At 26.1% G+C, this 72,089-nt stretch overlaps 1 protein-coding gene and 2 long non-coding RNA genes across 3 annotated transcripts; all 3 read right to left on the bottom strand.

The window, feature by feature from the left end:
• Positions 1-43,395: 43,395 nt before the first annotated feature.
• LOC145846712 (uncharacterized) lies at positions 43,396-44,055 on the bottom strand. Its single transcript, XR_014370852.1, has 3 exons — positions 44,006-44,055; positions 43,556-43,660; positions 43,396-43,478 (listed from the first exon to the last, which is right to left on the bottom strand). It is a non-coding gene; the product is annotated as an uncharacterized LOC145846712 (long non-coding RNA).
• Positions 44,056-44,761: 706 nt separating this feature from the next.
• Positions 44,762-45,639, bottom strand: LOC145849135 (uncharacterized). The gene is made up of 3 exons (XR_014372323.1): positions 45,609-45,639; positions 45,208-45,411; positions 44,762-44,851 (listed from the first exon to the last, which is right to left on the bottom strand). It is a non-coding gene; the product is annotated as an uncharacterized LOC145849135 (long non-coding RNA).
• Positions 45,640-45,736: 97 nt separating this feature from the next.
• On the bottom strand, positions 45,737-50,371 carry LOC145834433 (uncharacterized). Its single transcript, XM_082941864.1, has 4 exons — positions 50,363-50,371; positions 49,779-49,902; positions 47,658-48,064; positions 45,737-45,760 (listed from the first exon to the last, which is right to left on the bottom strand). The coding sequence occupies exons 1-4, from the start codon at positions 50,369-50,371 to the stop codon at positions 45,737-45,739; spliced, it is 564 nt and encodes a 187-aa protein (XP_082797990.1).
• Positions 50,372-72,089: the final 21,718 nt, after the last annotated feature.

The raw sequence follows: 72,089 nt of genomic DNA, 5'->3' as shown, positions 1-72,089 counted from the left end.
ATAAGTAACTTTTACAATTAACACCTTTAACAATAACAAACTTTTAGGTTTGAAACCTTAAAACAATAAAGAATTTAAAATCAGTTTTTTTTTTACTATATGTACTAAAATATATTTTCTTTGTTTCTTTATTAGCACTTCAACCACTTCACATCTAATGAAGATATGGTTTCATTTCTCTGGTCTGCATCCTGATTAGTTTTCTTGGAAGTTAAAATCATTTGCCTCATTTTACTATTGTTACCATCTGCTGCTCCTACTTTTGTCAAAGAGAATCTTTTCTCTAAATCTAGCCACAGTTTATGGGCTTCTTTTCTTTTCGTTTTCCTTTAATATTATTACTTTTTAACAAATGAAGGTATTGTAAACTAACAAAATTTGAAAGTTTTTAAGAAAATGTTGCAGTTTTAGTCTTACTTTAAGGGATTTTTAATAAACTTTTTACCATTTGAAGGCTTTGGAAAATATAAATTTTGTAAATTTTAACTTACAAAATGTGACATTTTTTCAAATTTGCTGACTTTTATTTTTTTGTAACTTTTCCTGACCTTGTGGCAACCCTCACCACTTTAAAAAATTCAAAGAAATTTTTGAGATATAAGTGACCTAAGTTGGTGACCTATTTCATTAAAATCTATTTTCTCCTTTATATCATAACTTTTTCAAACTTTCACAGAGAGTCCATTATTATATTTTTAAATCATTTAATGCAGGATTTTTTTTCATTTTGAAAAATAACATTTTTCTTAAAAAAAACACATATTTTATATATTCAACATAGCAACATTTTTAAGTCTTTAAAACTATAAAAGTAAAAAAAAAACTTATTCAATATAGAAGACTTTCCAAAAAGTTTAAGCTCACAAGCTCAAAAAATGTAAAAGAAGATATATTTATAGTGATTCTTAAACTTCTGAGAAAATTAACCCCAAAAACTTGCAGTCCTTATAGTTGTATCAGAAGCTTTTTACAAAAATTACAGTATCTCAAAAGTTACACAAGATTTTTTTTAACTAGCATGTAGTTTCTACTTAAAGATTTCATGTAGTAGCCAATTTTTTTTTAGTAAAAAAATGTTGAATCCCAACTATTCCCTGAATTATGAATTTTACCAGCAATTTAACAATGCAAATTTACTCTGAAACAAAAAAAAGCTTTAAAAAAAATTTAACAGTCATCATTTTTTTAACATAAAATTAAATGATTAGGTAAAACTTCATTAAAAAAAGATCACAAGTTGGAATTTTAGAACTATTTTAGATATAAAAAGAAATATATTTATGAATAAAATTGAGATTTTTAACATAAAACTTGCTTTTAGAAAAAGGTACAAAGGTAAATAAAAATAAAGAAAATTAGTTAAGAGTTCAAAAAATTGATTTCAAAATAAAAACTTATAAGGGTGGTAATTGGTTAAATGAAAACCTGTCATATTGTAATTTTTATTTTAAAATACTTGTTTTTAGCATAGTATTACAATTCTGTGTGGCCTCAAAGCGTAGGAGTCAAAATGACAGCTGAGTTGAACGCTGCAATATCAAAACCATAGTTATCTTTTCACTGAAAATATATAAGGGTTTTTTTAGGTAAAGTTTATTAGGTTGAAAAATTTTAATACTTTAGTTGAAACAACAAAAAACAAAAGCATACTAGATTGTACATTTAACAACAGGTATGCAAAATTTGAACTGTTGTTGTAATTAACTGCTAGTTTTAAATAACATTTTTTTTGTCTAGTAATATACAACTATGATCAAAACTCATGGCCAACACAAAAAAACCTTTGTAAACTGTCCCACAAAGTACATGAAATTTTCTGATAAAAACTATATTTTCAGCAAACTAAAACAATTTATTTATGATGATGATTGATTAAACTTTTATGAATTAATCAAAAGATTATTAAGTTTATAAAACTGCAGTTTCAACTTTGTAGTTAAATGTTAACTTAGAGCAACCATTTTGTATTTTACATAAAATACACTTCAACTGAACCAAAAAGTAATAAATGTGCATATATTTGATAATAAACAGTACTTGGTGTCAGTTAAATTATCGTTTGATAAGATTATAATGAATGTTTATTCTTTTAATACTTATTTATTCCATTGAAATCTTAATCCTATGTAGCCAAATTTGTTTTACAATGAATAGTTAATGGTTGACTTAGCATAAATGAATTCAATGTTCAAACAATTCAAATGCGAAAGTAAAATCATAACAGAGCTTCTTTAAATTAGAGCAAAAAATGTGAAATCACTGCTTTTAATTCTTTTCTTTTTATTTTGAAAATTTTACACTAGAACTAAAATTATATACAAGAATTAAACTGTGTTAACTTTCGGAACATTTTTTGTCTAGTAAATTTCTAACCAAAAAAAAGTTTATAAGATATAAAATCTTAAATTATTTTTTGATAGTGTTTGCAAGATTTACTTTAATCTTAAGCTTAGTTAAGTACTCGAGGAAAAACAGCACAGTTTATTGAAAAACCGATTATTTTGTAGAGAAACTTAAAATCTACATTGTTAGAATAATCAGACGGGCCTAGCTGCCATGAGCCTAAAGTCAAAAAATACTGGTAAAAGACAAAATCAAAAACTTAAAAATCGTTTTATTTAGTTACTGCAACCTTCAATAAATTAATTGAAGTATTTATTTATTTGTAAATTGACTTTAACAAAAAATCCTGAATGATTTAATTCAGAAAAATGTTTAGATTAAGGTTTACTATAGCAACAAGCACCAAATTTTTTAAAGTGTGGTGCTCGATTTTGTTTTATACAAAATAATAATAAAAAAACAAATATTAAATATACATTTCAACACCAATAAAAAGATGATAAAAATTTTAAAAAAATGAAATACGCTCAAGATATAATTGATTTTTTTTTTTTGAAATACTTTTCTTTCAAATTTTAAACATTTTGTTTATTATAGTACTAAATGTCAGGTTTCTAAACCTATTCCTAAGTTTGTTTAACATTATATTTTACTTACACTTTTTTGTTAGTAATTTACGTTGACATGAGTGTAGTTTATAAAAGGACAAAAACGAGGCTCGATATATTTGATCCTAAAACTTGTGCACAAAGAAACTTTGCAAACCATTTGGATTGGATACCTTTTAACGTCTTGTCCATCACATATTATGTATTAATTTTGTAGTATGTCCATGACTTAAGCTGAATTATTTTTCATATTGCTAAAACTGATTGTTTTTATTTCTATTTTTTTATGAAAAAAAATGTTTGTAACCAATTTTCAAACTATTTTTTATTATTTAAAAAATTAAAGTTAAATTTTTACCAAAAATATCAATGATATTTTATGTTACTCTTTGAATAGAAAATATAATAGTTTGTCTTAATTTTGTATTTCGAATCAATTTAGACTTTATTATCTGTTTTTCTAAATTGTATTTTACGTTTAATCAGATTCATGAGTTGACTAATCAGTTTGCTTCAAGTTTTTTACTCATTTCTAAAGAATATAAGTTACTTTCACTATACAAAAGGCTACGAAATACTTAGTGCAGTAATTGTAATAATAATATTTTATTTTTTTATTTTAACAGCAAATTATATCTTTTTAACTAGTTTAAATAATTTAAAGCAAAAAAACGTACTTTAAAAAAAAACTACTGTATTTAATTTTAACTTATTGTAGTGTGCATAAATCTAATAACATTTTTAGTCAAAATAATATAAGTTTTAATTTAACCAATATTTTCTATTCAAAACGAAATTACTTACTTATTGTATGAGATATAAAAAAATCAGATTTTTTTTCTTTTACTTTTATATCCTTTATTTTGATTTCTAAAAATCTTCATATGTTAGTTGATATTTTTTATAGTTGAATGTTTCTAAATATTGTGTCAGACTATTTAGTTTTTATTAGCTATTTTAAACTCAACAATACTCAGATAAAATGAATAGCTAGTTTTAATAGGTTTTAGAATACATGTATTTTTAGAATCCTTTTTATATATTCACAATGTATATCGACGAAATACTATTAAAAGACGAATGCAAGAACTTCTTCTACCGCCTCTTCTGCGTCATTTACCTCTTGCTTGGATTGTCCCTGGGATTAGTGACGTCATGGATCACTGCCGTCATGCTGCTGTGTCTCCTAACGTCATGGCTGTACTGCGTTTGCGTCATAGCCAAGAAGGCATTCGAAGGTCGGGAGAACGAAGGTGTGCTGATTGTCCTCATTTTAGGAGCACTCTGGTTGTTTTACTTGGAACTGCAGTTATGGTTTTAATTGGTGTGTTCTGTGTATAAAAGTTGATAATGCTTGAATTTAGTTGTTATAGCTTTTTTGCAGTATAAAATAATGTTTTATGTTATATTTTATTGTAAATATTTCGAAGTTTAATTTAATTTTATTTTGCAGTGTATGTTCTACTGATACATTTCTGTTTTGTCGTCAGTTTTATATAAATATGTTACTTTGTTTTTATTTTGCTGCTACATTAATAAATTCACACAAGTATTTTATTTTTTTTATACATATTTAATGATGTGTAAATTTACTTTTGCTGGGTTTATTTTTACCCTATACCTAAATATAAAACAAAATTTTTGACGAAATGATGACGTATCATAGTGATTGTTTCATCTTAAAACTTTTAAGTGCTAGTATCAAATTAAAGTAAAAGTTTCTGTTGCATTAAATAGTTTTCGTAAGTTTTCGTCAGTTTTCTGAAAGTAAAATAAACTAAATTTAAAAACTGGCATCTAAGTAAGGTTTAAATACCACAAATATATAGTAGTTTATTTTGTTATTATCTCGTATCACTGGAAGAAACGGTAATCGAAAAGTTTTTATTGTACCCCAGGTCATATGATTATATATTTTGAGCATTTTTTTGCCGTTTAGTAAACTATACATAAGATCTAAGATAAAATTAAAAAAAAACTTCTCTTTAAAAGGTAATAATTCATTGACTATAAAATTTGGTATCTTAACAAAAGAACAAACTTGATTTAGATATTGTATCTTAGTGTCTGAGCTTTCTGGTTTATTACCGTAGTATTTTAAATCAAATATAAGTGTTAAATTTACCAGTAGTAATATAAATATTTATGATATAGATATATACTAATTAAAACTATTTTAGACGCAATGTTGTCGTATTTGATATATAGTAATGATTAAAATTGTTATCAAACTTGCCAGAAATGACATAGCTTCAATTTTTTTCCTAACTTAAATACTAGGCTACAAGCTTTATAAAAAAACCATGCTTGAGTGATCAGCTACAATTAATGGATTTCTAATTGGGACCGGTTCACAAGCATAAAATTAAATTAAGACCAATGTGATCATCAAGATTGATTTAGACAATAAACTTGTAATATGTCTTTCCTTTCCTTCGAAAAGTCAACTTTTTTTTTTGAAAAGTTTATCATGTATCTGTTTTGGTAGCATGGCAGTGTTCAACTTGCTTTTTTGAATTTATGGTGGATTGTAACTTTTAGTACTAAATTGGTTGTATTATAAATTTTTCTGTCTTGCTAAAACAAATGCAAGTAAAGACTTTACTTTAAGCAATGAATTTTTAAAATAGTGGTTTATGCTTGTTATTGAAGTTATTTAAATTTAAAAAAATGATTGTTTTATTTTTTACTGAGTAAAGTAGAATTTTACTTGTCAATCAGGCTATTTAATATTTTATTCTTAAATTTTTAAGCTGCAACATATCTAGGCCAATTTAGTTATAATTTTTAATTTCATAAATTATTACACAGCTTGAGAGCTTTTGAAAGTTGTTTATTTTCCTACTAAAAAATTGCTCGCGGGCAAGACTTGGTAAAAAAATCGTTTTATGTCACAGTTGTAATAAATATTTTCAGTAATCAATGAAAAAGTTAAATTAGGTATGCAGACACAGTGTATAAGTATATACTAATTATTGAACTTTAATCCTATTTGTAACTTTTTACCTAAAACCAGGGTTGCTAAAAACCCTCAAAACCTGGAATAACCTGGAATTTGACAATTTAGCTTAAAAAACCTAGAGTTTTAGAAATTAAAAAATAACTAGAAAAACCCTGGAATTTAAAAAATTTTTACATGTTAAGTAGTAAAATTTCGATCTGACACAAAAAATGTATCAGATAGATCAAAAAAATATTAAAAAACAAGTTTGAAGTAGCTTTATAGTATCTTTTCAATGTTTTTATATTATTTAACACAATTTTTTACCTTAAACTTAACTTTAAACTAAAAATAGCCCTCAAAATATACACTTTAAGAACCTGGAGAAATTTTTGAAAACCTAGAGAAATTTTTCCATAAGCATTTGGCAACCCTGCATAGCATTTATTTAAACATAACATGTTTTAAGATTGGAAGAACATAATGGGCTTTATATTTGTACTTTGCTGGAACTAGTTTGACTACCTCTTAACTATAAAATTTACTCTAAAAAACAAATGTTTTTTATTATTAGTAAATACTATTTAGATTAAAATACAGTTTGTTTAGACTTTGGTTAATACAATGACTGAAAAACTAAAGTTTATGTATATTGAGTTTACAATACTTTTTGTAGTGTTGTAAAATATCATTACTACTTTCTAGTTCAATATATTTTTGATTTTTGACTATTTCACACACTCAGGCCACTCATGAAAATGCAGGCTAGTTTAGATTTTTTGAAAATATCAGGCTGACTTAAATTAATTTTTTTAATGTGAAAATTATGCTAGTTTAAAGGATTTTGAAAAAATATTAGTTTTATTTTGTTAGATATTAATTGAGTTTGAGATGATTCAGATTTAACCTTTTTCAATTTTTTATATTTAAGTATTTTCTTCTATTAAATTTTTTGTAAATTGAAAATAGATTTTTAGCTATTGGTTAAATTTTCCACCTTTTTGTTTGCTTTACTAACTTTTAATTTTTAATTTGTTGATAAATGTATCACTAAAGTTAGTATTTACAGTTATAAAGTGTTAAAGTATTCACTTACTTTCATGGTTTTATTTATAAAAAAAGTATTTCACATCCAAAACTAGGCTAAAAAAACTTGTGCTTTGTAGATAGGTTACCTTAATAAGTTATATGTCATAATAAAGCAAAACAACTAAATTAGAACTAACAAGAACAATGAACTTTATTACTCTTTTTTTATGGGTTTCTTGATTCAACCCTGCCAAAAAGTTACAATAACTTAATTTCTTAAAATTAAAAAATGAAAAAATTTAAATTTTAGCTCCTAAAAGGCTGAGTTTAAAATAAAATTTAGTATTCTCTAAATCAAGAGCAAGCAAGAATTTTATTCTTGGTTTGATAGATATTGTAAAAACTGTTTAATATTTGTCTATTGCGCCATTGAACAAGCAGAATAGTTAACTTTTAATTCTAATTTAATGTAACTTTTTTTATTATATGTTTTGTTTTTAAGAAAACAAATAAAGAGTTCTCAACTACTGGAGCGAAATAATTAATTTATTCTTTCAAGAATTTATTTTACAAAGTAAGTTTCGGTCAAGGACCCCGTCAGTGCTAAAATAAATCTAAAAAGATATGTTACAGTCACTGACGAAAACCCTATGCAAACTACTTATGTTTTTTTTAAGATGTATCAGTAAAACTAATCTTTTAAACTACCAATAATGCACCAAGGTAGGTTAATAAATAAGACAAAGTTAAAATAAAAAAGGTACTGAATTTATTCTTTCAAAATTCATTTTTACAAACTAAGTTTCGGTCAAAGACCTCGTCAGTGCTTAAAAAAATCTAAAAAGATATGTAACGGTCACTGACGAGGTCTTGACAAAAGAACATAAGTAGTTTGCATAGGGTTTTTTAGTTTAAAATACAGTGAAATATTAATAATGACTCGAATCTTTTAAAAGTCTATACCGTTCTATATCTATTTTGAATATTGACTATAATACATAAAGATTTAAAAAGATACGTGTAAAGACACATAACATTTGTGTATGTGACAAATTGGTACGATTTTATTTACAATTGAAGTAAATCAAAAAAGTTAATTCTGTCAGCAACTTTGAAAAAAATATTCCTTTTGGCTCTAATTTTTTTTAGTTAGTTTACTTTTCTTTTGTGTAGTTATTATTAAAAACTAAACAAGTTTAAAAATTTTATTGGTTGCTAGAAGTCCAAAGTTTTGGTAAGTATTGGGTTATAAAAATCCATTGTTTGTAATAATGGGTCTCTAAACTCTGTTTGAAAAATATTTGCTCAATTTATGGAAAATTAAAGTTGAGTAATAATAATATTTTAGACAATTTGTAAGAAACATTTTTTAATTTTTTATCCAGTAGTTAAAATACTTATTTTATTTTAGATCATAAACTTTCAAAATATTTTTTTTATAAAAGTTTGCTTTCTAAAAACTTTTTAAAATATTAAAGAAACTGTCGGCTTAAAAACTAAAAAAAAATATAATAAATAAAGTAAAACATATTTTTTGTACATTTAAAGAAATTCTGATAATATTTGCCTCTTAAAATTTGTATTTTTTTTACACTTGTTTAATATCAGCAACTTATATAAATCTAAATAGATCTCAGGGTTGCCACTTTACCTGGAAACCTGGAAAAACCTGGAATTTGACAATTTAGGCAAACTAACCTGGATAAACCTGGAATTTGAGAAATTTTGAAAAAAACATGGAAAAACCTGGAAATTTGATCATAAAACCTGGAATTTTTAATAATCTTAACATTATCATTAGTAAATTTCGATTTGACACCAAAATCTATCATATAAATAAGAATTTTTTGTCATAATCAAAATTTTTTTTTGTTAAAAAACACAATTAAAGTATCTTCACAGTATTTTTTTCAAAATTTTTGTACTATTTAACGCAGTTTCTTATATAGAAATTAACTTAAAACCAAAAATAAATCAAAAAATATGTACTTTTAAAAACCTGGAAGAAATTTAGAAAACCTGGAAAAAATTTTAAAAAAATGAGTGGCAACCTTGTACACTTTTAAGATTCTCAGGACACTCAGGATGTTATAAAATTATATATGTTGAAGTTATAAAATTTCAGTATGACTCAGCACAGCTCAGGATAACCCAGGAAAGTTTAAATTTTTTGTTCAGCTCAGGCTGACTTAAATTAGTTTTGTTTTATATAAGAAACTCAGGATAGTTTTTTTTATTAATTTCAGGACAATTTGTTTATAGCTTTTGAATGAGGTTTAGTTAATTCAGTTGTAAGTTTTGTTACGTTATGACAAATTTTGTTTAAGAAATCAGTTTTATAGTTTTGAAAAAAAAGATATTTTTTGAAGAATTTCTGAAACCTAACAATGTTTTAGGAATTAGGTTACTTAAGACGAATTTTAGTTACCTCAGGACACTTTTTTTTGTCTTAAAGAGTGACAACCTTGATATCTTCAAGTTGATTTTTTTTTTGTTGTAAAAAAGTACATTTTTACTTTCATTGTTATTCCTAACCCTTACCCTCGGTTGGTAAGTTTTTTTCATTTATTTATTCTTTTAATTTTTTTTTGACTGTAACTGTTACCCTTAACCCTTACCCTTGGTTAATAACAATTTTATTTAGTTTTGTTAAACAATTTTTTAGAAATTTTTCTGTTTTATTCTTTTTTTATGTAACTTTTTACCTTCGTGCAAAAATGTAACTCGTGCAAGTTTGGCTTCGTAAATTTTGTGAACTCGTGCATTTTTGTTCTCTTGCAATTTAGTCTCCTCAGTAATTTAGTAACTTCGTGCAGTTTAGACCCGTTCCCATTTTATGTACATGTGAAATTGATTTATAGAAAATTTTCACGCAGTTCCAGCTTATTTTAAGGGGATATAAGTTAATATAAACAATTTTTTTAAAGAATGAAGCAACATTAACTTCTAGTTTTAAGGCTGGGCTATGATCAGGATCTTCAAAATAACTCAGGGTAATTAAAACTTTTTCGAACTATTAAAAAAAAATTAATATCTTAAACCAAAACTCATACTAATTTTGATATTAGTTTTAAATTACATTTTGGTATTTCAGATTTTTTCCAAATTGTCATTTTTATAGGTCTTTTGTTTTTGTTTTGGTATCTAAAAATCTTTAAGACATCGACAGTGTTTTTTAATCATTTTTAATACATTTTGATGTTTTATTTTTAAATAATTTACGCTCATTTCTTGTTGCATTCTTGGCTCAAAAGTTTTATGATCTGCAAACACAACTGAGAGAGCAGCAGCCACAAAGATTCTAGAAGGAGTTAGGACCAAAAGGATCTAGGTGAAGAAGGAACTAAGGAGTAAAAAGAACTTTTGTTGGCCTGCAACTATTGTAAGTAAGTTTTAAAACCACATGTTAATAAATGATAAAGGCTTAAACTTTGCAAAGTCATGTTTTTTTCAAAAAAATTATAAATTGAATCAGGAAAAAGATGATTATCTTGCAACACAGACTAGTATGAGTTGAGGCCTGCACAAAATTTATACAAATCTTTATTTATTTAAATTTAACTTAAATGAAAGCTATTTTACGTATAACAGAAAAAATATAAAATTATTTGTTTGTAAATATTAATTGCAGAATTGAAAAACAATACCAATAAATTATATTAGTAATAAATGTATATTATAATTTATTTACCTATTATAAAATTTGATAAGTAAACAAAACTTATAGTTTTCTCTTTAATAAGGATTATCAACCAAAAAGTTTATTATTTGGTCAACAAAATAAACAAATTTGTCATAAAAAATGCTTAGTTTTTATTTAAAATTCAGGTTGTTTTGTATTGTTTAAGGTATTTTTGAAGTATGTAAATTTTCATAAGAATGTAGGTATTTACTATATGTACCAATCATTTAGTTTAGTTCCTAGAAAAATCTTATATGTAAAACAAGTCATTTGCTCTTGTTCGTTATTTAACAGTATTATATTTCTATAAGCTTGACATCTTATTGTAAAGTAATATCTTATTAAATAAGTCATTAATGTTTACAAATTTATGTTTTTAGTTTTTAAAATTATTGTACATTGTGTTTTCTACATAACTAAACTTAAGTTATTATGATACTAGTCTACTAATTTAGTTAAAATATTAAAGTTACGCCTGAAGAATAAGTTTATTTTAAAATTTGTTTGCTTATTCAGTTTTAAATTATGATCATTATTTAACAACTAATGAAACTTTATACAGTTATAAATGAGTTAAAACAGTTACATGACTTTAAATACCCGTGGCTCATTGTAAGCTCAAAAATACTTTTCAAATCTGCTGCTAAATTTACCATGATATCTGCTACTTACTCTAAAATATCTAGCGCTAATGACGCTAAATTGACTTCTGCAGAGAAATTTTCGGCATATTATGCTTTATAGTACAGAAAAGTAGACATCTAAGGGTCCTAGATGTCTTATAACGTTTATTTTTCTCATTTAATGACAATTATTAAGCAGCCATTAGCAGCAAATTTCACCTGAAATTTGTTGTAATACTCTATATTTAGACCCATTCTGTGGTATCATTACCAACTCTTCCCAATCCGATTCTTTGATCTGTTTTGTCTAGAGTAGGCAAGCGCTTGGTGGCCGCAGTCAACGTTTAAATCTTACAAGTCCTCAAAAGCCACAGTTGTAGTTTAATTACAATGTGATTTAAAATTTTCTGCAGTTTTACTTATTTTAAACTTTTCTGTTTAATCCCTAGAGTATTTATTGTAAATTTGAAAAATTATAAACCCAAGAACTTTAGTCTAAATTTTAAATTTACCGTAAACTATACCACGTACTTTTTAATTTAATTCCATAATGTTTTGCATTGTTTAGAAAATTATTCATTAGCTTTATATGTTTGCAAGCTGCTTTTTATTTTTGCGGCCCGCATTCAGTTTATATTATGAAAATGTTTGCGGGTCGCAATTCGCCGATTCTTTGTTTACACCGCTACAACAACTAAACAATGCTACTGTGTGTTTTATTACTTCAGTGTACCTTTTCTTATGGTCCTTAATGAATTTATTCTCAACAAACGACTTGCTGCACAACTTTTATTTTTAAAGTCACTCTTTACTTTCCTTTATGCGCAAGGCTTCGCAGCTGAATTCTTTATAGGATAAGATCTGTAGAAAAGGACAAACCATTAGTTCATTGTCTGTACAACTATTTTAAATTTGTATTGGTCACCGGTTAAGACAATGGTAAGAACTATAGCATAAGATCTGTTACATTATTTGCAGAAAGTTTAAGCTTCTGTTGTGACCTTTTAAGTGCGTCACATGTCTGAGCTTGATTTCGAATTTAAGATTGTAACACAACAACTTTATTTCCGGCGTATACAGAATCTTCATGTTCCTTTACGTCTAAAAGGTAAATTATATCTATAGTATTGCAGTTCCTATTTATCTTGAAGCTCATTTATAAGCTCTGCACATTCTTAAACAATTTTGTCTTGTAAATACTATATTTACAGATGTCTTTACCTATTTTTTCTTGAAAATATCGCTCGTAAAGCAAGTTTGAAAACTATTTTCTTCTACTTATTACATCTTAAAGTTAATAAACAAATTTAGAGCTTATGTTGCGATAATTAAAAGTAGTCCGTTAAAAAGCAGATGTAATCATTTAATTCAATATTTAGAGTAGCCGGCATCGCTTTTAATCGGAGTGTAACCTATAGATGTAGGTACCTTTAGATCATAAACTTAACTTATACTAAATGCTTATATTCAATAATACTTAAGGCTACTCTATTAAAAACTAGGCATGACATTAGTTAACATATTGTATTAAAAAACAATTGCAAAAACTAACAAGTATATAAAGACCATCAAATTTAGAAAACACTTTAAATGTGGTCAAAACCTTTACACAAGATTTAATCTGGTAGAACATACTTTAAGAATGTATAAAAAAAAAGATTTAATTACTTAGAATGTAAATAAGAAATACTTATAAAAATCACACTAATAAAAAGCCACTTTTTAAAACACAAGAAAACAACACAAATGTCTATTCTTCATTATCACGTTTACTGCAGCAGGCTGTGACTAGAATCCCCCCGTTCGTCTGTTGTATCAGCTTATATAAATAAAACATTTCATAACTAAATGTTCATTAGGGTTTCTGGCATGCAGTTTTATTTTCTCCTTTTGTCAACTGTATTAAACTTGCATCAGTATAAAACTTGACCTTGCGAGCTTTCTCTTAAAGCTTGAATGAACTTTTAGCTCAAAACTTCCAACCAAATCTAAACAGTAATCAAGTGCAACTTGATATCCTGTTATAGGCGGCTCATATGTGGAAAAATTTAGTAGTAGAAATTTGGCAGGCCAAAGCATTTGAGTTTTATTTATTTTTAAAATTACATAGACTGACCATTTTTTTAAGTTAATAATCATATCCAATTTTTACCTTATCTAGTGTAAGTTTCAAACCTCCCATGAGTTCTAGATGAGGCCTTTTTTTGTTTGCGTATTTATTTCAATATTTGGAATGTCTAGTGTAAATTTTAAACTTTGGTTTAGCGATCAGACTCTTATGTTCGCGAGCTGTAGTTTGCCTTAGTTTTTTAAACACTGGCGGCCCGTATGTTGCATACTACTAGTTTAGAAGGTACTTTTATTATACAATTTCATCAATATTTAATCACTTGATCCTCCTTGTCTATAATTAAACAATCTAACTTTGCTGTTAGGTCTAATCAGACATCCATATGATTTTTAACTCTTCTAGAGGATCTTTCTAATCTAAGAAGTGGTCTTTCTTGCGAATTGTCAACCACTAGATCGTTAATCACTTCATATCCTATATTGATATTTTGAAAAATATTGACAGCCACTGACTTAATCAATTCATTTCCGTAACTCTGATACTTTGTCGAAAATCGATAACCTTTTGCAATTGTAAGTTTACCTAGGTTGACTTAGCGACATCAGATTGACACAATTTACATGATTATAAAAGACTTAAACTAAACACCATCCATTTTCAAAAACAATATTCCAGTCTCTAACTGTTCCTATGGACATTTCCTGAACGTATCAGGAGCTAGCAGGGTTAGCTTAAATTAATCAACATCATTGGAGAAAGTCTACAGAGCCCTGACGTTCATATAACGTGTGACTGATTAATCCTGTTCAGGACGAAACCGGTCTCAGTCTATTGAAGCTTGTGGTCTGATGATCTAATTGGTATGATCAACCCTTTTGTAAAACATGAGCTTGTCTCACTTCAAGCGAAATTCAAGGTTTCAGTATTGTACACTTTCGCCATTGATTTCGTTATTCGGATTTTCTGGTAATTAACATATTTTTTTTAGTAAAATAGAGCTAAAGTTCTGCAGAAGTTACTAAAAAGTTAGCTAGGTAAATGCTTTTACAGTAATTATATGATTTATAATAGTTCGATCTAGTTAAACATTTTAAAGACTATAATTTTTTTCGAGTTAGCACTTTCGGCTGTGTTATTGTAAGCTGAACTCGTAGGTTGTTATTATTATTATAATTATTATTATTGTTATTATTTCTATTATTATATTTGTTATTATTGTTGTTGTTTTTGTCGTTGTTGTTGTTAAGCGTTATGGTTGTCATCATTAAAAATTTTTTTGGGTTGTTTTAAAAAAATGATTAAGTTTTAGTTTTTAAACTGATAATATAAAGTATATGCTTAAATCATATTGGTCTACAAAGAAGGTTGCCACAAACCCAGACCAATAATGATAGTACAAAAATGTATATAATCTAATCTATGATAGCTAAACTAGATAAAAATTACTTAAGTTTTCAAAAAATTGAGGACTTTTTGAGATTTTGTTGCAAAACTTGCTCGATAATTTGTTATACAAATTTCAAGATAATTTCTGTCGCTTTAAACTTGATGCCTATGTTCAAAGATAGAAATTGTTTTTGAAACCTTAGTCCTTTTGTTATCAATACCATTATGAATATTTTTAGTTGTCAAATGTTCAAACTTAGTAATTTTATTTTTTCATTTGAGGTATTGGACTTTTACTACTGTATTTTATAGTACCAGCATGACTAAGGCTAGTACTAGAAAACTTATGCTGAGTATTTGTTCAAAATAAAGAAAATTATGTAGTAAGGTTATAGTAGTTTGTTTAACAATAATTGATATGTAATTTTTCAGTATTTTTTTTTATCCTATTTAAGTTATATCGTTTTCAAACTTACATAAAAAATTATACCTTTCTTAGTCAAATTATTTTTTTTACTAACAACTGAAATTTTAAATTGTCTAAGTGTACAAAATTGTAATTCTGAAGAATATTACAGTTAAAAATAAGTTTTGACTAGATGTTTAGTTAAAAATAACATATTTGTCTTATATTACTACGTATTTCTAATTTAAAATTCGCTTTTTCAGTGACTGATAGATGTATAACTTACTTATTTTTAACACATAGTACAAAGAAAATAGGTTTAAATTTCTTAAATCATGTAACTTAACTTTTAAAATCAGATTGAAAATCTTAAAAATTATTTGAAAAAAAAACATTTGAAATAATTAAGTTTTAAAACTAAGTTTTATAAAAAGTAATAAAAAGTATAAATACCTTAAGACTATCTTGAAATAAATATTATCTTACAAAATGTTTTTTTCAGATTGTTAAGTTTATAAAACTAAATAAAATGAAACTCCTAAAACTGGCAATAGTGGTTTTGTTATTCGCTTTCTGTAGTGCTCAAAATGCGAAAGTTGCAGATTCAGATGGAAACAGTTTTGTTCATCAATTTGAAAAAATCTCAGGGTATTTGCAAAAATTCAACAGCAAACTTGTAGATTTGTATGAGAATGCTAAAGATTTCGGTTCTGGTTTTTATCAGGAATTTAGGGAATCATTATCAAAATGTTATATACTCTTTGTGCAAAAACTAAAGAAAGATGTGAAAAACTTGGAAAAAGCCTATTCTGCTGCTGACAAAAAAGTAACTGAATTGTATGCGAATATCTCCAAAAGCGTAGCAGATTTTGTATCGGCTGTTGTCAAACAAGCATCAATATACGTCAAGCATATAAAAGTTGCATTAAAAAAAGTCAAACATAGTCGTTTTCTAGCTAGCCGAAAACAGACATTTAACAAATACTTGAAAAATTTGCAGAAATTTTGTTCTAATGCGTACAGAAAAGCAATAAAAACAAGTGCAAAAGTTGTCAAACGCACAGCAGGTTTTGTATCGACTGTTATAGAGCAAGGGACAAATTTTGTCGAGCATGTAGAAGTCGTTTCTTCCAAAGCGTTGCAAAAAGCTAAGCATAGGTATTATTTAGCTCGTCTATATGCTAAAATACAAGCTAAAAAAGTTCTAAAACGTTTGAAGATTTTTGTCGAAATGGATAGTCAAGATTTAGAAGACTCTTAAAGCATACAATAACATAGAAAAACAATTTTATTAATTAGCCCTTTGCATAGCAAAAACATTTTAATTTGTTCTCTTAAACTTTCTATATTTAAATTTTTCTAAAGACAATATTTATGGCTGTTTAACTTTTTTATATGCATAGCAAAAAGTATTTTTAAATGTTTTACTCACATGTTTTAAACCTTATAAATTTTATTAACATTAAAACAGTCTTCTTAAAAGTTAAGATCTTAAGTGTATCAAACGCTGATTTTGTATTTTATCTTCAATAATGTAAAACTTCTTTTAAATAATTCCAGGTTTTAAGTAAAAACATATATAATCTAACATGAAACTAATACAACTGGTAATAGTGGCCTTATTGTTTGCTTACTGCTGCAGCGCTCAAAATGAAGTTCCAAATGTGAATGTAAACAGTTTTGCTCAACAATTTGAATTAACCTCAGGATCTTCGCAAAAACTCAACAGCAAAGTTGTGGACTTGAATGTTTCTCAAAAAGCCAAGGACTCGTATTCGAGCACGACGATCGAAAGTGTCAAAGGTTCAAGGGAAACTTCTGAAGATTGCAGAGATCATGTGGAAGAAAACTACTTGATGTTCAGCGGAGGAGTGTCAGGATTATTCAAAGTGCTCATGGACAAGTTTACGCAAAAATGAAAACCCTACAAAATTCTACTCATCTTGTTTATTGAAAAATATATAGTTGATGTAAGAAAATTTAAAGACTTTGAAAGTTACGTGCAATTTTAGAACTGTTCAGTATTTAGGAAAACATTTATAATATTCTATGTCATAATCGAGCCGCATTTTTGTACTTTGCTAAAATTGACTACCTCTTAACAATATATTCTTGAAAATAAATGTTTTTTAGTAGTAGTATATACTTTCTAGATTAAAATACAGTTTTTATAGAGTTTTGGTTAATATCATTACTCCTAAACTAAAGTTTATATATATCAAATTTACAGTACTTTTTATTGTGTTGTAAAAAATCATTACTCTTTTCTAATTTGATTATAGGGTTGTTACTTTACCTGGAAACCTGGAAAAACCTGAAATTTGAAAATTTAGACAAAAGTAACCTGGAAAAACCTGGAATTTGAGATATTTAAAAAAAACCTAGAACTTTAAATAATTTTAACATTTTCAGTAGTAAAATTTCGATTTGACTCAAAAAATCTATCATATTAATAATTTTTTTTTGTCATCATCAAAAAATTTTTGATTTAAAAACACATTTAAAGTAACTTTACAGTATCTTTTCAATGTTTTTATACTATTAAACACAGTTTCTTATATAGAAACTAGCTTAAAACTAAAAATAAACCCAAAAATGTGTACTTTTAAAAACCTGGAAGAAATTTGGAAAACCTGGAAAAATTTTTGAAAAAACGAGTGGCAACCCTGTGATTATTGACTATTTCACACACTCAAACTATGCACGAAAATGCAGGCTAGTTTAGATTTTTTGAGAGTATCAGGCTGATTTAATTTTTTTTTAATGTCAATGAAAATCAGGCTAGTTTTAAGGATTAGAAAAAACCTTTAGTTATATTTGTTGGATATTAATTGAGTAAGAAATGATTCACAGTTAACTTTTTTGATCTTTTTTTGATTTAATTATTTTCTCCTATTAAACTTTTTGTAAAACAAAAAGTGATTTCAAGTTATTAAGTAAAATTTTCCACCTTTTTGTTTGCTTTACTGAATTATAGCATAAAAGTTAATATTTTCAAACATAAAGTGTACAAGCATACACTTACTTTTCTGGTTTTATTAAAAAAAAAATGTATTTCACATCTAAAACTAGGCTATGAAAACAAATTAAATTTGCACACTGAAGATAGATTATTTTAATAAGTTATATGTCATAATAAAGCAAAATATTTAAGTTAATACTAACAAGCAAACTTTAACTTACAAAATCAGTAATCTTTGTTACTGGATTTCTGGCGACCCTGCCAACAAGTGGTAAATTTTAAATTTTTTATGTGGAAAATTATAGTTTTAAAATTTTAGTTTCGAAAACGCTGATCTGAAATTTAAATTTACTTTTTTTGAAACCATGAGCAAGCAAGAAATTTATTCTTGGAATAATATGTTGTACTAATTATTTGATATTTGTCTATTGAGCCAATATACAAGCAGGAGAGTAAACTTTTTTTTTAATTTCTTACCAATTTTTTTATTTAAAAGTTTTCTTATTTATTAACCTACTTTGGTGCATTACTGATAGTTTAAAAGATTAGTTTTACTAATACATCTTGAAAAGAACATAAGTAGTTTGATTAGGGTTTTTTAATTTAAAATACAGTAAGTTTTCAACAATTTCTCAAATCCTTTTAATCTTAACTGTTCTGTATCTATTTTTAATACTACTATAAGATACAAAGATATAAAAATTAAAATGTAAAGACATAAAAAATTTGTGTTTATGATAAATTAGTACGACTTTTTAAACAATTGTAATAAATTAAAAAGGGTAATTTTGTCAGCCAGTTTAGTTGAAAAGTTCATCAATCTTTCTCTATTATTTTTTTTCACTAATTTTTTTAAGAAATATTCATTGTGGCTCTTAACTTCTATCAGTTAGTTTATTTTCCTTTTATATTGTTATGTATTAAAAGACTAAACAAGTTAAAACATTTAATTGGTTGCTAAAGGACCAAAATTTTGGTAAGTGTTGGTTTATTAAAATCTATTATTACAAATAAAGGGTCTCTGAATTTTGTTTGAAAAATATATGCTTAAATTAAAGAAAATTAGAATTGAGTAATAATAATATTTTGACAACTTGTGGGAAACAGATTTTAATTTTTATCAAGTAGTTATTATCAAAAAAAAATATTTATTTAATTTTAGGTCATAAACTTTTAAAATATTTTTTTTAAAGGTTTGCTTTTTAAAAACTTTTAATAATATTTAAAAAATCTGTGGTCTAAAAATCAAAAATAAAAGTAAAAACTTATTTTTTGTACTTTTAAAGAAGTTCTGAAAATATTGACTTTTCAAAATTTGTTTTTTATACACATGTTTAGTATCAGAAACTTTCATAAAACTGGGTATATCTTAGGTTTACCACACTGCAAAGTTTCTCAGGACACAGGATAAGCTGAAGCTTTTGAAAATTCCAGTATGACTCAGTACAGCTCAGGATAACTCTGAATTTTCTAAAGTTTTTCTTTAAAACTCAGGCTGACATAAGATAGTTTTATTTTGAATATTAAACTCAGGATAGTTTTTTTTTTAATTTCAGGGCAATTTTTTATAGATTTTGAATAAGGTTTAGTTAATTCAGTTGTAAGTTTTGTTATTTTATGACCAATTTTGTTAAAGAACTCATGTTTTTAGTTTTGAAAAATAAAGATATTTTTTAAGGATTTCTTAAACCTCACAATGTTTTAGGAATTAGGTAACTTAAAACTTGTTATGGCAACCTTGACATCTTCAAGTTAATTTTTATTTTCTAAAAAAGTAAATTTTTACTTCATTCTTATCCCTAACCCTTACCCTCGGTTGGTAGCTGTTATTTATATAATAATTTTTGTTAGTTATTTCTTATTTTTACTATTACTGTTACCCCTAACCCTTACCCTCGGTCAGTAACATTTTTATTTTTTTAATTAAATTATTTTTTAGTATATTTTTCTATTTTATTCTTTTTCTTTTTGTATTTTTTTTACCCTCGTGCTAAAATATAACTCGTGCAAATTTGACTTCGTGCAATTTAGTCCAGTTCCAGATTTTTGTACATGTAAAACTAATTTATAGAAAAATTTGACGCATTTCCAGCTTGTTGTAAGGGGATATAATATAATATAAACAATTTTTTAAATGATGAAACAACATTAACTTTTAGTTTTAGGGTAGGGCTATGATCAGGATCTTCAAAGTAACTCAGAGTAATTAAAACTTTTTAGAACTACAAAAAAAATGTCTTAGTCCTAAATTTATACTAATTTTGATATTAATTTTAAATTTTATGCCGGTATTTTAGATTTTTTTCCAAATTGTCATTTTATTAGGTCTTTTCTTATTGTTTTGGTACAGTGCTTCCTCGCTAATCCGGTCCTCGCTAATCCGGTTCCTCGCTAATCCGGCCGGTTTTAGTCGAGAAGTCGACTTATTTACTTTAGCGTTTTTAGCGTTTAATTTCATTTTACTTTGAAAAAGTATTCAATTTACGTTTTATAAGTATGCAAACAATATATTGTAACGTCATAATAAAGTATCAATTGTTAAATCTTAAGTTTTTTTCATACTTTTCCCGCTCAGTTGTAACAAACTTGTTTATTATTCATTTGCAATTTTTCTGTCTTTGCTAAGCAAATCACACTTTAATATACTACAATCAACAAATCTGGATAAAAAATGGATAAGACATCAAAAAAACGAAAACGCGTTCAACTAACAATTGAAAACAAGTTAAAAGTTTGTTTAAAGAATCGACATGACAAAAGTTGTCGACACCGTTTCATCTGCTTCGGGTATGGTAAAGCCTTCTTCCATTAGAAACTCATGGAAGAAATTAATGCTATTACAGCAAAGCTCTTCCATGCATAGCATAGAGCCTTCAGAAAAAACTCAAGACAACGAGTTTGTACAACAATTTGCGAAATTAAATTTCATATTTACAGAAGATGATATTCAAAGATGGATGAGTTGCGATGGTCCTAATATGAGCATATGGACGAGAAAGGAATTGTTGAACTGGTTACTGGGGATAACGAAAAGGAGGCTGTTGAAGTTGTTGAAGATGAAATTGGTGTTTCCTAGCCTTCTAGGTGTTTATTTTCTCATGCTGAAGCCATGCAGAAAATGGACGATTACTTAGCTTACTATCGTTGCCAACCAGAAGCCACACCTGAAGATGTGTCAAAACTCATCCAATTTCGTGAGTTTTCTGCTGATAAAACGAGAAAACACTGTAAAACAATCTTCCATTCTTTCTTTTTTCAAAAAAAAATCTTAATTTATTAAAGTGTTAACAGTGTAGTTTTTTTTTCCATTAATTTTGAACTTATAAAATTTTGTTTTGTTTAGTTTTGTCTGTTTTAATTCTTTTTTCTTTGAATAAAGTAAAATAGATTAAATTAACAGAAATTTTATAGTACGTTTTGTTATGTACATTCATAATATAACTAAGGTAGATAATTTGTAAAAAAAGCGATATTTTGTTCTTATCCGGCCAAGGGCAAATCCGGCCGTATTTTCGAAAAAATCTTGCCCAACTTGGCCGGATTAGCGAGGAAGCACTGTACTTTAAAATGTTTAAGGCATTGAAAGTTTTTTTTATCATTTTTAATTATTTTTTGGTGTACTTTTTTAATAATTTCCCCTCATTCCTTGTTGAATTCTTGGCTCTAAAATTTTATGACCTGCAAACAAAACTGAGTAAGCAGCAGCCACAAGGATTCTAGAATGAAATAGGACCAAAAGGATCTAGGAGAAGAAGGAACTTGGAGCAGAAAGAGTTTTGATCAAAAAGAGTTAGAAGCGAAAGGAGTAAGGGCCAGAAGAAACTAGGGAGTAAAAAAAAACTTTTGTTGGCCTGCAACTACTGTAAGTAAGTTTTAAAACCATATGATAATAACTAATAAAGGCCTAAACTTTGCAAAGTCATATTTTTTTCAAAAAATTTCTAATTTAATTCAGGTTATAGATATTATATCTTGCACAAAATTCATACATATGTTTATTTATTTAAAATAATTAAATGTCAGCTATTTTACGTATAACAGAAAAATATACAATTTTTGTGTGTAAATATCAAGTTGCAGAATTAAAAAAAATACCAATAAAGTTTAATTAGTAATAAAATGTATATATTTTTTTTTACCTATTATAAATTTTTAATAAGTTAACAATACTTATAGATATCAGTTTTAAGTGGATCAACAATAAGTTCAATATTTAGTCAACCAAATAAACGAATTTATTATCAACAATTCTTAGTTTTTAGTCAAAGTTCAGGTTGTATTGTACTGTTTAAGGTATTTTTGAAGTATGTAAATTTTCATAAGAATAAAGGTACTTATTACATGTACCAATCATTTGGTTTAGTTTCTAAAAAAATCTTTACATTTAAAGCAAGTCCTTTTCTTTTGTTTTTTATTTAACAGAATTATTTTTCCATAAACTGGACATCTTATTATATAGTAATATCTTGTTAAATGAGTCATCAATATTTACAAAACAATGTTTTTAGTTTTTAAAATTGTTATATATTGTGTTTTCTACATAACTAATGTTAAATTATTATGATTATTATTATGATATATTACTAGTCTACAAATTTAGTTAAAATATTAAACTTAAACCTAAAAATAAGTTCTTTTTCAAATTTGTTTGATTTTTCAGTTTTAAAAAATGATCGATATACAACAGCTAATGAAACTTTAAAAAGTTATAAAATGACCTACATGACTTTACATCCAAAATGCTCATTGTAAGCTCAAAAGTAATTTTTAAATCTGCTTAGTTTACCATGATATCTGCTACTTACTGTATAATGTCGCTGAATTGACTTCTGCAGAGATGTATTCAACATGTTATGTTTTTGATATGAGAAAAGCAATCGACTACGGTTCCTAAATGCCTTCTAACTTTTATTTTTCTCAACAAATGATAAATTTTTCAGCCATTAGCAGCAATTTGTTGTAATAAAACATATTTTTGTCCACTCTGTGATCATCAACAACTCTTCCTAATTCAAATTTTGATCTATTTTGTTTACTGTAGGTAAGCATTTTGTAGCCACGTTTAAATAGTAAAAGTCCTCGCAAGCCATAGTTGTAGTTTTTGTTACAATGTGGTTTAAATTTTCCTTTGTTTACTCCTATTTTTTACATCTTTTTAATCTTTAGAGAATCTAATGTAAGTTTTAACAATTCTAATACCAATAATTTTAGTCAAAATTTAAATACTCCCATTGACTATACCACGGGTTTTTAAATTATCCATTTAAAGCCTATAATGTTTTGTATTATTAGTAAAAAAAGTTTATTAGCTGTATATGTTTGCAAGCTGATTTTTATCCTTCGCGGCCAGCATTCAATTTTTATTATAAAAATGCTTGCGGTTCGCAACTTGCCGACTCCTTGTTAACACCGCTACAACAACTAAACAATGCTACAGTGTGTTTTTTTCTCCAGTGTAACTTTTCTTGTGGACCTTAACAAATTTATTCTCAACAAATGACTTGCTGCAAAACTTGCATTTGTAAGGTCACTCTTTGCTTTCCTTTATGCGCAAGTCTTAGTATCTGGAGTCTTTATAGGATAAGATATGCAGTAGAGGACAAGCTGTTAGTTCACTGTCTGATCAAATATTTCAAAATTATATTGCACACCGGTGAAAAAAACGGTAAGAATTATAGAATAATATCTGTTACATTATTTGCAGACACTTAAAAAGTTTACTGTTGTGACTTTTTAAGTAAGTCACATGACTGAGCTTGTTTTCGATTATAAGATTGTAATACAACAACTTTACTTCCGGCGTATCCGGTACTTGCAATATCTCTATGCTACCGTACGTCTAAAAAATACTATAATGTTCATAGTATTTTCTTACCAGATACTTTCTTATACTGACCTATTTATCTTAAAGCTCATTTATAAGCTCTGTACAGTCTTAAACCACTTTGTTTTGTAAATACTATAATTAAAGTGTCTTGATCTTTTACTTGCAAATATCGTAAAGCATGTTTGAAAACATATTTCCTTCCACTCATTATATCTTAAAGTGGATAAACAAACTCAGAGCTTATATTGAGATAATTAAAAGTATTCCGCTAACAGGCATTTAGAAGGTACTTATTTTTTAAAATTTCATCCATATTTAATCACTTGATCTTCCTTGTCTATAGCAAAACAATCTAATTTTGCTGTTGGATCTAATCAGACATCCATCTGATGTTTAACTCTTCTAGTGGATCTTTCTAATCTACGAAGTGGTCTTTTTTGTCAACCACTAGATCGTTTTTACTTGATATCCTATATTGACATTTTGATTAAAAGCTACTGATTAAGTCAATTCATTTACGTAACTCTGAAATTTTTCTCGAAAATCGATAATCTTTTTGCAATCGTAAGATTACCTAGTTTGACTTAGGAACATTAGATTATATTTATGTATTTACATGATTACAAAAGGCCTAAACTAAATACCATCCATTTTTCAAAAACGCTATTCAAGTCTCTAACTGTTCCCATGGACATTTCCTGATTTATTAGCAGGGCTTAAATTAATTAATGAATGCATTGGAGAAAGTCTACAGAGCCAAAGCCCTGACGTTCATATAACGTGTGACTGATGAATCCTGTTCAGGACGAAACCGGTCTCAGTCTATCGAAGCTTGTGGTCTGATGATCGAATTGGTATGATCAACCCTTTTGTTAAACTTGAGCTTGTCTCACTTCAAACAAAATTCCAGGTTTCGGTTTTGTAGACTTTCGCCATTGATTTCGTTATTCGGATTTTCTGGTAATTAATATATTTCTTTAATAAAAGAATACTAAAGTTCTGTAGAAGTTACTAAGAAGTTAGCTAGGTCAATGCTTTTACAGTAAATAAATGATTTATAACAGTTCGATCTAGTTAAACATTTTAAAGACTATAATTTTTTTTGAGTTAGCACTTTCGGCTGTGTTATTAGTGTCAAATCGACTTGTAGGTTATAATTATTATTAATATTGTTGTTGTTGTTGTTGTTGGGTTTTTCTTTGGGTTGTTTTAAGAAAATGATGAGGTTTTAGTTTTTAAACTGATAAATAAAGTATACATATTTGTCTACGAAGTTGGTTACCACAAACCCTGACCAATGATGTTAGTATAAACAATATATCAAATTTATGATAGCTAAACTAGATAGAAATTACTTAAGTTTTCATGAAATTAAGTAATTTTTGAGATTTAGTTGCAAAATTTGCTCGATAATTTGTTTTACAAGTTTCAAGATAGTTTCTATCGCTTTAAATTCAATGCCTATGTTAAAAGATATAAATTATTTTTGAAACTTTACTCCTTTTGTTATCAATACCATAATGATTTTTTTTAGTTGTCGAGTGTTCAAACTTTGTAATTTTTGTATTTTCATTTGAGGTTTTTGGCTTTTACTACTGTTTTTTATAGTACCAGCCTGACTATGGCTAGTACTAAAAAACTTATTCTTAGTACTTGTTCAAAATAAAGGCAAGTGTGTAATAAGATCATAGTAATTTGTTTAATAGTAATTTTTAGTATTTTTTGTTTCTCCTATTTAAGTAGAATCGTTTTCAAAATTACAAAAAAAAAATGTAACTGGTAAACAGTTATACCTTTCTTAGTCAATCTATTTTTTACTTACAATTGAAATTTTAATTGTTTAAGTGTATTAAGTTGTAATTCTGAAGAACATTACAGTTAAACTTAAGTTTTGACTAGATGTTTAATTAATAATAACATATTTGTTTTATATTACTACGTATTTCTAGTTTAAAGTTCGCTTTTTAAGTGACTTATAGTTGTTTAGCTTATTTAGTTTCAACACATAGTATGAAGAAATTAGGTTTATATTTCTCTAATCATATAAGTTACCTTTTGAAATTTAGATTAATAAGTTTTAAAAACTTTTGAAACGGTTTGAAAAAAAATATATTTGAAAAAATTAAGTTCTGAAACTAAGTTTAAAAAAAAAACATAGAAAGTATAAATACCTTTAGACTATCTTGATATAAATATTACTTTACAAAATGTTTTTTCAGATAGTTTAGTTTATAAAACTAAATAAAATGAAATTTCTAAAACTGGCAATAGTGGTTTTGTTATTCGCCTTCTGTAGTGCTCAAAATGCGAAAGTTGCAGATTCAGATGAAAACAGTTTAGGTCATCAATTTGAAGTAATCTCTGGGTATTTGCAAAAATTCAACAGCAAACTTGTAGATTTGTATGAGAATGCTAAAGATTTCGGTTCTGGTTTTTATCAGGAATTTAGGGAATCATTATCAAAATGTTATATACTCTTTGTGCAAAAACTAAAAGAAGATGTGAAAAACTTGGGAAAATACTATTCTGCTGCTGACAAAAAAGTAACCGAATTGTATGCAAATATTTCCAAAAGCGTAGCAGATTTTGTATCGGCTGTTGTCAAACAAGGATCAATATACGTCAAGCATATAAAAGTTGCATTAAAACAAGTCAAACATAGGCGTTTTCTAGCTAGCCAAAAACAACGACTTAAATATAAATTGAAAAATTTGCAGCAGTTTTGTTCCAATGCGTACAAAACAGCAATAAAAACAAGTGCGAAGGCTGTAAAGAATGCTCTAAGAAAAGTCAAAAATATGCGTTTTCTAGCTTGTCAGAAATTACAACTTAAAAACAACTTGAAAAATTTGCAGAAATCTTGTTCTAATGCGTACAAAAAAGCAATAAATATAAGTGCGAAGGTTGTCAAACGCACATCAGGTTTTGTATCGACTGTTATTAAGCAAGGGACAAATTTTGTCGAGCATGTAGGAGACTTTTCTTCCAAAGCGTTCCAAAAAGCTAAGCATAGGTGTTATTTAGCTCGTCTATATGCTAAACTACAGGCTAAAAAATTTCTAAAACTTTTGAAAAAAGATGCGCACAAAAAAGCAATGGAACAGAATGCCGAGATTATTAAAAACTTGGAAAACTTTCTTCCGACTGTTGTTAAGAAAAGTTTAAACTTTGTTGAGTCTGTAAAAATAAATTTTTATAAAGGCCTCCAAAAACTTAAACTAGAACTTAAAAAAGTTCGAGAAAATCTGCAGAAAGTTTACTCTTATGCTTATAAAAGAGCAGAAAAAGTAAGTGCTAAGGTTGTAAAATGCGTAGTAAACTTTGTAACGACTGTTTATGAGCAAGGAGCAATATTTACTCGTTACCTGAAAAATGCACTCCAAGAAGCTAAACAAAGGCGTCTTCTAGCTCGCCAAAAAGCTGAAGAAAAACGTCTTCTAGCTCGCCAAAAAGCTGAAAAATACTTGAAGAATTTGAAGGAAGCTTTTTCTGATGCGTTCGAAGAAGCAAAGAAAGCAGACGCAGAGACTGTCGTAGAGACCTTACTTCAGCTGCTGTCAAGCTGTACAAAAATTGTCGAAATGGAGAGTCAAGATTTTGAAGACTCTTAAAGCACACAACAACATTGAAAAATAATTTTATTAGTTAGCCCTTTGCATAGCAAAAACATTTTTATTTGTTCTCTAAATAATTAATTAAAGATTTCTTATTTTAAATTAAACGCTAAATATTCTAAATTAGTTACTGATCTATTTCTTTGTTTTGTGCTTATCATATTTCTTCAAATATTTTAGAGTTAAATAAAATATACTTAAACTTTCTATATTTAAGTTTTTCTAAAGACAATATTTATGGTTGTTTAACTTATTTATATGCACAGCAAAAAGTAATTTTAAATGTTTTGTAACGAACCAATCATTACATTTTATGTTTCGTTTTATTTCAGAAGAGTTAAAGTTAAAGAATTTCAATGTTTTCAGTGACGTCACAACTAGTATTGAGAATAGAAATTGAGAGAAAGAAGCGTGAAGTAAATTTGAGAGAAAAAGTTTAAAACTTAGCTTGCAGACGCGAGTCGGGGGATTAGTGACGGGACAGACGCGAGTCGGCGTATTACTACCGGGGGAGAGAACGCACAAAACGACGTGTAGACGATAGGATTGCGAATCGTATGATGAACAATCGAGAAGGGTTTTATTGATAAAATGTGGATAGAATACTTGATCGTCCAGTCTACTTTCTGTACATTTCAACAAAATGTTTAGTAGTAAGTATATGTGCCTACTGGGCTCTTATCAGTAGTCATTGGTTTTAGTTTCTTTTCTTTCACTTATTTCACGATGTGTTTATTAATGTTGTATATAAAATCACGTGCACTAATAACTAGTTTTTATATTATTATTTTCATGGTAAGTACTAGCATATCAAATTAAGCCTGCGTTCCATCTGAACGTCTGTAATACTTTAAATAACCGTTTCTTGTTATCTTATTTAAGAGCAGCTAAACCAACCTAACATCAACGTAATTGATGACGGTTACAGTTTTACTTACATGTTTTATACCTTATAAATTTTATTAACATTAAAACAGTCTTCTTAAAAGTTAAGATCTTAAGTGTATTAAACGCTGATTTTATATTTTATCTACTAAAATTTACAATTTCTTTTAACAATTCCAGGTTTTAAGTAAAGTAAAAAACAATATAACTTAGTATGAAAGTAATAAAACTGGTAATATTGGCCTTATTATTCGCCAGCTGCTGTAGCGCTCAAAGTTCAGTTTCAAATGTGAATGTAAACAGTTTTGCTTAACAATTTGAATCAATTTCAGATACTTTGCAAAAACTCAACAGCGAAGTTGTGGACTTTTATGTTTCTCAAAACGCCAAGGACTCGTATTCGAGTACGACGATCGAAAGTGTCAAAGGTTCAATTAAAACTTTTAAAGGTTGCAGAGATCAGGTAGAAGAAAACTACTTGATGTTCAGCGGAGGAGTGTCAGGAGTGCTCAAAGTTCTCGTGGACAAGTTTACGCAAAAATGAAAACCCTACAAAATTCTACTCATCTTGTTTATTGAAAAATATATAGTTGATGTAAGAAAATTTATAGACTTTGAAAGTTACGTGCAATTTTAGAATTGTTCAGTATTTAGGAAAACATTTATAATATTCTATGTCATAATCGAGCCGCATTTTTGTACTTTGCTAAAATTGACTACCTCTTAAAAATATATTCTTGAAAATAAATGTTTTTTAGTAGTAGTATATACTTTCTAGATTAAAATACAGTTTTTATAGAGTTTTGGTTAATATCATTACTCCGAAACTAAAGTTTATATATATCAAATTTACAGTACTTTTTATTGTGTTGTAAAAAATCATTACTCTTTTCTAATTTGATTATAGGGTTGCCACTTTACCTGGAAACCTGGAAAAACCTGAAGTTTGAAAATTTAGGCAAAAGTAACCTGGAAAAACCTGGAATTTGAGATATTTAAAAAAAACCTAGAACTTTAAATAATTTTAACATTTTCAGTAGTAAAATTTCGATTTGACTCAAAAAATCTATCATATTAATAATTTTTTTTTGTCATCATCAAAAAATCTTTGATTTAAAAACACATTTAAAGTAACTTTACAGTATCTTTTCAATGTTTTTATACTATTAAACACAGTTTCTTATATAGAAACTAGCTTAAAACTAAAAATAAACCCAAAAACGTGTACTTTTAAAAACCTGGAAGAAATTTGGAAAACCTGGAAAAATTTTGAAAAAACGAGTGGCAACCCTGTGATTATTGACTATTTCACACACTCAAACTATGCACGAAAATGCAGGCTAGTTTAGATTTTTTGAGAGTATCAGGCTGATTTAAGTTTTTTTTTAATGTGAAAATCAGGCTAGTTTTAAGGATTAGAAAAAACCTTTAGTTATATTTGTTGGATATTAATTGAGTAAGAAATGATTCACAGTTAACTTTTTTGATCTTTTTTTGATTTAATTATTTTCTCCTATTAAACTTTTTGTAAAACAAAAAGTGATTTCAAGTTATTAAGTAAAATTTTCCACCTTTTTGTTTGCTATACTGAATTATAGCATAAAAGTTAATATTTTCAAACATAAAGTGTACAAGCATACACTTACTTTTCTGGTTTTATTAAAAAAAAATGTATTTCACATCTAAAACTAGGCTATGAAAACAAATTAAATTTGCACACTGAAGATAGATTATTTTAATAAGTTATATGTCATAATAAAGCAAAATATTTAAGTTAATACTAACAAGCAAACTTTAACTTACAAAATCAGTAATCTTTGTTACTGGATTTCTGGCGACCCTGCCAACAAGTGGTAAATTTTAAATTTTTTATGTGGAAAATTATAGTTTTAAAATTTTAGTTTCGAAAACGCTGATCTGAAATTTAAATTTACTTTTTTTGAAACCATGAGCAAGCAAGAAATTTATTCTTGGAATAATATGTTGTACTAATTATTTGATATTTGTCTATTGAGCCAATATACAAGCAGGAGAGTAAACTTTTTTTTTTAATTTCTTACCAATTTTTTTATTTAAAAGTTTTCTTATTTATTAACCTACTTTGGTGCATTACTGATAGTTTAAAAGATTAGTTTTACTAATACATCTTGAAAAGAACATAAGTAGTTTGATTAGGGTTTTTTAATTTAAAATACAGTAAGTTTTCAACAATTTCTCAAATCCTTTTAATCTTAACTGTTCTGTATCTATTTTTAATACTACTATAAGATACAAAGATATAAAAATTAAAATGTAAAGACATAAAAAATTTGTGTTTATGATAAATTAGTACGACTTTTTAAACAATTGTAATAAATTAAAAAGGGTAATTTTGTCAGCCAGTTTAGTTGAAAAGTTCATCAATCTTTCTCTATTATTTTTTTTCACTAATTTTTTTAAGAAATATTCATTGTGGCTCTTAACTTCTATCAGTTAGTTTATTTTCCTTTTATATTGTTATGTATTAAAAGACTAAACAAGTTAAAACATTTAATTGGTTGCTAAAGGACCAAAATTTTGGTAAGTGTTGGTTTATTAAAATCTATTATTACAAATAAAGGGTCTCTGAATTATGTTTGAAAAATATATGCTTAATTTAAAGAAAATTAGAATTGAGTAATAATAATATTTTGACAACTTGTGGGAAACAGATTTTAATTTTTATCAAGTAGTTATTATCAAAAAAAAATATTTATTTAAATTTAGGTCATAAACTTTTAAAATATTTTTTTTAAAGGTTTGCTTTTTAAAAACTTTTAATAATATTTAAAAAATCTGTGGTCTAAAAATCAAAAATAAAAGTAAAAATTATTTTTTGTACTTTTAAAGAAATTCTGAAAATATTGACTTTTCAAAATTTGTTTTTTATACACATGTTTAGTATCAGAAACTTTCATAAAACTGGGTATATCTTAGGTTTACCACACTGCAAAGTTTCTCAGGACACAGGATAAGCTGAAGCTTTTGAAAATTCCAGTATGACTCAGTACAGCTCAGGATAACTCTGAATTTTCTAAAGTTTTTCTTTAAAACTCAGGCTGACATAAGATAGTTTTATTTTGAATATTAAACTCAGGATAGTTTTTTTTTAATTTCAGGGCAATTTTTTATAGATTTTGAATAAGGTTTAGTTAATTCAGTTGTAAGTTTTGTTATTTTATGACCAATTTTGTTAAAGAACTCATTTTTTTAGTTTTGAAAAATAAAGATATTTTTTAAGGATTTCTTAAACCTCACAATGTTTTAGGAATTAGGTAACTTAAAACTTGTTATGGCAACCTTGACATCTTCAAGTTAATTTTTATTTTCTAAAAAAGTAAATTTTTACTTCATTCTTATCCCTAACCCTTACCCTCGGTTGGTAGCTGTTATTTATATAATAATTTTTGTTAGTTATTTCATATTTTTACTATTACTGTTACCCCTAACCCTTACCCTCGGTCAGTAACATTTTTATTTTTTTAATTAAATTATTTTTTAGTATATTTTTCTGTTTTATTCTTTTTCTTTTTGTATTTTTTTTACCCTCGTGCTAAAATATAACTCGTGCAAATTTGACTTCGTGCAATTTAGTCCAGTTCCAGATTTTTGTACATGTAAAACTAATTTATAGAAAAATTTGACGCATTTCCAGCTTGTTGTAAGGGGATATAATATAATATAAACAATTTTTTAAATGATGAAACAACATTAACTTCTAGTTTTAGGGTAGGGCTATGATCAGGATCTTCAAAGTAACTCAGAGTAATTAAAACTTTTTAGAACTACAAAAAAAATGTCTTAGTCCTAAATTTATACTAATTTTGATATTAATTTTAAATTTTATGCCGGTATTTTAGATTTTTTTCCAAATTGTCATTTTATTAGGTCTTTTCTTATTGTTTTGGTACAGTGCTTCCTCGCTAATCCGGTCCTCGCTAATCCGGTTCCTCGCTAATCCGGCCGGTTTTAGTCGAGAAGTCGACTTATTTACTTTAGCGTTTTTAGCGTTTAATTTCATTTCACTTTGAAAAAGTATTCAATTTACGTTTTATAAGTATGCAAACAATATATTGTAACGTCATAATTAAGTATCAATTGTTAAATCTTAAGTTTTTTTCATACTTTTCCCGCTCAGTTGTAACAAACTTGTTTATTATTCATTTGCAATTTTTCTGTCTTTGCTAAGCAAATCACACTTTAATATACTACAATCAACAAATCTGGATAAAAAATGGATGAGACATCAAAAAAACGAAAACGCGTTCAACTAACAATTGAAAACAAGTTAAAAGTTTGTTTAAAGAATCGACATGACAAAAGTTGTCGACACCGTTTCATCTGCTTCGGGTATGGTAAAGCCTTCTTCCATTAGAAACTCATGGAAGAAATTAATGCTATTACAGCAAAGCTCTTCCATGCATAGCATAGATCCTTCAGAAAAAACTCAAGACAACGAGTTTGTACAACAATTTGCGAAATTAAATTTCATATTTACAGAAGATGATATTCAAAGATGGATGAGTTACGATGGTCCTAATATGAGCATATGGACGAGCAAGGAATTGTTGAACTGGTTACTGGGGATAACGAAAAGGAGGCTGTTGAAGTTGTTGAAGATGAAATTGGTGTTTCCTAGCCTTCTAGGTGTTTATTTTCTCATGCTGAAGCCATGCAGAAAATGGACGATTACTTAGCTTACTATCGTTGCCAACCAGAAGCCACACCTGAAGATGTGTCAAAACTCATCCAATTTCGTGAGTTTTCTGCTGATAAAACGAGAAAACACTGTAAAACAATCTTCCATTCTTTCTTTTTTCAAAAAAAAATCTTAACTTATTAAAGTGTTAACAGTGTAGTTTTTTTTTCCATTAATTTTGAACTTATAAAATTTTGTTTCGTTTAGTTTTGTCTGTTTTAATTCTTTTTTCTTTGAATAAAGTAAAATAGATTAAATTAACAGAAATTTTATAGTACGTTTTGTTATGTACATTCATAATATAACTAAGGTAGATAATTTGTAAAAAAAGCGATATTTTGTTCTTATCCGGCCAAGGGCAAATCCGGCCGTATTTTCGAAAAAATCTTGCCCAACTTGGCCGGATTAGCGAGGAAGCACTGTACTTTAAAATGTTTAAGGCATTGAAAGTTTTTTTTATCATTTTTAATTATTTTTTGGTGTACTTTTTTAATAATTTCCCCTCATTCCTTGTTGCATTCTTGGCTCTAAAATTTTATGACCTGCAAACAAAACTGAGTAAGCAGCAGCCACAAGGATTCTAGAATGAAATAGGACCAAAAGGATCTAGGAGAAGAAGGAACTTGGAGCAGAAAGAGTTTTGATCAAAAAGAGTTAGAAGCGAAAGGAGTAAGGGCCAGAAGAAACTAGGGAGTAAAAAAAAACTTTTGTTGGCCTGCAACTACTGTAAGTAAGTTTTAAAACCGTATGATAATAACTAATAAAGGCCTAAACTTTGCAAAGTCTTATTTTTTTCAAAAAATTTCTAATTTAATTCAGGTTATAGATATTATATCTTGCACAAAATTCATACATATGTTTATTTATTTAAAATAATTAAATGTCAGCTATTTTACGTATAACAGAAAAATATACAATTTTTGTGTGTAAATATCAAGTTGCAGAATTAAAAAAAATACCAATAAAGTTTAATTAGTAATAAAATGTATATATTTTTTTTTACCTATTATAAATTTTTAATAAGTTAACAATACTTATAGATATCAATTTTAAGTGGATCAACAATAAGTTCAATATTTAGTCAACCAAATAAACGAATTTATTATCAACAATTCTTAGTTTTTAGTCAAAGTTCAGGTTGTATTGTACTGTTTAAGGTATTTTTGAAGTATGTAAATTTTCATAAGAATAAAGGTACTTATTACATGTACCAATCATTTGGTTTAGTTTCTAAAAAAATCTTTACATTTAAAGCAAGTCCTTTTCTTTTGTTTTTTATTAAACAGAATTATTTTTCCATAAACTGGACATCTTATTATAAAGTAATATCTTGTTAAATGAGTCATCAATATTTACAAAACAATGTTTTTAGTTTTTAAAATTGTTATATATTGTGTTTTCTACATAACTAATGTTAAATTATTATGATCATTATTATGATATATTACTAGTCTACAAATTTAGTTAAAATATTAAACTTAAACCTAAAAATAAGTTCTTTTTCAAATTTGTTTGATTTTTCAGTTTTAAAAAATGATCGATATACAACAGCTAATGAAACTTTAAAAAGTTATAAAATGACCTACATGACTTTACATCCAAAATGCTCATTGTAAGCTCAAAAGTAATTTTTAAATCTGCTTAGTTTACCATGATATCTGCTACTTACTGTATAATGTCGCTGAATTGACTTCTTCAGAGATGTATTCAACATGTTATGTTTTTGATATGAGAAAAGCAATCGACTACGGTTCCTAAATGCCTTCTAACTTTTATTTTTCTCAACAAATGATAAATTTTTCAGCCATTAGCAGCAATTTGTTGTAATAAAACATATTTTTGTCCACTCTGTGATCATCAACAACTCTTCCTAATTCAAATTTTGATCTATTTTGTTTACTGTAGGTAAGCATTTTGTAGCCACGTTTAAATAGTAAAAGTCCTCGCAAGCCATAGTTGTAGTTTTTGTTACAATGTGGTTTAAATTTTCCTTTGTTTACTCCTATTTTTTACATCTTTTTAATCTTTAGAGAATCTAATGTAAGTTTTAACAATTCTAATACCAATAATTTTAGTCTAAATTTAAATACTCCCATTGACTATACCACGGGTTTTTAAATTATCCATTTAAAGCCTATAATGTTTTGTATTATTAGTAAAAAAAGTTTATTAGCTGTATATGTTTGCAAGCTGATTTTTATCCTTCGCGGCCAGCATTCAATTTTTATTATAAAAATGCTTGCGGTTCGCAACTTGCCGACTCCTTGTTAACACCGCTACAACAACTAAACAATGCTACAGTGTGTTTTTTTCTCCAGTGTAACTTTTCTTGTGGACCTTAACAAATTTATTCTCAACAAATGACTTGCTGCAAAACTTGCATTTGTAAGGTCACTCTTTGCTTTCCTTTATGCGCAAGTCTTAGTATCTGGAGTCTTTATAGGATAAGATATGCAGTAGAGGACAAGCTGTTAGTTCACTGTCTGATCAAATATTTCAAAATTATATTGCACACCGGTGAAAAAAACGGTAAGAATCATAGAATAATATCTGTTACATTATTTGCAGACACTTAAAAAGTTTACTGTTGTGACTTTTTAAGTAAGTCACATGACTGAGCTTGTTTTCGATTATAAGATTGTAATACAACAACTTTACTTCCGGCGTATCCGGTACTTGCTATATCTCTATGCTACCGTACGTCTAAAAAATACTATAATGTTCATAGTATTTTCTTACCAGATACTTTCTTATACTGACCTATTTATCTTAAAGCTTATTTATAAGCTCTGTACAGTCTTAAACCACTTTGTTTTGTAAATACTATAATTAAAGTGTCTTGATCTTTTACTTGCAAATATCGTAAAGCATGTTTGAAAACATATTTCCTTCCACTCATTATATCTTAAAGTGGATAAACAAACTCAGAGCTTATATTGAGATAATTAAAAGTATTCCGCTAACAGGCATTTAGAAGGTACTTATTTTTTAAAATTTCATCCATATTTAATCACTTGATCTTCCTTGTCTATAGCAAAACAATCTAATTTTGCTGTTGGATCTAATCAGACATCCATCTGATGTTTAACTCTTCTAGTGGATCTTTCTAATCTACGAAGTGGTCTTTTTTGTCAACCACTAGATCGTTTTTACTTGATATCCTATATTGAAATTTTGATTAAAAGCTACTGATTAAGTCAATTCATTTACGTAACTCTGAAATTTTTCTCGAAAATCGATAATCTTTTTGCAATCGTAAGATTACCTAGTTTGACTTAGGAACATTAGATTATATTTATGTATTTACATGATTACAAAAGGCCTAAACTAAATACCATCCATTTTTCAAAAACGCTATTCAAGTCTCTAACTGTTCCCATGGACATTTCCTGATTTATTAGCAGGGCTTAAATTAATTAATGAATGCATTGGAGAATGTCTACAGAGCCGAAGCCCTGACGTTCATATAACGTGTGACTGATGAATCCTGTTCAGGACGAAACCGGTCTCAGTCTATCGAAGCTTGTGGTCTGATGATCGAATTGGTATGATCAACCCTTTTGTTAAACTTGAGCTTGTCTCACTTCAAACAAAATTCCAGGTTTCGGTTTTGTAGACTTTCGCCATTGATTTCGTTATTCGGATTTTCTGGTAATTAATATATTTCTTTAATAAAAGAATACTAAAGTTCTGTAGAAGTTACTAAGAAGTTAGCTAGGTCAATGCTTTTACAGTAAATAAATGATTTATAACAGTTCGATCTAGTTAAACATTTTAAAGACTATAATTTTTTTTGAGTTAGCACTTTCGGCTGTGTTATTAGTGTCAAATCAACTTGTAGGTTATAATTATTATTAATATTGTTGTTGTTGTTGTTGGGTTTTTCTTTGGGTTGTTTTAAGAAAATGATGAGGTTTTAGTTTTTAAACTGATAAATAAAGTATACATATTTGTCTACGAAGTTGGTTACCACAAACCCTGACCAATGATGTTAGTATAAACAATATATCAAATTTATGATAGCTAAACTAGATAGAAATTACTTAAGTTTTCATGAAATTAAGTAATTTTTGAGATTTAGTTGCAAAATTTGCTCGATAATTTGTTTTACAAGTTTCAAGATAGTTTCTATCGCTTTAAATTCAATGCCTATGTTAAAAGATATAAATTATTTTTGAAACTTTACTCCTTTTGTTATCAATACCATAATGATTTTTTTTAGTTGTCGAGTGTTCAAACTTTGTAATTTTTGTATTTTCATTTGAGGTTTTTGGCTTTTACTACTGTTTTTTATAGTACCAGCCTGACTATGGCTAGTACTAAAAAACTTATTCTTAGTACTTGTTCAAAATAAAGGCAAGTGTGTAATAAGATCATAGTAATTTGTTTAATAGTAATTTTTAGTATTTTTGTTTCTCCTATTTAAGTAGAATCGTTTTCAAAATTACAAAAAAAAAAATGTAACTGGTAAACAGTTATACCTTTCTTAGTCAATCTATTTTTTACTTACAATTGAAATTTTAATTGTTTAAGTGTATTAAGTTGTAATTCTGAAGAATATTACAGTTAAACTTAAGTTTTGAATAGATGTTTAATTAATAATAACATATTTGTTTTATATTACTACGTATTTCTAGTTTAAAGTTCGCTTTTTAAGTGACTTATAGTTGTTTAGCTTATTTAGTTTTAACACATAGTATGAAGAAATTAGGTTTATATTTCTCTAATCATATAACTTACCTTTTGAAATTTAGATTAATAAGTTTTAAAAACTTTTGAAACGGTTTGAAAAAAAATATATTTGAAAAAATTAAGTTCTGAAACTAAGTTTAAAAAAAAAACATAGAAAGTATAAATACCTTTAGACTATCTTGATATAAATATTACTTTACAAAATGTTTTTTCAGATAGTTTAGTTTATAAAACTAAATAAAATGAAATTTCTAAAACTGGCAATAGTGGTTTTGTTATTCGCCTTCTGTAGTGCTCAAAATGCGAAAGTTACAGATTCAGATGGAAACAGTTTTGTTCAACAATTTGAAGTAATCTCTGGGTATTTGCAAAAATTCAACAGCAAACTTGTAGATTTGTATGAGAATTGTAAAGATTTCGGTTACGGTTTTTATCAGGAATTTAGGGAATCATTATCAAAATGTTATATACTCTTTGTGCAAAAACTAAAAGAAGATGTGAAAAACTTGGGAAAATACTATTCTGCTGCTGACAAAAAAGTAACTGAATTGTATGCAAATATTTCCAAAAGCGTAGCAGATTTTGTATCGGCTGTTGTCAAACAAGGATCAATATACGTCAAGCATATAAAAAATTCATTAAAACAAGTCAAACATAGGCGTTTTCTAGCTAGCCAAAAACAACGACTTAAATATAAATTGAAAAATTTGCAGCAGTTTTGTTCCAATGCGTACAAAACAGCAATAAAAACAAGTGCGAAGGCTGTAAAAGATGCTCTAAGAAAAGTCAAAAATATGCGTTTTCTAGCTTGTCAGAAATTACAACTTAAAAACAACTTGAAAAATTTGCAGAAATCTTGTTCTAATGCGTACAAAAAAGCAATAAAAGCAAGTGCAAAGGTCGTCAAACGCGTATCAGGTTTTGTATCGACCGTTATAGAGCAAGGGACAAATTTTGTCGAGCATGTAGAAGACGTTTCTTCCAAAGCGTTGCAAAAAGCTAAGCACAGGTATTATTTAGCTCGTCTATATGCTAAACTACAAGCTAGAAAAGTTCTAAAACTTTTGAAGAAAGATGCCCACAAAAAAGCAATGGAACTGAATGCCGAGATTATTAAAAACTTGGAAAACTTTGTTTCGACTGTTGTTAAGAAAAGTTTAAACTTTGTTGAGTCTGTAAAAATAAATTTTTATAAAGGCCTCCAAAAACTTAAACTAGAACTTAAAAAAGTTCGAGAAAATCTGCAGAAAGTTTACTCTTATGCTTATAAAAGAGCAGTAAAAGTAAGTGCTAAGGTTGTAAAATGCGTAGTAAACTTTGTAACGACTGTTTATGAGCAAGAATCAAAATTTATTCGTTACCTGAAAAATGCACTGCAAGAAGCTAAACAAAGGCGTATTCTAGCTCGCCAAAAAGCTGAAGAAAAACGTCTTCTAGCTCGCCAAAAAGCTGAAAAATACTTGAAGAATTTGAAGGAAGCTTTTTCTGATGCGTTCGAAGAAGCAAAGAAAGCAGACGCAGAGACTGTCGTAGAGACCTTACTTCAGCTGCTGTCAAGCTGTACAAAAATTGTCGAAATGGAGAGTCAAGATTTTGAAGACTCTTAAAGCACACAACAACATTGAAAAATAATTTTATTATTTAGCCCTTTGCATAGCAAAAACATTTTTATTTGTTCTCTAAATAATTAATTAAAGATTTCTTATTTTAAATTAAACGCTAAATATTCTAAATTAGTTACTGATCTATTTCTTTGTTTTGTGCTTATCATATTTCTTCAAATATTTTAGAGTTAAATAAAATATACTTAAACTTTCTATATTTAAGTTTTTCTAAAGACAATATTTATGGTTGTTTAACTTATTTATATGCACAGCAAAAAGTAATTTTAAATGTTTTACTTACATGTTTTATACCTTATAAATTTTATTAACATTAAAACAGTCTTCTTAAAAGTTAAGATCTTAAGTGTATTAAACGCTGATTTTATATTTTATCTACTAAAATTTATAATTTCTTTTAACAATTCCAGGTTTTAAGTAAAGTAAAAAACAATATAACTTAGTATGAAAGTAATAAAACTGGTAATATTGGCCTTATTATTCGCCAGCTGCTGTAGCGCTCAAAGTTCAGTTTCAAATGTGAATGGAAACAGTTTTGCTCAACAATTTGAATCAATTTCAGATACTTTGCAAAAACTCAACAGCGAAGTTGTGGACTTTTATGTTTCTCAAAACGCCAAGGACTCGTATTCGAGCACGGCGATCGAAAGTGTCAAAGGTTCAAGTAAAACTTTCGTTGAAGATTATAAAGATCAGGTGGAAGAAAACTACCTGATGTTCAGCGGAGGAGTGTCAGGATTATTCAAAGTGCTCGTGGACAAGTTTACCCAAAAATGAAAAACATACAAAATTCTACTTATTTGTTTATTGAAAAATATACAGCTGACTTTAATATTTTATAGACTCTGAACGTTGAGTGCAACTTTAGAACTTTAAAGTATTTAAAAAAATATTTTTTATAAACAACGACAATAGTTTAATTTTATTCGACTGTTTAGTAACTGCTTTATCACGTATTTGATTATATATCTCGTGACTAATTTTTCTAAGTATTCTTATATCATGGGAATGTTGAACTGTTTAAAATATAAAGTTTTAAAACTTTTTACTTAGTTAAAAAAAATGTTTTATTTTAAATGTTTACAAATATTTTTATAAGAGTTCTTTGATTAAGTTCCTGTTATTATAAACTTAAAGACTTTAGCCTTTATTAAAGTGAAAAATTACATAAGTGTTTAATTTACAATTTACTTACTTATTTTAACAATTTTTTTTCTTATGAAAATTTTTATCAAAAATTTATTTGTTTATATACCTTAAATTTTTATTAAATGAAAAAAAATAAGGTCAGTTTAACTGGTTTGTTAAAAATTTAAGCTTAATTTACTTTTTTAAACTAAATTAAAAATATTTTCTGTTATAAGTTTTATAACAATCTAATTATACTAAAGCTTTTGCAGTAAGAATATTCGCAGCTAAAAATGTTAACTTAGTGAAAAGATATTTTATTAGATAATAATGACTATGATATAAAGCAAAGACTGAAATTGTACATTGAAAGGAATTCATGTTAAACTACTTTAATTTGTTTCATAAAATAAAACTTTATTTAAGAGAAAAAAAATCTAAAAGGTTACTAGTATTACTTATTTCATTTATCTTTAAGTTTTAAACCATTTTCAATGTTTAATTTGTAAGTATAGTTAACTAAAAAGAAATTTATTTTTGTAAGTTGCTTATGTACTTCTAGGTTTATTCATTTAATTCAAGTTTCAAAGTTTGTGAAAAAATAAAAACTAGGATATATTGTAATTAAAAAAATTATACAAACCTTCGACACTACAAAATATTATACTAATACAAGCTATATACTCTACATACTTTTTTGATATATATATAAAGAGCTTGGATTAATTTTATATGTTTATTAATAAAAGAACAAGTGCATAACATAAGGGCAGTTTACAGCACTATGACTTAAACTAATTTGTATTGCAATAACTAGCAGTTATGGCAATTAAAAAAAAATCTATATTGGTAAATAAAGAAAATTGTTTAAAAAAAAATCTGATTTGAAGTAAAAATGTTTTGTTTAAAAACCTAAAATTTTAAATAAAAATTTTAAAAAATACAAAAGTTAATACGGAAATTTAAAATAACAATTTTAAGTATTAAAAAATACTTAATAAAAACTAAGAAAATGAGAAATTTTAAAGTTTGTAAGGCAAAAGAAATTTAGCATAATACTCATATGATAAAAAAATTAGCGCGATTAACGGTTGGATTATTATTGAACTTATTATTGTTACTACAAAAAATGTAAAAAAGTACAAATAGTCTAAGAAATTTTAGCAATTAATGTACAAAACTTTGTAAATAAACAAATTTGAAATTTTTGAATAAAATACAGTCACAACAAATTTAAACAGTAGAATGCTTTAACAGTCACTCAAGTAAAAGTGTTTTTAAAATAGTAAATTGACTTTAAATGAAAAGCATTTTTTTTTTTGAAAAAAATTAACTGCATTTTAACACGCAAAAATTTTGTTGAAATTTTATATTACATTGTTTGCTGCAAACATTGTCAAATTTGAAGGTTTAAATTTGCTGTACTCTTCGTTTGTCAAGATTTCATTGACATCTTGGCTTCTTGGTTTGTACAAACTAGACTTACCAACTTCTTCTATCAATGTATCTGAAAGTGGAAATTTGTCACAGCATAACTCCATTCTTTTGCAGGTTGATCTGAGAAAAATAGAATTTATTATAATTTTGGGTAATAATTGGCTTAAGAATGTAAAAAGTAATTGTAGGAATTTTTTATTACTAATGTTTGAATTGAACCTTTGAATGAAAAAGAGTAATTTATAAACCATACATTGAGTTATAATTTTGTACTTTACCAATATTATATTTATGATAAAAATATTCAACAAACAGATTAACACTATACTTTACTTTATCTAAAAAGACAACAACCTATATAGTATTTAAATAATAAGCAAACGCCAAGCTTTTTAACCTTGTACAAATAGTTTTAATTAGAATAAAAAATTTAAAAAACTACCTAAACTAAAATTTGTTAAAAAAGTTCTAGTAACTTTTACTAGTGATATATATTATTGAATTTTACTGATAATATACCGATAAATTTAGCAAAAAAATGTTTCAATTCTTATTATGCATTTATTCTTCCCTTATATTTAAAATAAAAGAAAAAAAATTATATAAAACAAATCGTTGTAATACAAAATATTAATTTAATTGGATTACATTAAAAAAAACAAGTTATTAATAGGGCCTTTATGTCTCCTATAATAAAATATGTTTTTTAAAAGTAAAAATCAAAATGATAAGGTTTGTTGAATAATAACAAAACAAAATTCAAAAATTTCTTGTTTCAAGGATCCGGGTACACAAAAAGACCTCTCGGTCATCGAGTTGCATACCCAACTTTAACTAAAATTAAATAATCTAAATAATGATTAAAAACTTTACAGTTTAAATAACACATTAAAATTTCATTTCTATGAAATAAATAGTTTAAAATAAAAAGACATAAATCCAAATACATTAAATTTTTACTTACCTAATAATCATTAAGGAGTTTAACAAAATATGGCCCATATTAGATTGTCTATTGTTTTTCGAGATATTCATCAAGGAAAAGTCTCAATCGATTTGCGCGTTACTAAAAGGTATCGTTTGTAGTTTCATCATTAACTCCTTAAGTTCTTGGTATTCAACGCGAACACTGCTCCAAAAGTTAACGTTTGTTGATTTATCTGTTAAGAATAAACTGATAACTTTTTATGTACATAATCAATTGTAAGTGTACTCTTACAATAATAAATCATGTTTTTATTTTATCAGAACTTAGTTTTCGGTAGATTTACAATGTTTACTAAATTACAAAACTTGTTTAACATTAACACTGAAAATTTTAATTTATATTTAAGAAGTAGGTTACTATTGTTATTTTCCTTTAGCTAACCGATACTTGTTTGATGACGTCCATGCAAACTTTTGTATTGAAATGAGATAGTATCTCTGTGGTTTCCTTCAAACAATTTTTTAATTTTTGGATGTTCTAAAAACTTCTCAATATCCGGCATCCGTCTATTTAAGGCCTTTAAAAAATTATAAGTTTTAATGATATTTAAATAAGTTATTTTATTTTTTGAAGATATATTTAATACCAACTAACATCGTTTACAACTTCATACTGAGCCATAAATTCAAGATTTTGCAGCATTCTTTTTTCCAATTCAATTATAAACACTACAACAAAACTTTGAAAAATATTTTTTACCTGTATTAAAACAATTAATTATAAAAATGTTGGAATTATAGGAAAATTAGTTACAGATTAGAACCGTAGCGTGTCATTAACAGAAATTTTTTCACGTGTAATACACAACATTAAGTAAATTACTTAAGTAAAGTATGAGAATTTACTGAAAAAAAAAAACGATTATGTAAAAAAAAAACACAGTTATTATAATAACTTGTATTTTGACTTAAAATTTTTTCAAGTAAAGTAAAAACAATTTCAGAAATTATTCTCATTAAACAATTCCTATTTAAAAAAAATCAATTAAGTTTAGTTGTTAATAAACCCAATTGACTAAACAACGTGAATTTTAATTAGTTTAACCTCTGCCTTCTTACTAATGGATAAATTTGCATAAACTTCGTTTACTTCTACATGAAAAATAGGTTCTTCCAAAAGGTTAGCTACAAAAAAATGTAAATTTTAGTAACTACAACTTAGTTTATATAGTAAAATAATAATTTAACAATTAATTTGGTAAAAGAATAAAATATTGATAATAATTACTTATATCGTTTACTCTGTATAAAATCCAATCTAAATTTAAATCTACTAAACCTTTAACAAAATGTTAGTAATGTTTTGTTATAAGAACGTTATTGTTCGTTTGTTTGCGTTACTAATTAAAAAATAATGTTTATTTACGCCAAAATGTTGTAGATATAAAATCAAACGAAACTTTATTATTAATAGCCTAAAATTAAAAATTATTCTTAGTTGCCTTGTGATCTAAATTAAGCTTACTTGAATTTGGTTGGTAAATGAGGTCTTTTAGATGCTGTATAAGTTTTGTTATTGCTAATCCAAACTTAAAAGGTTCTACTTTACTTTTTTGTAAAAGAATATTAACATATATTACCTGATGAATAAAAATAATTAATTATTACACTGTAAAAATTTAGTCTTGCTTTACATTTAATACTTACAGCTAAACTTGACATGACTACAAAATAAGTAGTTAAAAATAAACATTTAAAATCAAATTAGAATGATTGAAATTAGTTATGTTATAGTGCTTAGGGTGTTAATTCATTATTAAGCAGATAATAGGTCTTAGAAACTAACTTTCTCTAAAATTTTGCCCATAAATTTAAAAACAAAATTTAATCTATTGCTATTTAGCATTTTTCGAATACTTTCAGCATGTAAATCGTTTCTTCTTCTTTCTGGCTAATATACAAACAAATGTTATAGGTAAGAATAAAAATTTCGATAACAAACATCATTATAGTTAATAAACACTAATACTTATAAAACAAGGCTCATTAACAAAGAAAGTTTTGTTTAAAAAGATATATATTCTTATATATCTTCTGATTATATATTTGATTTAATAAAATGTTACCTTAGTAAACATATGATTACTAAGTTTCAGGGCATATTGAATTTTAAATTTATAGATATTTGTAAAAATATAATTGTAAAAATGCTAAATAATTTAAAACAGGATTGTTTTAAGTTTTATACTAATAATTTTTCTAATTATTAAAGTGTCTTGAAGTTTATAGTAATAGTTTAATACTTACTTCATTAAAAAAAGCTTTGAGTACTTCCCAATTCAATAAAATTCTTTCAATGCATGGAAAGTGTGATATCCATCTAGTTTTGCTTAAGGCTTTAAATTTTAACGGAATTTCACCCGTCATACACACACCTAAATTTTCAAAGTCACTTCTTCTTGTGTTAGATAACTTGAAGTAGTTGAACGTTTTCTTAATAAGCTCCTCAACCTTATTTAATTTAAAAGTATACACACTTTTATTCAACAACAATGGTTTTTTTTAATACTAAAAATAAATATAAGATAAAATAAATTATCATAAATAAATATAAAAAAACAACTTTGTAACTTGAATAAATGCAGCTTACTAAAATTCTCATTCAACAATTGAATTAATAATTTATATAAAATAGTTTTAATACTTACTTCATTAGGTATTGTAGCTTTGGTTGCATTTGAACATGCATTTTGCAAAGCATGATTTGTACAGTATATTGTTATAAGCCTGGGATTATCTTTTTTCAGAATTTGTCCTACTCCATTCTTAACTCCTGTCATGGAAGCAGCTCCGTCTGTACCTGAAAATATATTTACTAAGTTAAAAAAAAAAAAAAATATTTTTCTTAAATTATAAGACCAGTTTGTGCTTAAATTTATACTTTTCTTAAACAGTTGAATAAAATCAAATTAAGTCTATTAATAAAGATAGATCATTGTAAGATATTAAAACTAGTTTATAAAAGTTAGCAAGAATACACAGAGAATAGCTGAAATAGACAAAAATTAACTTACTATTAATATCTAAATTTAAAATTAAAAACACGTTAGTAGTACATATTTAATAAATACATAACTAGAATACAAAAATGAAAAAAACAGTAACAGTTCATATATACTTACATATTGAAACTACATTTTTTAACTGAACATTATACATCTTTAAGACTCTTTTGAATGCGTTAGCAATAGATAACGCTGATTTGTCTCTTCCAAGGTCTTCGAGGTGTAAAAATGTAGATACTGAAGTTTTCTTTATTTTGCTTAGATAACAAATACTAACACCTGTGATTCAAACATAAAGCTTTTTATTTTTTTGTTATAAGTTTAATAACTGTAAAATTTTGAATGAAAAGAACTTATAATCTGTATACTTTGGAATAAAAAAAATATAAATGTTTTAAAATTATCTGTTGGTAACTACTACTCATGCTTTTTTAAATAGATATCTAAGAAAGTTAAAAAATACCAAATATAGTCGAACTTTTAAGTACATAAAATCTGTGAAATTAAAGGACTACCACTTTGTTCTAGTTAAACAACTGAAGGTAGTAGAACAAAAGTTTAAGAAAGTATAGCTTTAATTGTAATTACAACCGCTGTATATAAAAGGAAAACTGTTATAATCATTTGAACATAAACTGCTTCCGGTTAACCACTCGGTATTTTTAAAATTTTTTCCAGGTTTTCTAAATTTCTTCCACGTTTTTAAAATTACACATATTAAGGTCTGTTTAAAGTTAATAGTTAAGTTTAATGTTAAAACTGTATTAAAGAGTATAAAAACATGGAAAAGGTACACTAAAGCTGCTTTATAAATGGTTCATTAATAAAAAAAAATTGATGATGACAAAAAACTTTGAAAAATAGAGTATAATTTTCTATTCAAATCCAAATTTTATTACTATACAAGTAAAAATTATTAAAAATATCAGGTTTTTCAACGTCTTTTAAAGATTTATGTACAAAATTCCAGGTATTTTTATGCCTAAAATTTTAACTCCATGTTTTTCCTGGTTTCTAGGTGAAGTAGCAACCCTGCTCGTTAAAGCAACAAATTGCTAATTTATTCATTATTTTCTTTATTAATTAAAATTTTTGCTGTTTAATAAATATTATAATAATTAAATCATTCTCCTTATTAGAAAAATAAAATCAACAATATTTTGACATATTTCTTAAACTATTAAATAAAAGTCAACACAAAAATCAAATATATGTTAGAAATGAAACTGACTTAGTTTACTAGAACGAGTTTACTGTATAATTATTAAAAAAAATCATAGTAATTCTAACTTTAATTTTATGTAAATTTTAATTTATTAACCTATTAAATTCTGTAAAATAAAAACTTTTTCCTTTAACTGTCATTAAACCTACTTACATCTGAGTAATCTAACAATGTCCAACTCATTGCATAACAAAATATTTTCTTTTACAGCTAACGTGTTACAAGAATTAATCTATATTAAAAAAATAAAACAAAGAACAATGTGTTTAAAGCTTATTTCATGTTTGAAATTTAAATTTAATAAGCTTTTTGTATTAAAATATTTTTATATTCAACAGAATGTATGTAAATTAATAACAAATTTAAACTTAATTAAATTAACAAAGCTTAAAAGTAATTTTCTTACCTAGAAAACTTTGTCCAGCAGTATCTGTACTCTCATCCAGATAGAAAGAACAATGCTTCACCATAAAATCAGTTATGATTAGTCTTCTGCAAATTGGTGCGAGAGTATTGCACAGAATCATTTTTGCTTTCCTCCTTTCAAGCGTTGCTGATTCGTGAGCTGTCCCAAGTGTCTTCATGACATCTATCTGGTGTTCGCCTGCTAGCAAGTTCCCGTGAAGAGCTTGTTGCAATGCTAACCGGACTTCTGTCTGGCGTACGTTTTCTTTAAGGAAATTGTTGAATTGCTGTTTAAAAGATTTTTCCATCCTAAACTGATTTATTGAGTTGTGGTTATTTGTGACTGGAGATGCGCGTTTATGTCGGTCAGAATAAGAATGAACTTTTAAGTTGCTCTTTTTTGCTTGTAGTTCTACATTGCACCACTTGCAATAAGCTTTAGTTTCACAATTTGTTGGAGCAATCCAATCTAATAAGTAAAACAGCATTACACATAGTTGACATAACAGATATAACTAATAAAACATTAAACACTATTTATATTTGTTTATAAATAAGTTGTGTATCTAATATTTATTTTATTAATAAGTGAACAAATGAGATTTTAATGATTTAACAAAAACGTTTCACAATAAACTAAACAGTTTAATAGATGTAATAGTGTTGCCTTGTATTTTCAAATTTTTTTCAAAGTATTCCAAAATTCTTACAGAATTTTAAAAGTTCACAATTTTAATCTTTATTTGGTCGAAAATTAGGTTCAAAGTAAGATACTGTGTTAAATAGTATGACAACATTAAAAAGATACTTTAAACTTACAATAAATGTGTTGGTAGATAAAAAATTTTTAGATGAAGAAAAAAAATATTATTTATATTATAAATTTTTGTGCCAAATCGAAAATTTAACTACTGAAAATGCTTAAAATGTTAAAATTTCCAGGTTTTATTTTAATTTGAAGTTTTTCCGATTTTTTTTCAAAAATACAAACATTCCTGGTTTTTTTTTTTGGGTTAATTTGACAAATTATAGGCTTCCAGGTAAAGTGGCTAGCCTGATGTAAGCATCACAGTTCAACTTGAGCTAATTAAGTATGTATTTACTTTTAAAACGTGCTTTTTAAAGTTTTGTTTCACTACAAGATCAATGAATAACAATTTTATTTTAATTTATTTATTCTCAATTAATAAAAGCTTTAGTTAAATCTATCTTATAAATCTAAGCTTACAAATGGGATAATAAATTTGCTTATAATAAAATTGTTATTTATATCACAACTTTTATCAAAAATTTATATATAAATTTAATCAATGCAGTGAAATAATTCTTTTTTGAAATAAAAAAACTAAGTAGATCTGTCTAGTAATTAAATCAGTCAAAGCTTATCTTCTTAGCATTTATAAAATAGTAAATAAAAATTTTCTTTTTGTATTTGAAAGCAATATACTAAAAAATTTTATAAAGAATTCTTGATATTACCACAAACCATTTGTCAGAAAAATGTTTTTAATATTCAAATAAATGTGTTTTATGACAAAAATTAAAAATTTTTTTTTTGTTTAACAAACAAAAATCATGATAATTTGTAAGGTGTAAAACCAAAAAATTGTTGTAAATAAATAATTTGCCCATCTCACCGCCTTATGGCCTCTATGAACCATTTTACTTAAATAATAAAATTAGAAATTCAATTTTTGTCTATGAAGCGAACTTTGTTTTATACTAACAAATTTTGGTTTTAATTTTATAATAAAATTAACAGTTTAATTTGTGTGTTGTTATTATAAAATGTATTTTAAGTATATTTATTTAAATAAAGTAGTCAAAGGTTAGTACTAAAGTAAAAAAAATGTCATGCTAAAGTATTGTTAATTATTAAATTATTAAAACAAAATGTTAATTTTTAGGTAAAAAGTGAATTAGAATTTTTGACTTTAGATGATAAAATTTTTTGTGCATTATTGAAATAAAATTACAAAAAATACTTTAAAAACTATTTAAAAATTATTTTTTTTTCAAAAATTACAATGGAAAAATTAATTTAATTCTATAAAAACATGAGAACTTTCCTTTATAATATTTAATAAAAAAGCTCAGTATTAAAAAAAAATTGTTGTTGAATTCAAAATTGAAATACTCAAATGTGTATTCTTAAATACTACAAATTGTTAGAGATAAAAAACCTTTTAACTCATAAACAGATTCCCAAGATTTCTGGTACCTCATCTTTTTAGGTGGTGGAAAATCTAAAGTTGGTAAATCTTCTTGGTCTGGAGTTTCATCTAAAATATTTTCAACGGTTGTTACCTACGAAAATGTAACTGCTAAAGTAATGTGTTTAGTGTGTAACTTAATAACTATTTGTAAATCCAAGAAAAAAAAAACCATTAGAGACTTACCTTAACTACTACAAAATAGCATGGTTGCCACAAGTCAAGCTGAGAAATTTTTCCTGACTTTTCCTGACTTTTTCCTGACATTTTACAAAAGTTTTCCTGACTTTTTTCAAGATTTTTCTGACTTTTTACTATAATTTTACTAAAAAAGGCATTGAAAATTAAGTAATTTTGTAAAATTTAAGGAAAATTTTGCAATTTTAGTCTGACTTTAAAGAATTTTTAATTAATTTTTCACTAATCGAAGGCTTTGAAACAAAAGGAAATAAATAAATTTGAACTGACAATATCTGAGGTTTTTATAAATTTTTTTCCTGACTTTTTCCTGAATTTTTTCAAAAATCCCCCATTTTGACCTAAATTTTCCTGACTTTTGTCATTTTTCTTAGTTTTTCCTGATTTCCTGAATTTTCCTGACTATGTGGCAACCCTGAGAATAGCCACCTGATTTTTATTTAAATTTTTTACATGATTTCAAAAAATCTTCAAAAATACACATTTTAGAGTCTAGCTTTAATTTAAAGTTAAATTTATTGTAATAAACTGTTTGGAATAGTACAAGATTGCCACTCATGTTTATAAATTTTTCCTCAAGGCTTTTAAAATTACATGTATTTTGGTTTATTTTCAGTTTAAAGTTATGTCTAATATAAAAAACTGTGTTAAATAATAAAAAAACATTGTATATGTACTATAAAGTTAATTAAAATGTGTATTATAACTAAAAAAATTTAATTGAAATCTTATTTATATGATAGTTTTTTATGTGTCAAGTTAAAATTGTATTACTTAACATGCTGAAATTGTTAAAAACTGAATGTTTTTCTAAGTCTTTGGTTAAAAATTTCTCAAATTCCAGGTTTTTTTTGCCTTAGTTGTTAAGTATCAGGTTTCCAGGTAAAAACAGATTTCCAGGTAAAGTGGCAACCCTGATAGCATAAGCCATTGAAAAATACTTAAGTTTATTGAAATGCGTTTTATGAAAAAAAGTTTTTTTTGCTGATAAAAAAAAAACTTATTTATATGATAGATTTTTGAATCAAGTTAAATTTTATTACCGAACTATGTAAACTTGTTAAGAATTTCAGGTTTTTTAGGTTTATTGTTAACAAATGTAGGTTTTTTTTAAATTATATCTAATTTCAGCTTTGCTAAGGTTTTAATTGCCTTAATTGTCAAAGTACAGAATTTTTAATTTCTAGGTAAAATAGCAACCCTATAGTTATTATCCACTCTTTAAACAATTTCCTGACTTTTTATTACAATTTTCCTGACTTTTCTAAATCAAATTATCAATTTAAACAAATAATATAATACATATTCAAACACTTGGAATTAATAAAGCCTTCAATTTTATATTTCAGTTTATCAATATTTATAAAATTAGTAGTAAATATTTTACCCTTATTTATGTAAAAAATATTAAAAAACAACTATTCTACAATAAACTATAAATAATTAAACTTAACCATGAAGTTCACCTCTTTTATAATTTATTTTAAAAATTTAAACAATTTTGTAAAAATTATAATGAGGTAAATTATAAACATAAACTTATTACCCAAAACACTAAACCTAGTGTTTAATTAGAATGAAATTATTTATTTACTTAAACAAAAAACAATTCAATTCTAACATATGCTAGATAAACAAACTTATGTGTATTATCATTGTTTTACTAAAAAATGCTACAGATTATCAAGCTGCTTACAAAAACTGTTTGTTCTATTAGGATAGTTTAAAAAAATTTTAATAGAAACATTTTGCAGTTTTGTAAAGGATATTCATTTAATTTTACCAGATGAAGGCATTAAGTAATTTTGTAAAATTCTTGGAAATTTTTTCAATTTTAATCACACTTTGAAGAATTTAAATTAATTTTTCACCATTCAAAGACTTGTTTTTGAATATAAGGAATTCAGTGAATTTAAACTGACAAAATCTGGTATTTTTTAATATTTAGTCAAACTTCCTGACTGTTTAAAAAAAAAACCTTACTATTCTTGTTATTTATCTTTTTTTTCTGCTTTTCCTGAGTTTTTTGACTTTTCCTGACCTTGTTTCAACTCTGCTTAATTTACAAAACTAGTTTTAAAAACCTTGAGTTGTACACTAAAACTTTCAAGAATAATATTTTTTTTAGATAAACTACCTAATTATAATAAAAAAAGACTCAATAAATTTGTCACATTAAAAATTTTAAATAGATTTAATCTAAGCAAATAGTAGTTTCAGGTTTGTAAACAAAAATAATAAATTATATTCAAATTACTTTTAAGTGAAATCTATGTCTTAATAAAATAATTTTTAATGAATCTTAAAAAATTATAATAATCAAACTTTATTTTTAAGTTTAAAAATTCAAATAATTTGATAAAAGTAGGATATAAGAAAAAATAATTTGTCTATTGCATCTAATTTTTGGAAAAAAAAATCAAATAATAAATTAATTTAACATAGATTAGTTCCAAAGCTACAATGTTTTTAGTTTATTAACCACTTAAATAAGTGGAAGATGCTTTTCTTTAATTTTTCTAACCAAACATTACCTACTACTACAAAGTTAAAAGGTAGTTATGATTAAATTAACAATAAAGTGAATAAAATTAACCTTATAAAAATAAAAAACATAAACTTACATTTAAGGCATTCATACATATAAAAACTATATGCTTTTAAATATGTTGGTGTAATTGAATATATGAAACTTTTATGTTCTCAACTTGTAAAATACAGCTTTTGCTTTCATAAGAAATTTTAATTCTATTGCCATGCTTTTTATTTTTTATTCTACTGCGGGAATTTTGTGCTCTGCGATTTAACATCTCTGCCCCTGACCCTTACCCTCGGTCAGTAACTTTTGTATTCCTTTTTTATTTAATTGTCTTTTAGTTTATTTATTTCTGTTTTTTATTTATTTTAACACTTTTTCTGTTTTTTTTAGTCTCGTGGAAATAATTGACCCTTGGTGCAAAATTGTCTTGGTGCTATTTTGTTCATTCGTGCAATTGTGTGCCCTCGTGCAAATTTGGCTTTGTGCAAATTTGGATTCGTGCAGTTTTGTGCACTCGTGCAGTTTTGTTATCGTACAATTTTGTCCCCTCGTGAAATATAGCAACCTCGTGCAATTTTGTCGTCGTGCAACTTAGACCTGTTCCTCCAAAAATTATATATAAAGTTGTTGATTATTTATGTGCATAAAAAAACGTAGTTTTAATTGTTTTTCTTACATGTTTTTTTTTTTACTTTTAAAAGTTTAATAATATTTAACGGTCTGATAAAAACTAACAACAAATATATATAACAAGTGCTCATTTTATATTCGATCTACAATAATGTAAAACTTATTTTATACATTTTCAGGTTTTTAAGTAAAAAAAAACGATATAACTTGGTATGAAAGTAATAAAATCGGTAATAGTAGCCTTATTTTTCGCCAGCTGCTGCAACACTCAAAGTGAAGTTCCAAATGTGAATGGAAACAGTTTTGCTCAACAGTTTGAATCAATTTCAGGATATTTGCAAAAATTCAACAGCAAAGCTGTAGATTTGTATGAGAGCGCTAAAGATTTCGTTTACAATTTTGCCAAGGAAGCCGCTTTACGCTTTGATGAATTAGCTTCGACGCGCAGAGAACTACTGGACAGTTTAAACAAAGCTTATTTCGATGCCATGCAGTTGATAGAAAAAGTTTTCCAAAGTTTAATGAACTTCCTTGCGGAAGCCGTCGAGCAAGCATTTAATTTTGTCGAGTACGTCGAACACTTATTTTACAAAGAATTAAAAAATGTTCCCAAGTTTAAAAGAAAGCTCGATTTGAAACACAAAAATGCTGTACAACAACCCAAAGAAGATTTGGAAATTTTAAAGAAAGCTTTTTCTAATGCTTGCATAAAAGCATTTGAAGTAATTGGAAAGTGTTTCCAATATTTGAAAAACTTTGTTTCAGCCATGGTTGCAAAGGGGCCTTCTTACATTTATAAAAAATGTGAGAAAGAAGTTGTAAAGTTCGTCAAAGAAGCAAAGGAGGCAGCTTCTAACGCATACAAGATTTCTCAACGAGTAGCAGCTAAAGTTGTTGATGAAGTGGCAAAAATTGCCTTAGCCATCGCTGAACAAGGATCCAGGTTTGTAGAAGAATTCAAGTTTTCCGATGAATTTGAAACCGCCAAAGAAGCCAGTGATACTTTTTATCAAACCATTATGGCTCAAGTTTCAAAATACTTCGAGATGGTTTCCGTATTATCTAAAAAGGTGATGAACGAAATCACACAAATGTTAAAATCCATGTAAAACTATAGATTATAGGTGATTAAGTCTAACAATTTTAGCAAAATAAAAACATTTATTTAAAGTCGTGTCCTTTTTTTAAAACTCATACTTATATTTTATTATCCCAAATAACTATCATATTTGCTATTTAAGTTAAACATCTTTTATATAACTTTTTGGAAAAATAATATACTCTAATGAAATATGCTGAAGTTTTATGAGAATAAAAAACATACTCATGCATTATAGCTTAAGTTTTAATATAACTACAAAATAGTTTTGATTAACAATGTCGTTTCGGTTAAGGTTAGTGTTTACAAAAATCTTAGAATTTACTATATTTCAGGTGATTAAGTTTATGTTAGTGTAAAATAAACCTAAGTTTTTGTGGATAATTAAAAAAGTGTTCGAAAGGTTTTAAATAGTCTTTCAATAAACTTGAGCAGACCCAAACTAAATCAATTGGAATGCATAACAAGTTATCGTAAGCTAATGTGTTTAAAAATATTATTTCCTTTTAGATATGTTTGTAAACATAATAAGTATAAAAATATTTTTTTTGTTTGTTATGTTAAACAAAACTTCATACACCAGTATCCCTATCAGGATGGTCAGTAAATAAAATAACAGAAAAACACAAAAGGCTTAACACACTATACAAAAGTAAAATTAAAGTCTGACGTAAGAACGAAATATATTAGGACAAATTTTTAAGAAAATTTAAATTAACATAGAGACTGTAAAAAAATTTTCAATTATTTTTAAAACCGTTTAAATTCAACTTTATACATTTTTATTAGCCGACAGTTCAGTATATCATAAATTATTTTAGTTTATTTTTTATTATAAGCCAAAAATACGGTTTCTTCTGTTGGATGTCGTTGATAAAATCAAATAAGAACTAAGATTTTTACCAGAACTTAAGTTATTCTGAAATCAATTATGTTCGAGCACAAAGCCTCACAGACACATTTTCATTAAAGCCTTCTTAACAGAATTTAAAAAAGAACTATTAATTGTTATTTCCCTATTTGGTAGTCAATTACTCATTTTCTTCTTCATTGCATATTTTTAAATGCTGGTAGGGGTGATATTGCCAATTTTTAGGGAAACCTGGTTTAGTAGATATATGTTTGTACGGTTTTATTTACTCAATCAACTATCACTGAGCGTGCTTGAAGGAGATTTGAAACAAGTTATTGTAATGAATAATAAGTATATTTGTTTAATTTGGTCAGGTGTCAAATATGCACGATGGATCACTTTTCGATGAAGACACTTTTATTGAAAAAGTGACCGTACGACTAAAAGTTTCTTAATGCAAAGTGTTTCTTTGTGCAAAAGTTATTGTGCCTCCATATGTGTCCCTTCATGCATGTTTGACTTGTCTCGTTTTATGCAGAGTTTTACAACAATCATCAACTATTTCAATTAAAACAATACCCTGTAAAGTGTTTAATACTTTTTTAGTTGTTGTTTGTAAGCTGTGCTTGTGCATATTTACGTTTAAAAATATTTACATATTTACGTTTTTTTTTTTTGGGGTTAAGAAACTATTTAGTTGTGAAAATAGTTGTTTTTAATTTATTGTTAATTTCTAACTAACAAAAAATTTTTAAGAAAAACTTTTACTTAAAAGAAATAGTTAATTTTAACAAAACGTGTTTTAATAAACACCAAGTTTCTTTCTGCTACTTAAACATTTATATATCTTATAAAAAAAAATTTTTAGTAATTTCTACCCTAAAAGTTTTAGTATAATGACATGACATTTCATATAAAAATTTTCTGTCAGTAAGTAGTTTTTAGAAAGGAACACAAGTTTTCTTTTCTCCTTTACAAAGGTATTAGCACGTTATTTTAAATGCTAGTGATCGATAGGTTTTGTAATCTTTACTTTACTAACAACACATTAGTTTTAACGCTCTTCAAGAATTTATGAAAATGCATTTGACAAGTCATGTAAATTGTTTTAGTAATTTAGTTTTAACGAAGACTAAAATAAATGACACTTTTGTGTCTATGCTGACGGAAATGAGTCAAAATTTCACAGAGAGAAAATTGCATGAAAGAAGTAAATTGCACGTTGACAAAATTGCACGAATGTACAATTTTGCACGAAGATACTTCTGCACGAAGACAAATTTGCACTAAGGGTTAATTTTGCTAGAGTTACAATTTTGACGGAAGGTTATTTTTGCACGAGAGTAAAAAGACACAGAAAAAAATTACATAAAAAACGAAAAAAAAAACTTAACATGAACTAATTAAAAAACGAAAAGAAAAAATAAACTGACCAAGTGTAAGGGTTAGGAGTAACAGTGACAGTAAAAAAAAACCTACAAATAACATAAAAAAAGTTAACTAAAAAAAGAAAAAACAAACTCAACCCGCGCAAAAATATCTCCGTGCAAAATTGTCTGCTGGTGCAAAAGTGTCTTCGTGCAATTTAGTCCCCTTGTGCAATTTTCTTTGCTCGTGCAAATCTGATACCTACTCATATTTGACATGTATAATACTACAGCCTGTTTCAATTTTTATTTTGCAAAAGTAAGCACAAGGAGTTAATTTTAACATGTTTTTTTAGTTTTAAAGGTAATTTACGATTACCTTAAATTTATCTAAATAAAAGAGTTAATTTTAAATTTTTTTATACGATACAATTGTTTAAAAAACTATGTAAACTCAAGGTTATAAATACCGTTAAGACACCAAGCAAACATGAACAAAGTTTAAGATTCCTTAATAGGTGATATGTTAATATTAACTAGTACATTTCGTTCGTAGTAGGGTTATGCTTAAATGAACCTGATGTTCAACTAGAATAAAAAATTTTTAATATTTTTTTTTGATTACAACTAGTCTAACTTATCTAAAACTACAAGCTGTTTCTACAAAAAATATAAACTAAAAATATTAACTTAATAATACGTTAGTGATTCAAATTCCTTGAAGCATTAGTTTCAGGTAAAAGCAACACGTACTTAGCATGTATGTATTGTACAAACGTTTGCGAAACTTGATATTTCTGGCAATTCCGCCTTCACGCCAAGACCCTGAAAATATTTTCATAATTGCCCCCTTAGAGTAATAAAAAAAGTGATCACTCGATATCGCTCCTTTACCAGTTAACAATCACTTTTTCCACTCTTTAGTTGCTCAGCCAAATTCGGCAACAGAGATGACCTTGACCAGGTTGGGAAACGCTAATTTAGATGGTTATTTAATGTATTAGATTTTATGTTTAATTATGATTATTATTTTAAACTATCGTACGGCGAACAATCTTTTAAAGTATTTTCTGTAGATTGTTTTTCAGATGTTTCATAAAAAGTGTCGTGGATAGATGCTATATTCTTCACCCTTAAAATCTACAAAATTAAAATTAGTTAACAAATAAAAAATAAATGTTCAAAATATAAATTTAAGCGTTTGTTAACAAAAGATCCTAGCGAAAAAAGTTCACTGGAATATATAATAACAAAAAATTATACATTATCCTTCTTTTATTACACTACACATGTTTTTGTGTGTTAACGGATTAACTTATTTCAAAGGAGCTCTGTAAAACAATAAGTACTGTTAGTAACGAAAAGAAGCTAAAGTAAGTATATACAGGTGTCCATTAAATAAAAATAATTTCTATAGATTTTTTATAGATTAATAATGGTTGATAATATATAAAATACTTAATGTTAAATCCGACTGTTATAAAACTATATAATATTTGCATTATTAAAGTATAAATCAAAAAAGTAAAAATACAATGAAAAATAACAATTTATAATATGAACTACAAAAGTGAATTAAAGGAAGTACTAATTGTAAATATTTACTGGTGACTAATCGTTTAAAAAAACTGTAGAATAATCACGTCACAACATATATAAAGATAAGAACAAGCTAGTTAAATTATAATACAAGGTTAGATAAATTTTTTTATGTTTGGTAAATACTAGAATGCTTTAATTTAAAAGGTAATATGTTAGCTATTGTGAATAAAAACAAAACAACAAACATTAATAATTGAGTCAATAAATTAAACAATAGTAAACGCAATAAAAGCCACAGGAACTTAGTATAATGTATATTATTTTTTTATTGAGTGTTTATAATTGTTAAATCTAAATTATAAAAATATTAAAGTTAGATACAATTAGAAAGCTTTTGAGTTAAAATTTTGAAATCAAAGTTAAAAAAAATCAAAACACAATTATAAAACTTGTTATTGAGCTTTCAAAATCCTGAACAACAATTAAGTGACAGAGCCATACAAAAAACCACCATGACTTAAACTACATAAAACTTATATAATAAAGAAAATAATTAATTAGTTATTGCTTTAGAACAGAGCAGCTTAATAGTTATATAACATATATGTATTTAAAGTCATAGTGGTTTTGTTTATAGCGCTTTAATTTAATTGTTGATCAGGACTTTGAAACCTTAATAACAAGTTTGATAATCTTGCTTCGTTAAAAAAAAAATTAATTTCTAATTATCAAATGAAAACAACTTTTATTTTTTTTAGTTAATTTTAATCTCAACTTTATTATTAAAAAATATATGCTATATGTTATACTTTCTTCTTCAGTTATTTTATACTAAATTATGATAAATGAATTTAAAAAAAGTTGCTTTTAGAACACAGCTGTAGATGGTCATAACATTTTTGCAGTAGTTTTCGTGTTTAAATAGTTTTGAAGCAAAGCATTTTCCCGAGTAAAAGAGCTCATTATTATGTTGTTTTAAAAAACAAATCTAGTTTTAGGTGTATAAAACTATTTTATACCTATAATGAAAAATTAACAAACATTTTAAAGTATACTTTATTTCTACAGACAAAAATACTGCTAAAAAAGCAAGTAAAAATAGAAAAGTTTATCTAAAAACAATAATTCAAAGTATGGTGTACGATTCGATAACCGAAAGGTTCCTTTGTACACCAGGTCCTTATACCAAACTTTTTGAGGGCTTTTTTTATCGTTCAATAAACATACATATGTAGAATGTAATAATTCATTGATATAGTTATCAATATCACAAAAATATTAACAAAGTGTTGTTACTAAATCATTCGAAAGTACTTTAAAATTAAAATAAAGTAAAATATTTGTAAAGGACAAAAAAGTATTTTAATTACTGCGTTTCAGAAGGTTTCTATAAATTCTTGAACAAAAATGATAAAATCCTAAAAGTCTAAGAAGACTAAAAGATAAAAAAAGGTGGCTAAACAAAATGAAAATTTATTTCAAACTTTCTGAAGAATAAATTTGTTCGTATCTTAAAGGTTTAAATCTAATTTTGTTTCTTCAATTCTTTTTTGTACCATGTCATCCATCAACTTTCCTGTAAGAGTAAATTGTAATATTAACAAAACATAAATTTTCATCTATAAATATATATTTTATTCTAGTAAATTTAAACTAAAATGATTAGACGTGTGTTATCCGTTAGCATAATACATTTGAAAGTTTATCTTATTGTTTTTAAATAAATAAAAATAGTCAAAAAAAAATGAAGAACTTGAATTGTACAGAATTATTAGTTTTTAGTGTTAATTTAGAAAAACAAAATACAAGTAATGTAAAAAAAAGTTCTAACACGTAGTTGTGCTGAATTCCATTAAACTATAGTCAAAACAAACTTACGTTTAATGGGTGTGTGTTTCGGTTTAAATCTTTTGTATCGAACTTCGGAATAGTTTCCGTCAGCTGTAAATTAATGTTAACAAAATTAATAACTGTATTATCTTACACACACATTTAATATGCGCTCAAAATATATGTCCTGCTTATGAAATTAAAAGATATTTATATATATAATATGTTATACTCGTTATATTAAAAATATTATAAACTTTCTTGTGAAAAGTTTTTATCTGTTTTGTTCTTTATATTAATGACGTAATGTATAACTTTCAAACTTTATATTGGGTTTTTTTATTCATATTTTAAGATTCTTCTGAGTTTTGTCGTATAAAAAAGATGTTTAAACTAAAAACTAACGAATCCGTTAATTTAACTTTCCATAAAAAATATATTAAAATAAAACTTTTAAAATCTTACATTAAACCAAAACTAATACATTAATTTAATTTTCATTATACCTATGTCAAAAACAAAACAACTTGAATAAAATGTTAATAAAACAAACCTTTTCGTTTTCTACTGGCCCATGCACCTAGTTTTTTCGGCATTCCAATACAACAAATTTGATGTTTTGAATTAATTTTTTTATTGTCTGTTAATAAAAGAATGTATTGTTAAGTTTTATCATATACGTTGTTTTAAAGAGTTAACTTATGTTAAGAAGAATAAACATTAATACTTAAAAATTCTAGCAACAGTTGTTGCAAAACGTTTAACATCCAATAAGAATTCTAAAGTTTTTATGTTAAAGAGATAATATAAATTAGTGTTTATGCTTGTTATTAAAATAAAATATAAGTAGACTGACCTGATTCGGTTTCTTTTTTCTCTTTACTTGCTATATCTATAACATATAAATTAAAATAGATTTTATTTAGTTACACAATTTGTCAATGTATTATTTAAAATTTAATCTTAATTAAACAAAATGCCAAAAAATTTAAATATTATTTGTTTTTTAAATAATAAAATCATTTGTCAACATTACTGACTTGCATACTAAAAAGCTAACGATACTATAAGTAAGGCTTCTACTTTTACATGACAAAGTTACTAATGTTCTTTCCTGATACAAAATTTGCAAAAGTTGTTTTTTTAAATGAAGTGTAAACTACTTAATACAGTAAAATTAAAAACATAATAGTAGTTTGTGGGTTAGGCCTCTTATGATAGTGTCATTGAGGAGTCAATTAATTATTAATAATTGTATCTTATAACTCACTTTCACCAACAACTTGCAAATTTCTTTCTAATGCGCAAATTACTATTTTTTTCAACCAATCCAACATTTTAAATTCCGAGTTATTCAGCTCACTTTCATTATCTGTATATTTTAAGATTATGTTTTGATAGTTTATATAATTTAAACACTTTCCGTAAAAAGTGTGAAAAATCTTTTTCTTTCAACTATTGCGCTTTTCATTTATATCATGACAACAAAGTGTTGTCATTTACTGTCAAAATATCTAACATGTGTGGTATTTATTAAATTAAAACAAACATAACATTGAAGTTAGCGGTACTTATAGCTTTTCAAGAAACGTAAATGATAAATGGTTTGCTTATATATATATAAATATATATACAACAAACATAATGTCCAAAATATTAGAAAAAATATATGTAAACTTATTTTCATTTTCTTTTTTTTGATTTTTACTTAACTGTAATTTTTAAGTCAAACTGAATTTATAAAAGTAGTTGAGCAATTTTAAATTTAAGTAACATGAATAGAAATATTAAGTTTAAGAAGTATCTATATTAATTAAAAAAAAATATGTATATTAAAATACCCTATGTTTAAAAACAATTTTATTCCGATAGTCTCATGAAGTTTTATGAGTTTTAGTTTGTAGTAAAGTCTTTTTATACACATAAACATTATATATAAACATGGAATTACCAGTTTGAAACTTTTTTATTTCTTCTATCAATTTTCCAGTTGCGTCTTGTAGTTCTTTAAAGAAAACTTTTTGAGAAATTCTACAATCAGGATCTACATTTTTTTGTTTTTTTATTATAAAGTAATTTTAAATTTTCTTAAATTTTGTACACTAATTGACTGAGAGTGTATAAATAATAGTAATATTTTAATTTTAAATTAAGCTAATTTTATTTAATATTTTTTATGTAAAGTATAAACTATCATTAGGTTTTAAATATCTAAGATGTAAAAACTGTTAATTACATTAAACAAGGTGACAATTACTTACATTTTTCTTCTAATTTATCATTAATTTCATCTAACTTTGACCTTAATTTGCTAACCAAAGAGTAAAGTCGAATATCTATTATGTCAGACCCTGTAAAATTAGGTAATTTTTGTCGGTGTAGTTATTAAAGTGCCAGCTTATTTAAAGTATCAATTTTTTTTTAAGTTTTAATAAACAAATAACATCCTTTAAAAGAAGAAAAACATACATACGTATATAACAACTAATGCGATTATGTAAACAGAATCACCTTCCAAAGAGCCCACTTGAAGGACTTTTAAGTAAACTAATAAAAAAGTTCAAGGGCTTTTGAAATCGTTTATTACGAATTGTCGAATTTATAAAAGGCAGTACATACAATTTTTTTATATAAGCTATTGCTAGTAGCTATTCAAACTTGAACAGTGGAAGACTATAAGCAAATAGCTTATATGAGAAGTTATACTGTTAATTTTAAAACTAAATATTTTTAATAAACTGTATGTGATTATGTGTATAGTTAATTACAATTCTCTATCTTTTATTTTTTAGAATAAATAAGTTATTAAAAATTTTAAAGAAAATGTTTTGAAAATATTGTTTAAAAACAACTTTACATTCGTTAACACATTTATACAAAGTATGAAGTTTGACAAACTTTAAATTTAAGCAAACTATTGAATTATTGCTATTTAATATTCTTTGTAAATAAACTTACAATAATTTTTGAACTCTTTGTATCTCTTCCAAACTCTATATAGACCATCATTCAAATATTTCTCCAATTTCACGTACACTTTCATAACTTTTAAAATAATAACCATGAGTTTTTTTGAATACAAATAAAAGTTAAATTAAAACTATAAAAAAAATAATTATTCAGATGAAATACAGCAGTATGAAATTGTATTAGACATGTACTTACTGACTTTTCTTCAAATAACTTTAAGTAATAATGTTTGAGTATAATAATGAAACTTTTCTATACAATTCTAAATTATTTTAGTCATATAAGTGTTTTGAGCTTATAATTGTTTTCTAATTGTTATTTTTTATAAAAAAAAAGTGCACTTTTTAAAGTTTTTTAAAATTAAACGTTTTAAAGATTGTAAAACATTTTTAATTAAAAACAAAACACAAAGAAAGAATTGAAAATATACCGTTTTCAAGTTTTTCAGGCTTTTTATTTGCTTCATTTATATATTCACTGTTATCATCTATTGGCTGCATAACTACATCTTTCTCTAAAACAGTTTAAAACAATATTTTACGATTAATAATTAAAAATTAATTTTATAAAAGTTTATAGATTCAAAGAACTGAACGTAAGATAGGTCTTTTTTTTTAGGCAAATTGTATATACTATTCATCACAACGTTCAAAAAAAAAAATTGAAATATATGGTCTGCGGGTCACATCTGGCTTATTAATATAAATTTCTAGCCCGTGGTTTTTTTTAAGATTTAAAAACTCTCTCAAAACTAATTAGTTTGAACTTTTTAATCTAAACTTGTTCTTAATTTAAATAGTAGTTTTTTTTTGTAAAACTATTACTTGATTTAGATTTAATTGTAAAGAATTAAGTATTTTTTGTTCAAACAAGTAAAATTTACTTTCAACTGTTTGTTAAATATACTTTATAGTTAATCTGAGTTCCTGAGTTGAAAATTTACCCGAAACTATTCTAGCACTACAACAAAAACTATAAAGCTTCTACCGTTAACAAGTTTCTCAGAATTTTTATTAGCTTCATTTGTCACTTCAATACCACAATCTGATCTTGTCACAACTGAAGGTTTCTCAGAAATTGTTTGCGTACCTTAAAACAAAAGTATTAAGTTAGTTTACATCTAACTAAAGAAAAAAATACAATACTTAACCTAACTATACACGAAAAAATTATAAAACTTATACCGTTAACAGATTTTTCAGAATTCTTATCTACTTCATTCGTTAATTCAATACCATCATCTAACGTTGTCACGACTGAAGGATTTTCAAAAGTGGTTTGAGTATCTTAAAATGAAATTTTAGTTAATTATCATTTAACTAACGAAAAACTACAATACATAACCTAACAATACAACAAAAAGTTATAAAAGCTCTTACCGTTAACAAGTTTCTCAGATCTTATATCTGCTTCGTTTGTTACTTCATTACCATAATCTGATCTTGTCACAACTGAAGGTTCCTCAGAAATGGTTTGCGAACCTTAAAATAAAGTTTTAATTAGTTATCATCTATCTAAACATATAAAAAAATACAATACCTAATCTATCAAAACAACAAATATTTTAAAGCTTATACCGTTAACAAGTTTCTCAGAACTTTTACCTGCTTCTTTTGTTACTTCAAAACCATCACCTGATGTTGCCACAAGGGCAGGATCCTCAGAAATGACTTGTGTATCTTAAAAAAAAACTTTTATTTAGTTATCATATAGCTAAAGATACAAAAAAAAGTTGTTAGTTTCACGCTTTAAATCTGCAATGAGTTAACAACTTGTAACAAATTCATAATAGCTTTTAAAAGTGCTAAAACATTTAATTTAATAAGTCTTTTTTTTTAAAAAGCTTAAAAAATTTTATGAAGAGAGTTTTCAGTTGTTTTGTTCTTTTATTAATATTTTTTCAGAATAAAATATAAATTTTTTAGAGTTTGATATATATATATATGTTAGAAACAAGTTGATTAACTTAATAAATTATTTTTTTTCAACACAGAGCCCACTTTAAATACAACAAAACTCAAAAACTTGCATAACTCAAGTTTCGTGCCAACGCACTCCTCAACTGAAAAACAAGTTCAAAATAAAGTACAAAACATTTAAATGAAAACAAGTTTTAATTTTACCTTATATTATTTTGAAAACTAACTTTTATTTAAGTGTTTATATATTTTTGTCTTTTTCAATTTTTAGTTAAAATTTATAGTCACTCACTAAAGTTTTATAAATTTTGCCAGTTTTGTGTCGATTGGGAAGTTAATTTTAGCATAAGCCGTTTTGCATGATTTTTAAAAGTTTTAAATAACTACATAATGTGTTAATTCTTAAATTTTAAACTTTAATTTGAGTGTTTTGTTTTGTATTTTATTTTAAACTTATTTTGCAGTTCTGGAGTGCGTAGGCACGAAAGTTAAGTTCTGCAAGTTTTTGCGTCTTCTAATTAGCATTTACATGAATTTTACATATAAATGTATATATAACTTAGTGGGAAAATTCAATTTTAAAAATTCCAGAACATATGTTTTATAAAGACAACAAAAGGTTGTCTTTAATCTTTTGCTGGTGCAATTTAAAATAATTATCACTTTGTTAAACAGAGATGCAAAATTTATACAAAAACAAAAAACAATATGACGTTAGAATTGAATATTGTACATTACCGATACTCGGCGGTAAAAGTGACCCTTCACCAACTAAACAAACAACTAAAATTCACAAAAATCACAGTTAAGTGATCTTAAAATTCTTTAACATTTACTTTATTATAAGAATAGCTTTTTCATATGTCGACAAGTCGACATGAACTCATACCTCTAATTTAAACAACATTCCTAAACCAAGACATACACAGCTGTTGGTTCTTTTAAGCACAGCCTACAAGCAGGGTTATTACCATCTGCTATGGGCTGTACTTTTTTTTATCACCTCGAGAGTTATTCTAAAATCAATTGTTTTGCGCTTTAGGCCGCAAGCATACTTTGAAAGCTCAGTTTCATTTTTGTATACACCATTATTAAAAGAATTTTTTATGGTTGGCATACCGGAATCTGAACTGAGTGGATCATAAGCTGATGTTGAACTTCTAATGTAGAAACAATGATCTTCGAAATATAAACAATGATTTTAAATTAACTTCGGAGTTGATAAAAAGAGCACAACCAATAGCAGATGGTAACAACCCTGTTTGTAGGCTGTGCTTAAAAGAATCTACAGCTGTTGTGTATGCGTTGAAAAAGGAAAGTTGTTTTGATAAGAGTAGTGAATTCATGTCGTTTTTTCGACATTTAAAAAAGCTCTTCTTATAATACAATAAACTTTAAAGGATTTTCTGGTAACTCAACTAGGTATTTGTGAATTTATTTGTTTGTTTAATTAGATAGAAGATCACTTTTTGCACCGAATATTTGTAATGTATAATACTCAATTCTTACTTCATATTGTTTTTTTGTTTTTTTGTCTAACTTTTTAATCTGTGTTTAACAAAGTGCTTTTTAATTTAAATTGAATCAGCTGAAGATTAAAGAATTCCTTTTTTTGTCTTCATAAAACCCATGTTGTGGAATTTTTTGAATTGCATTTTCTTAATAAATTATCTAAAAGCCGTTCGAGTGGGCTCTGTAGAAAATTAATAAGTTTAAATCATTACCTTATTTTCTTTATCTATTTATATATATGTTAGTCAAACAAATTTGATTTGCTGGATAGTTTAAATTTTGTTATTACATTAAAAACATAACTGAAAGTTCTAATAAAGTTCTAAAAAGTTAATTAGTGCATAAAATAGATTTTAAGTGTTGTTCTATGATAAACTAAGTAAGGTCATACTTGTAGTTGTTTGAAACAAAAACATCATTAAAAGTAGTACTTTATAGCTTTAAAACAAAAATAAAAAAAAATTTATTTTTGATACCTAAACTGTTAGTTTTACTTAGTTATAATGTATAACGTTAACAACTATTATTTAAACCATAAACCGGTAAAGGAATTTAAAGATTTGTTATTCATTTCAATTGCTATTTCGTTGTTACCATCTATTGACTTTTCATTTACGTCATCCTTTGAAGTAATTACAGCATCTTTAAAAAAATCAATTATTAATTTAATTAACCAAAGAACATTTAGAATAAAATCATTTTGCTTAATGCTTAGGATGATGAGAACTTAATTTTGTCACACATATTTTCGTTTTATAAAAAAAACTGTATTTGTAATCAAATAAAACATTTAAAAGACATAAAACAATTTTAAACTAATACCGTTAACAAGTACTTCAGATTCTTTAATTTCTGCATTTTTAAACTCATTGTTGGCATCTAGTGATGTCATTTCTACATCTTCATTAACACTTATTTCATTGCCTTAAAAAAGTTCATGTTTATATACCTACTAAAGTAGTAGTATGTTTGTAAATTTCAGCTGTATATTTACCATCAATCAAATAATTGTCAAAAGCAAATGTTTACATAAATGTATACGCTTTAAACATCAAGTTAAAAAGAGTTTAAAGTTTTTTTTGTAATTTTTTGGACTGCTTATGAAAATAAATTTAAATAAATGTTTTCCTGTAACTTGCTTGATTATATTTCGATAAAACAGTATCAAAAAAGCTTTAATTAAGTTTTTGTTTAGTACTTAATACAATTTTTATGTTTTATTTTAAATAGTTTTCTAGTGCTTTTGTGTAATAAAACTTAATTTTACACAGCTTACTAATTGTTTAAAAAAGTTATATCTTTAGTAAAATACTTTTGTTTAAAATTTAAACAAAACAGTTAGTTTATTTAAAACAGTTAGTCCTCTAACACAACAACAACAACAGTTTTAATCTTTTACTGTTAACATATTTTTACTTTATTTGTTTTAGTTGTTAATTCATTATTATCATGTAATGGTGTCATTACTTTATCTTTCTCTGATTTATTTTCAGAATCTTTACAAAAATAAGTCAGATTAAAAGCAACTACTCTTAAATACTAGAATTTTGTTAACAGTTTCCTCACATTAAAGATTTTATAAGACCATAATTACATTCGCACGAATTAAGTTTTATATAACTTGTGCTTTTTTCTTAATTCAAACCTAGTTGTTAATTTAAAGGAGGTACTCGTTTTAATTTTAGCTAATAAAGCAGTCAAATTACTATAACGTATGAGTTTTAGATCATTTTGTGAATCATTTATTCACAAAAATATTACATCAAACAGTTTTACTTACCTGATATGTTCACTGCAGGGCATTGCAACTGCTGAAACAAGCTTTCATCTCTTTTAACGTCGTCCTCCAAATGGTTCCCTTCTCGTTCGAGGTTCCTGTGAACGAACAACGCAAACGACAGTCTCGTCGGGTCGTTTCTGTTCGGGTCGGTTTGTTTGGTCGTCGCGTGCCTTTCAACTTTCGAGCATTCGAATGCCAACTGTTTGCAAAGTTGAAAAAAAAAATTAAAAAATTTTGAATTTTTTTAAACAGCCGTACTTTAGAACAGACACAACAGCGAAAAATTCAAAAGTAGAATGTGCAATACTTAACGGTTTTGTAAAATATTCACTAAGAACTTCTTATACCTAAACTGTTGTTTGTTATTAAACAACTAAAACGATTAAAATAGTGTGAATGTTGTTAGTGTTGAGAATGAAAACACATTTGGTAAATTTATAACTTAAACAAACTAACACTTGCATTTGGAAATAGAAAACCGAGTCCTCCATGATTTTCATACCCATCGCAGTTAATCTGTGTAAATTTTTTATATGTTATAGTTCAACATGTGTTTTGTATTAAACGTCAAACTAAATACTTATTTTGAACAGTTTTAACAAATTTTTTTAAACCATTAAAGCTTAATAATTGTTTAGGGCATTATTTTTAACTAATAATTATTTAAATTTATTAACACATATACAAAAAAAAGTATTTTGTATAACACTTTATAATTTATAAAACTAGTTTTAAGTTTAATAACTATAACTTTTATGGAACTTTAAACAAAATTTACAAATTTTTAATTTTTAATTTTGAATTTTATTTTACAAAATAGATTTAAACGATTCTATAATAAAAAACTTAAAAACCTTCAGAGATCCATCGAGGATCATATTTCTCCTCTCTGCATCTGTGACGTCGAGCCTGTACTGAGTCAAGATGTGTTCCATCGGTCTTACGTGTGGAACCGCGTCAGGTTTGAGAAATGTGAACAACTGTGATAATATATGTGGTTTGTTTGAAGGTAAATTTTTTAGTGAAAGTAACGCGTGACACTGTATTCCAAGTGGAATTATATGCATTGATACTACGGTTTTGCTTGTTAATTAATTATCAATAGTTTCTAATTCGCACTAAGTGATGTAAGTGTTAATTATTTTAAATACAAATTTTCATGAACTATTTTTGTTAATTATCCAGAAGGGTTTATTACATTTTACGACCTTTTTAATTATTTTTCAAAAATACTCACCAGATTTCATTATGCAAAAAGTGATTAAACCAGAGTTACCAAAAATTAACAGTTTTATTATGTAAAAAGTCATAAAATAATCGCTATTTGGCTAAATGCATCAAGCAATTAAGGCAACAAAGGTATGAACATTTTTGAAACCTTAAAAGTACTCATATTTAAACATTTATCATAATATTTTCGCACAAAAACTTACTGCAGTCAGGCTCCCATCTATGTTATTCGAGTCAGTGTGGATGTGGCAACAGTAATCCAAGTTACACGCGGCGCCAGTAAAAACCGTTTTGTTTCCAATCGGTCCTATGTTGCACTGGTTTTCGTGCGCCTGAGGAATTGTTCGAATTTTGTTTGTATAAATTTGAAAAAAATTACAGCAGTGTTAAAGTCTAAAACACGACAGCCATTACCAACAAGCTTTTAGCTTTTTGTTTTAAACATATTTTATTTATTTCAAAGCATATGTATAGAAACGTTTTCTTTCTATTGGATATTTATTATCATATTTTGTTATATGACTACTGTAGTATTAACTATGTTTGTGAGTAATAGAGGAAATTATTTAAGATAGAAATCGTTAAAGTGCATTAACTTTATAACAACTGTTTATTAGCTTATGCTTTAATACATCAAAATTTTTCAAACGTTTAATAGTTTTATTAAGTTACTACTATTAAACTTTAGCAGCATAGAGGGCTGAAAACTAACAAGTTTATTGTAAGCCTGCGGAAGAATTGATTTGAATGGACTGTCTGCAGTGGAGGCTAAAAACTCAACTATGGTTTTCATTGTTGAAGAATAAGCGACTGGCGCGTCTTCTCTGAGCTTCCACTTTTTAGGTAAATTTTTACCACTGCGAGCGGAAAATTTGCAACGGTGTTGGTATCGACTGCGAGAACAGCCTAAAGTGTAAGTATTGCCGGATTTCACATCATCCGCACCTTGGCAGTCACACAAGACACTGTTGAGTTGTTAAACTAAATATTTTTCAAGTTTATTAAAAACTAACTAGTATTAAAATGCACTTTAAATGTTTTTAATCTACACGTTTGAGTTATAAAGTATGTAGTTGGATAAAAGAATTTATAACTTATAAAAAAACATATTTAATTGTACAAAATTAAGTTTTCTTATTTAGCCTGCAAAAAACAAAGATGTATACAGTAGTGAAATTTATATTTTTTCGAGCATACTTTTTTAAATGCTCACTTACTCCTTTTTAATTTTTTTCATTTTGTAATCCATTTTGTATTCAATGTTTTCTTTATTAAGCCTCTTGATTATTTCGTCAAAGTTTGTACTTTCTTTAAGAAGAATCGTCTTCCAGTATTTGTTTTTGCCGTTCTTTTTACAACCCTTTAACAGTATTATGTGTAAAATTATTACTTATACTAAATATATAACGTATATTAGCATTGCTGTTACTTTAAATTAATACAAAAGTGTACCGTTATAACATTTGAAAAAATATCCTTTAAAAAAATAACCAATATATTTATCTAAACTAGGATATGATACTAAACTGTAATTGATAAATAAATGTGATACTTATCATTATCTTTTGTATTTGTTTTTGAATAACTACTAGGTATTTTGCTTTAAAATATTTCGGTAACTATATACAAATTGTAAAAAATTAGTTTGCTTTAAACTACTTTGCACTTGTTTATGAATATTTTTCTTTTTAATTCTTTTATAACTTAAAAAGACTTAAAAATCTTTAACATTGTTAATTTTTTATTCAAATTTTTTGCATTCTATTCTAAATTTATAAAGAAGGTTAAAAATACTTTGCTTTTAGCATATTATTAGAAATTTTGAGTAATTTATTAAATTTTCATGTTTAAAACCAATTACTGTTATTTTAAAAACATTAAAAAAGTTTCAAAAAAATTAACCTATTGTGTTAAATAGTAAAATAGAAACAGTTTTTAATGTACACGAAAATTTACAAAAGATATACATTATTTGACTATTAAAATAGTTAATACCTATATAAGTCTATAGTTTTTTACTTATATATTTATTGAAATCTGAAGCTAAGACTTTTGTTGACTTAAATTTTAATTTTCTTTTTTTAATACTTAATTTCAGTAAAATTTTCAAATATTGTATTATAAAATGATAGATTTTTTTTAATGAATAAATAAATACTAATTGTATTTTTTTACACGTGCTAATTATAAATAATAATAATTTAATACATTTCTTGTGCCTTTGTCTTTTTTTTCGAACTCATCATGGTGCTCATGAAGTTGGTCAAGACTTCTGACGATCTCCAACGCTCTCTGGTACGTTTTTTTATGCAAACGTACCATAAGTTTTCTAACAAAAATGCAGGGCTGTTTTTTCCTGTTGAAAAAAAAGTTGTATTTTGCCGCCACTAAAGTGTTAGTAAAATTTTAGTTTTCTTTGTAATTTGTTTTGTTTCTTCTGGTAAGATTTGTACTTGTAAATCATTCTTCAAAACAATTTACGTTTAAGAAAAAGAGGTATTTAATTATATAAATGTTAAGATATCCAGCCAGGGAAACTATTTTGAACCAAAAATTAAAGATTTAAATTTAAATTATAGTTAAAAATTAAAAATAAAGCTTATAGAAACCCTTTTGGTGTCTCAGTAGTTCGTTTGTTAGCTTTTCCATAGTTTGGCAATATGTTTACAGTTTCATTTCTGATGTGTCGCGCTTGTTTTTCAGTAAATACATTTTTAATTAGAATCAATCTCCAGTAAAATTTGTAGTCACACTTATGGCCGTATCGTTCAAAGTAAAATATTGTAACTTTTTTCTCGAATTTGATAACCGA

Source organism: Thalia democratica, chromosome 1 (genome assembly GCF_965202585.1).
Source record: "Thalia democratica chromosome 1, ktThaDemo2.hap1.1, whole genome shotgun sequence".
Lineage (NCBI taxonomy): Eukaryota > Metazoa > Chordata > Thaliacea > Salpida > Salpidae > Thalia > Thalia democratica.
This window is presented reverse-complemented; position numbering and strand designations above follow the sequence as displayed.

Bases quoted from the DNA above. Each gene is read 5' to 3' on its own strand.
- LOC145834433 (XM_082941864.1), bottom strand. The intron at 48,065-49,778 runs GTTTTTTATCTC...TTTACTTATTAG, and splicing joins ATCTGTTTATGAGTTAAAAG to ATTGGATTGCTCCAACAAAT. The intron at 45,761-47,657 runs GTGAAGCATTGT...ATATATTTTCAG, and splicing joins TAATCATAACTGATTTTATG to GTACAGACGGAGCTGCTTCC.